General features: G+C 40.5%; 1 long non-coding RNA gene and 1 pseudogene across 1 annotated transcript; both read right to left on the reverse strand.

Annotated features, from left to right (window-relative positions):
- Window positions 1–26,331: 26,331 nt before the first annotated feature.
- On the reverse strand, window positions 26,332–55,638 carry LOC139827763 (uncharacterized). The gene is made up of 4 exons (XR_011738690.1): window positions 55,406–55,638; window positions 35,445–35,536; window positions 27,789–27,955; window positions 26,332–26,439 (listed from the first exon to the last, which is right to left on the reverse strand). It is a non-coding gene; the product is annotated as an uncharacterized lncRNA (long non-coding RNA).
- A 2,559-nt stretch (window positions 55,639–58,197) lies between these two features.
- Window positions 58,198–58,948, reverse strand: LOC136099623 (cytohesin-2-like; annotated as a pseudogene).
- Window positions 58,949–72,089: the final 13,141 nt, after the last annotated feature.

A 72,089-nucleotide genomic window follows, 5' to 3' on the forward strand; every position in this document is an offset into this window, starting at 1 on the left:
CTATTGTTTCATTTGCTAACAGACAAAAAACTGCAAGAGCTTTGTTAAGTGAACTGAGACATAACACAGTTTAGCCACAGATTTGTAAAAACAAAGAAGCCAAATACTACTTCATACAATTAATTTCCAACTAAAGTTTCCAAAAGTCTCTGCAGTGCCCTTTCAGAAATCGTGTGTTGAAGAAGCTATTTCCCCTCCTTGAGCAATCAGAGAATACCGCTGCCACAAAGTTTGCTCAGCGAGGGCAAGGCTGCTTTCTGCAGTGATGTCAACAAATAAGTGCTGTTCTTCAAATGCTGACCTTTAAAAAGAGCATTATTAAAACTAATACATTATCTTACAAAGGCTGTAGCGCAAGCAGAAATGAAGCTTCTGTTTAACAGAAGAGATACCATTCCGCTTCACCCAAAGCTTCCAAACTTTGTGAAAGTGCCAATTTTTCATATTTAAAAAGTGTTCTGCGCTGGCCTCGTTTGCCATGCCTGGGTAGGCGGATCTGCACTAAAGAGCAGGTTTTATCCCATTCCCAGATGAGCTGAGTAGCACAGCTGGTTGAAGACAGTTAATTGCTCTTCATGATGATTAGAATGTTGTTAAGGTTTTCTCAGAGGGAGAGAAAAGAACATGCATGTGGTTTGAAAGGTCATGGTGGAAACAAGATACAGCAGGCACAAGATAGCATTATATTGACAAGTGTTTATCATAAGAAAACACACTCAGTGTTAAAACCTGCTAGCTCTTCCAGTTGATTACAATGTAATAGAGTTTCATGAAATAACACTATGATTATGTGTCCTTTTGTAAAATCACAGGTTTTTCTCTTCTGCAGAAGTTCACTATTTTTGTGGTTTAAAAGCAATGCAAATGTGCTAGAGAGGTCTTAAAAAACCCAACCAGTCTGCTGCTCTTCTGAAAGTGAATGTATTGTATTTTCTAAACTATTTTGACTATATACACAGAAAACACATGCATATTATTTCCAGTTTATCATACACAGTCATTAGGAAGACTTACACTACTGATTTAGCCATGGATTACACTTCACAAAAAGGACATGTTCTACTTAAAGTAACCTTGAGACCGGAGCTGCATTCAGTGCCTTTTTCAACATCCAGGCACAGCGGTTCGTCAGATACAAGAACTGGAAAATAGCACTCATGTGACCTAATGGATACATGCAGATGAATGGAGTTCATCTCCAGAGCAGATGAAGTACAAGCGATTAATGCAATTAAGAAGGAAGATATTGATATGATTATCCCATATACAGTAAAGGGGTAACTTCTGAAAATAGGTGGGAGCTCTTTATGCTATATGACCATCCTACACATTAACAATGGCTGGTCGATCTATTGTTGCCAGATGTTTATGGTGGATCACATCTGCTTTTTCTCCAGGATACCATGGAATCCAGCAAAATAACACACACTAGCTTGTTCTTTTACTCTGGCTGGCCGATAATTTCCAGTGAACGTGAAAAGGAAATTCAAGGTCATCCTTTCAAAGATGCTTGCTCAGTCATGCCTGTTTCAATTGCTCTTGATTCTCTTTGTCTCTAGATACAAGCATTTACTGAACAGTTTTATCTGCTTTGTCCTGAAGCTTTCCCTGTTCTGGTCAGGTTTCCTTACTCAGCGCTAACATTTTGCAGTTCTGCTATTCCTGTATTCCTGGAAGATTGTTCAGAAATAAATATGAAGAATAGGTACATGATAGTATGAGCTTAAAAGAGACATCTTTCTATACTATTTCAGTCTTCTCAGACTTTACTCTCTCATGACTGGCACTTCAAGAAAATACACTTGTTTTCTGTGATTACTTGTGGTGTTAACACCTGAAAAAATCAGGCCATTTGTACTCAGCTATGTCCCTCAAAAGGTGAAAATTAGAAAGTGTTGGTGCATGACCTTTAGGCTACCTTGATGAGAGAGGTGAATATCTGAAAAATATAGAAATGTAATCTTACTGGGCCTTGTTTGAGATTTTCCTACTTTTTTTTTTTTTTTTTAAACAACTGGTATTTTTTCAAGGCAATGGTTGTATTTCAGGGGTAGCATTTTCAAACAACTGGCCTTCATTGCTACCAGATATTCCAACTGCACATTCCATTTGGATTTAGGTATTAGGACTGCAAATTCTGATGTTCTGCTGTGGCTGAAAACTTGCAGGAAAACTACTGTCGATATAGCAAATAAAAAGTCCTAATGATAATAGTTCAAAGTGGGATGGAGTTCAAAATACGGTCATATGCATTGAAAAAGAAATAACAATGCTGAATTTCTTATATAAATTATTAATTATGTTCGTTCAGCTTCCTAAACTGAAAAATTGAGGTTGAGAGAAGAATAACTGACTCCACTTAAACTTATTTAAAAACACAGAAACAGTTTTTTTGTCATCTAAACAAAAAAGAAATAATTTTTTGTAAGAAGAATGTTCCACAGGCTCAAAATAATTTGATTTTGGGACCATGTAACAAAAAAACTAAACCAACCAACCCACCAAGAAACCACAAAAAACACAAACAAAACAAAATAAACAAAAAAAAAAAAAAAAAAAAAAAAAAAGGAAAACCAACAACACACCAAAACAAAACAAAAATTGAAAATTCAGGCTAGGATTAATGGAAGTTTTTACAAATAACCTGCAGGTCCATGTACACACCAACCTCCTTGTCTTGTCTTCTGAATCCAGCTCAGATTAGGGAGGTACCACATTGAGTTTTTTAAGCTGATGTTTCAGAAAATCAAAACTGCATCTAGTTTGGGGCAGTTTTGTCTTACACACTGTTTCTCTGTATTGCTAAACTGAATTCATGTAACTCGGTCTTCAAGTCACTACTCCTTTTCTTTCTAGCTGTATGTTGAAGAAATTATGCTACTAGTTCTAAAACCACCAAGTTCAACAGGTCTAATTCATCCCTGGGGTGACTTTGACTCCAGTGAGAATGCCACAGGGAGAAATTTGGTTCCGTGTGTCTCCCACGTTTACTAACCAAGGGAGCAGGAGCAGTCCTTGCCATTTGAGAAGTGTTGTGCAGAACTTTCATTACAAAATAACAAAGCACAGCTAACTCAACTCTGAATTTAGTTACGGCTTCATTAAAATTTTGCAAAGTTTCTAACTAAGCATGAATTTTTATAGTTGATGCTTTATGGATTCAGCTGAGTTTCGGTGTGCATTTTAATCCTAGACTCACAGTGAAATACAAAGAAATGCAAATGGCAAACAAAATTCGATATAAATGCCAAGAAGACAAATGCTTGAGATTTTTTCCATTCTAATGTTGCGAACACTGACCTCATCCCACATAACAGTGATTTTTAACCAGATTCTGCTTTCCTTCCTCACTGGATGGAGAAGGGAAATTTGCTATCTAAATAAAAATGTCTACATTAGGAATGTAGGTTCTTGTATAATTAAAAAGTAAAACATTTTGGTGAATACTAAGTGCGCTTAAGCTAGGAATTGACTCCTGCCATGATGCCCTGAATCACCGTGCCTGCAGAGGCAGCTCCCTCTGCCCAGGAGCCGCGTGTGCAGCGCAGTGGAGCTGCAGTCTGCAGTGCACCGCACAGTCCTGGTCCCCACTGTCACATACAGACCTGGAAACAGCCCTGAACACACAGGCTGCTCCAGACACCCCTGCTCCCCTGGGGTGTGTGGGGAGCCACAAAGGAAGGAGCACTGTGCCCGTACCAGGACTCCTCGCCTCAAGATTAGGACCTGCGATCAGGGCTATAGTGTACACTGCAGAGTTGTGCTTTGCGGTCGAGAAAAAACTACTTCGGTTTCCAGGCAGTATAAGGCATCAAGTCACCTCACGCTGTGTTGTGTGGATGCTCCATACTGTGCATGGTACTGCTCAGGGAGTGTGGGGGTGACAGGAGACAGCACTTTGACACACCAGCAGCCCCTGGCACACTCGGTACATCACACCACAAGGACTCTGCCTTGCCTCTGAAAGATTTTTATATTCTCAGAGAGGCTATTTGACTCCACTAAAGTAATTTTGTCAGTTGACTGCCTTTTAGTAAACCAACACAGAGCTTTATTCACAAATACATACTACATATATGTATGTTTCTACACACCTATGTGCATGTGTGCATATATAGGAGTGGTGTTTCTAAAAACTCCTTTTAAAATAATATGTATTAATAGATACATTTTAAATCTGATCTCTTTGGTATTTCTGAGGTTCTGCCTGAACACATTTTAACTTTCCCTGAGATTCTCAGACAAAGGAAGTTCAATAATGTGAAAGAACAAATCTTGCTACTAACACAGGCCTACATGCACAAATTTTTCTAACCCATTATTCCTGGTTGAAACTGAAAAGTAACCTCAACACGATATCAAGGACATTGCACAGAAATAAAAGATACATATTGCTCAAAATCATTGTAATAGTCCAGAGCCGTCCCGTATCTTTAGGATGGTTCCTGATTTCAGTGCCAGCTGACTGCTCTCCAGGGATCCTGAGTCCGACCTTTCCGTTTGTGCTGGGTCTGTATATGTGCGTAGCTCCTCTGGGAAGGAATCGACAGGAGGCTGCAGACGATGTTTGCTACAGGGAAGAGCATCCTGTGGGACTTCTTCAGCACAGCGCTTACTCTTCTGTTCTAAAGGAATAGGCACGGCGCGGGTTTCTGTTGGTTTAGTGCACGTTCAGTTGTGTTTGTATCTGTCGTGGTCTTATTCTCCAGAGGCAAAAGCAAAGCTAAATTCGAGCCAACCATGGTGCCTTGTGCACTCTCGTTTCTCCACCCCAAAGCCAAAACAGGCCTCGGGAGATATGTATCAGTAAACCTTGCATGCTGTGCATGCCCTTGGCAGGGATATGCAACTGTGGAGGGGACTGATTCAATCAAAACAGAAATGGCCTAAATGCTTGCCTTAAAGAAAATGTGTTATAGAGTTAACTGCAGCAGCAGAGCACACGAGAATGCTTTAATTGTTGCCTAGCAAAAGGCTGTGCTATTTGAGAAAAGGTATGCAATCAACAGTGCAGCGTCTGCATCGTATTTCACTTTCAGGAAGCCAACTCTGACACACCAACAGTGTAAAAATCCAGCACATATTTGGCAAGGAACACTCATCCAAAATCGGAAATGATAGTAAACAGCCAGCAGTTTCATGTCTCGCTTTGTGTCACGAGGAGGACAGCAGGCATTAGGGGTTGCTGTGTAGTTCAAGAGCTGCAACATCACAACAGGCACCTGGAAATGCCAGAACCTCCGTGGGGTCCAGGGGTTGTCACTGGCCACTGATCATGTGTGGAAGGCACTCAGATGCTATCGCAATTGCACACAGCTTAAATTTTTCAGCTAGATCCCTCCTGTATTTGCTAGAGATTTCAAGCAATTTGTTGCTGCTGTTCATGTATCCAGGATGAGGGTATATTCAAAACAGGAATGCATTTCATTTCTACTGAAGGTATGAATCCAACAAAGCCGTCATGATGACAGCAAGGTGTCAGGATGTTCTTTTGTAGTTATGAAGAGTCATACCTAGCCCTCTTTGTATTGAAATCATGCAAGTTGCACTGACTGTGCTAACAAAATAGCGTCTCAGATGGTAGCATGGTTGCTACTAAAGGTACAGTCGTTTGAAATCTTTCATATATGTGTAATTCATTATAATTTAAGAAAACAAGCATAAACAATGTCCAGTTATAACATCGTCACTGAAGTTTTATGCAGGAATATGGTAAAAGCAGTACAATCATGTTCAGCAAAGCCACCTTCTCAAATCAGAGGCGATTCCCAAACTGGCTTTTCAGAGCAGCCTCCAGCAGTCGCAGCTTTGCCACCTCTCTGCTGGGACAGCGGCATGGGCACCATCCTCTGCCCTGTTGGCCTTGGCTCTTGTCTTGTGTCCCACTTCACAGCCCCCCTTGGGTGCTCTCCCAGTTCAGTCCCAAAATTAACAAAGTTAGGCCGTGCATCTGAGGTACCTGATAGCCATTTAGCATGCATCAATTACCACATGTGGTAGATCTGACTCTAGTACTGCTTATACCAGCAACTACAGCATTGTGGAGTTACTTTGGACCTGCAAATCTGTTTGTGTGCTCCAAATGAGTTGATGTAATTTTGAGTTTACTGTGTTTTCTTCACTGAAAAAATTCAACCATAGCATTACGCTAGTGATGAGGTTAGAAAGGATTGGTTGGTTTTCCCTTTCACACTGATGCGTGCTACGATATTATAATATCATAATGTAGACAGCCCATCCTGTGATTTCTGTAGACTGAGCCCACTGATCTCCTCACGTTCCTAATTTATCCAGAAAATCAAGGGGCTGTGGTGCCTCAGAGACAGTCCTGTACTCCTGCCTCAGAAAAATGTGATTTCTTAGGGAGTCAAGAATAATGCACAGGCCACAGTTCTTAAAACAAGTTTACTAGTATAAACATGCATTAGTGCAAATGAAACCTTGGATTTTCTCCCAGCCAGACTGTAAGAAAAACAATCTCATAAAAGTTTATTTGCATCCCAACAAAGCCACCACTCAAAGCTGATATTTTAAACCAGTTTCCAGAACCTCTAGTTGACAGCTAATTTTCAACTCTTTCAATAATTGTTCTCCTTATAAGTGGAACACTGATTAAAATATTCCTTGACTGAGTAAAAAACTGATGTATATGGTATCAATGGTATAATTGTCAGAGCATAACTCCAGAGTTCATGGCCAACAACAAACATGATATGAATCGGTGGCAAAGAACAGTAAATATAGCACACAGGGAACTCCAGAAACACAAAATCCTTCAAACACGCACTCAACAGCCAAAACCACAGCACATTACCAGCTATAGTAGTGAAAGTTCCCTGTACAAAATCAACTCAACTGTGAATTTGAAGTGCAATCTAAATGCAGATTTTTGGTTAAAATGCTTAACATTTATCAAGTCAGAGAAAAGACCTTAGGGAGGTAATTAAGAGTGTTTTTAACCAGATATTTCTTATTTGGTATGCTGTAGTTATAACCGGTAATTTCAGTGAAAATGAACGAGTTGAAGAATAAAAAACATTTGAATAGCTGTGCCATCCATGAAAAAGAAGGCACAGTTCTACTGCTGCCAAGATTTTGACCAGACAGCAATCTACAAAGCAGAACCAAAATAGTTCAAATGCACCTTTGCACGGGTTCAGAAAATGCAACTTACAACACAAATAGTGTAAAAGCCTTGAAACAGCATCTCTCAGGGAGATGACAGAGCAGTGGAGAGACATGTCCGCAAATACTGGAACAGGCAGGACACAATGCTAACCTTCCCCTGGATTCCGAAAGTCACAGGTCTTCCTAAAGCAGAACTTCAATCTGAATTATTTAAACCCACGTGCCAGTAAAGTTTTGCTAGATTTATATGGATTGGCAAAAATAGTCCCCATTTGCTTATGTCCAGTTCAAGTGAGAAATGCAGAAATGAACCATGTGCCTGAGCACAAAAAGAATTGCACAAAGATGCTCAGCAGCACAACTGTCACAGCATCCTGGAGAGCAGTTACGTTTTACTGCATCTTACCTTACACCTAAATAATGTAGGTCAGGTTCTCTAGTGTTGAGAGAAATTACCAGAAAATGACTGACTGCTGTTTTATCACATTTTATTTCCTCTTTATTTAGAGGGACTGTCATTACAGAAATGAAAATAACAATATAAACCTTCAATAAAAATAAACATAAAAATAAAAATGAAAAACATCAGTGGAAGGAAAAGTCTTGTTAACTGCAATGTGAACTTTCTCTAAATGAATCCCTCTCCTGCCTGAACTTTGCAAAAACAACGAGTATCCTTATGATAATACAAGAGTAATATATATTTATCATGTACTCGAAAATCAGGTGGTAAAATAGATCTATTTGTTTCAATCAAACACACTAAATTGTACCAGGCTGCAGCAGTACACATTTGTACGCATACATCCCACACACAGGCAGATCAGCATTACCTTTTGTTAAATAACTGTCCACCATCAGAGATTACAGAATTTCTCACAGCAAGATAATGCAATAGTCCTCTATGACTGTGTAATTACTTAATCACATTCAGGAACTGTGCAGAGGATAAAATAACAACAACCAAGGTCTAGATAATTTTCAGAATTTCTTTGTTTATAAAGTGCAAGAGCTTTTATACCATCTTTAAGCAAAAGCAAGCAGGGATTTTTTCATCTTTCATTTGTATAGGTGTCTTTTAAACAAGTATACAAAGAACAAGTCTAGTTTACAGCAGTTTACAGTTTCCCATGGCACACAGGAACAATCAGATAAAGCACTACATCCAAAAGAAGTATCTATTATTGTAAGGAATATGGTCAGTGGGGGTGGCTGTGCTATAAAGACCATCGGTCAGACAGGGTCAAGGCATCTACCTACCAGCGAGGGATGGAAGCAGCCATCCCCCACACTGTTTTCCACCCTGTGCTGCAAGGCGTGGTGACCTAATGGATATGAACTCAGCGACTCTTATCCTCTAGCGTGTACAGTAGCTTGTTACCAAGCTTTAAAGAGATTACTTCGTTTTCTGGAGTCCAGAGGACTGTTCCACATGCTTTGCCTATCGACTGTGAATCAAGCAGAATGGAAGAGCCAAATCTTCCTACTCCAGCTGATGGATCTGTTGCTGAGTCTCAAAGTCCCTTTCTCTTCTTTGCTCCAAGTTTCTGAGCTCCTGTGATTTCTTGCTTTTCTGTGGTGGCACAGCCACAGTGAGAGGCATGGACAAACCCCCTCATCTCCCCTGCCCATGCTGTGGACTGCTCTGGTTAGGGTAGGGAAATGGGTTTCAGCCATTTCAACTGGATGGCATTGGGCTCTGGAGGAGTTTTCCACCTCCTGGGCAGATGTTCCAGCCACTGAACTGCAATATGAGAAACAGAGATTGTGTTCTTCACTTATCTAGAAATAAAGCTTACTGGGGACACCCTGAATTGCTCCTCAAAGGCAAAGCTCCTGCAAAAATAGCATGGTGGAACTGATTTGATGTATATGACGAGGCCATGTGCCTAACTATAGGCAGCCTAATCTGAACGCTAGAGCGGTGTCCAGAAGGTGTTACAGAACCTATCTTGAAGCATTGTAAAACCTTTAGTGAATACAGGGGTCTGCCTATGGTCACATCTGACACTCTAGTCAGAGCGATGTGGCCTGGGCAGGAGCGTTAACTTTGCAATTGCAAATTACACAAACAATTAATCAAGGCATCACATTCCCCATTCCTGCCCCCCAGCCCCATGGCATTTTGTGTTTTACCTTCCGTGCATTAGACAATGAAGTAGAACAACAAAAATCACCTCCTGCTAGTTGTGTACGCCACCTTCTTAGACAAAGAAAAACCCATGATTGGGCTTGCAGGATTTCTGCTGGTGGCACAGTCTACAATATTTTGATAAAGATTTACTTGCTGCTTCTGCAACTGTACTACATATTCTGCTGATGCATGTTTCCACACTGAACCATTAAAAAATATACATGTCCCACACAGAGAGGGTCAGTAAACAAGTTCCAAAAGCTTGTTTCTTCTTCTTAAGGCCAGGTCAGTGAATGACCTTCTCACACTTCAGTTCCACAGACACCACATGCTCCAGCTCCTGCTTCAGATCAAACCTGAAGAGGGGAGTTAGGCTTACCTGCTCTGTGAATAGAAAATACTCCTATGCACTATAATTATTATTGGTCAGAAAACATCTCTTGCACTTTTCTAGTTTTGACTTGTCTTTCTTTACTGCATAAAGGGTTCGTTTTCCCTCTGCAGTAGCCTGTATTGCTCAAAAAAGTGTATTTGCTAGAGGGCATTAGGAAATATATTCCCAGATTGCTAAGAATTCATTTTTGTTTGCTTGGAATAAAAGCACAGGAACAAATACAGCTAGATTAAAATAAAAAGTATTGCTACAAAACAAAAAATACATATAGTGGTTTTTCTTAAGTAGAAGATATACCTTCAGCAGAAGGCCTGATGGGATTGCTTTAGGCAATAGCCTCAACCAGCTTCACTCCTTGAAACTTTAATCTTAATAGGGCTGCAGTCCTCATATGTAATACTTAAGTACTGAAGCTTGGCTTTCAGTGTTGCTAACTTCTGGTAGAAGGGAACAAGATTTAAAACCATATCTGGTAAAATCACAGTATGATGGCTTTCATTCAGAAATCATCTTTTTTTAGGAAAAATATGAAAACCTAGAAAATCTACTGTATGCTCATTGTCTCATGTAACATTAATTGGACTGTTCCAGTTCCATGATTTTCCACAAAATTTGGAGTCCTCTGATAGAATTCCATTCCAGAATAGAGAAGATAAGTAGATGTTGCTGCTTCTATGCTACTGTCTGGGGGGCTGCAGGAGCCTGGAGGGCTGTGTTAAATGTTCAATTTCATGAAATGACTGTTTCTAGGCGAGAGATTTCAGGGATTTGATTTTTTAAAAATGGATGGCATGGACTAAGAGAAAGTGTAACAAGTGTGCATCTTCGGCATAATGACATGTCGTGTGAACACTCCTCATCTTCTTCACTCTCCATGTCTTTGGTAGTGCCACATGAGCCTCCTCACTGCCTCCCTTGTGGTATAACCATGTCCATGTGCATGGAGGCTTTATGTCTGCCTGTAAGATGAAGAAGTTTTAAAATTTAACAGAAGAGCCACTACTCCAGAAAATAACTTCTGTTCTCAGTGGCTACATCACACCCTTTCTTTTCTTTACTACAGGCATACAACAACATAAGGTTTTGCAGGTATTCTCATATGGAAAGCATGACCATTTGTGATATGTTGGTACATCTGTAGAGACAAAACTTTCATCTTTGTTATTGTTTGGTTCCATTAAATTCAAACTTTATTAAAAATATAAACAAGAGTTTAAGAAAATACTAGAGGTAAAATCACAGAGCTGAAACCAGTGTAATGAAGTGGCAGTAACACGTGTCTTTTAGTCCTCCAAGGAAAACAGAAGAGTAAATTTTGACCCAATAATTTTCAACATTAAATGTGCACAAACAGTGTTGAGGTCGGTTGACCCCATCTGGATCCCAGGCACCTACTAAAGCCGCTCTACCACTCCTCCTCCTCAGCTGGACAGAAGACAGAAAATATAAGAAAAGGCTCATGAGTCAAGAACAAGGAGGGATCACTCACCAATTACCATCACAGGCAAAACAGACTCAACTTGGGGAAATTAGTTTAATTTATTATAAATCAAATCAGAGTGAGGTAATGAGAAATAAAACCAAATCTTCCCCCCACCTCTGCCTTCTTCCTGGGCTCAGGTTTGCTCCAAAATTCTCTATCTCCTCCCCACCAGCAGCACAGTGGGATGGGGAATGGGGGTTGTGGTCAGTTCATCACGTTGTTTCTGCTGCTCCTTCCTCTTCAGCGGGAGGACTCCCCACATCCTTCCCCTTCTCCATCATGGGGTCCTTCCCATGGGAGACAGTTGTCCACAAACTTATTCAGCATGGGTCCTTCCCATGGGCTGCAGTTCTTCATGAAACTGCTTCAGCATGGGTCCCTTTCACAGGGTACAGTCCTTCAGGAACATACTGCTCCAGCCTGGGTTCCCCACAGGGTCACAAGCCCTGCCAACAAACCTGCTCCAGCCTGGGCTCCTCTCTCCATGGGGCCACAGGTTCTGCCAGGAGCCTGCTACAGTGTAAGCTTCCAATGGGGTCACAGTCTCCTTCAGGCATCCAGATGCTCCTGTGTGGGCTCCTCCATGGGCAGCAGGTGGATCTCTGCTCCACCATGGATCTTCAGTGGGACAGATGGCCTCAACAGGGTCTGCGCCATGGGCTGAGGGGAATCTCTGCTCTGGCACCTGGAGCACCTCCTGTCCACCTACATTGATCTTGGTGTCTGCAGAACCGTTTCTCTCACACATTCTCACTCCTCTCTCCGGCTGCAGCTGCTGTTGTGCAGCAACTTTCTCCCCTTCTTAACCATGTTATCCCAGGGGCGCTACCACTGTGACTGATGGGCTCGGCCTTGGCCAGTGGATGGTCCATCTTGGAGCTGTCTGACATTGGCTCTACTGGACATGGGGGAAGCTTCTGCCAGCTTATTACAGAAATCACCTCTGTAACCCCCCAGCTACCACAACCTTGCCACACAAACCCAATACAAATTTAACTTAGTAAAATGTTTTATTTCCCAAAATACAGTCTTGAATGGTAACTGTAAAATTAATTGCAAACATCTCATCTATTTTAAGTGCTACAATTACCCCGTTCACTAAGATTTTTTTATACATCCTTGTCCCATTACTGTTCTATTGCACTTTTATAAACTTGATTTGGAAAATAAAAAAGAAAGTTTACTACAGAAAATATTCAGATAGCTAATTTAAGAAAAAACAGCTTTTCATTAGCACTCATATGACTGGTATTCATGACTTACTAGTAATTATATCAGAGATAATACATTGCAGTTAGGAAATTTTCTAATTGGCTTTAATAAAAAAGAATAGACAAAGCATGATGAAAAGAACTGAAAAGAATGCTATTGATATTCCTAGCTAAAATGAACAAGAGACATCTAACTGAGATATCTGTTCAGTTATCTTTAACATCTCAAATCTAAAGAACTCAGATCAATTAAAAGTGCGCCAAGTTTAAGACCCTACTGCTCACAGCTAACACTACTAATGCACCTTTTCTTAGAGGGCAAACTTGAAGACCAGAGAGGTTAAGTGCCTGTTCAAGCTTATACCAAGCTTACTGTGAGGAGCAATTTCCAGTTCTCTGCATCTTCAAGTTCATCTTCTCTCAACCAGAAACAGGTTTTGGGTAAAACAAAACAAACTAAAACAAACCAAAACAAAACTATTCCAAAACAAGCATTTACTTCCATGGATTCAATACTCTCCTTTTGTGCTTTAGAACAATTTACTGTGGGCAGATGAGAAAGAGAACACATTTTGAAGAGGTTATGGGTGGGCACTGCATATCGATTCCCTGCCTTCCTCTAGGGAACATTAAACCCATTAAATCCATCCATGTTTGACCTGAAAGCTCTCAAGAAGGCTACGGATCTGTTACACACAAATGCTGAACTCCTTCAGTTTGAGCAGATGGGCACTAGGCTCCTGCAAACGCCATGCCATCTGAGTTCCTGTCCTATAACCAGCAAGATCCCAAGAAACAGTTGCAATCACTTCAAATCTTGAGGTTGGTACCTTTTACTTGGAGCACTCGTTTAAGCATCAAGTGCATCAAGACCCTGAGCAGGCCGTAGGTTTCTGATGGGTCTGCTTAGGTTTCTTTTTATAGCAAGTTCCCCCAAACAATTTCAGGAAAGCTTTTTTTTTCTTAGAATAACAGCTAGAATCATTAGCTTTAATGATAGAAAGCTCCAGTTGGCAAGATGTAAACAGAACAAAGCAGAAAGGTTTCTGCACAGTTCTTCCCCTGGGTCCCAGTGTCCTTGCTTCTGGCTATTTCTGAAAAGTCAAGTGAGTGCCACTTACCCCTTCACAACCCGTCTCCTTCCCGCAGCTCTCGGGTCCCTGCTGTGGCTCTCTGCTCCTGCCCTGGCCGCCTCCACCATCTCCCTCATCAAGCAGGCTCATTTCCTTCCCGTTCCTCCCCAAACTCCAGGAAAACCAACCGTTTCTTCCGAGAGGACTACAACATGAACTTGAACAGATGAGACAGCTGTGGTCATACCTGACCTCACCACCACTTTCACTTAGTTTAAATACACCTTTCCAAACGTGCAGGAGGAAGGTGCTGGGCTGCAGAGATGGCTCAAGGGGAGAAAAATTACTGAAACCCTCCCACTGAAGCTGTGTGGATGTGTGAAAGAGAGAGCACAGGGAAAGGAGGCACAGAAGAAGAAGACTATAGTCGCGTTCAAGACTCTACAACTGAAGAGGTGGAAATCCCACATTCTGGTCCCTGCAACAGTATGGTTTTTGTCTTGATTCAGCATCGATGGGGCAGACGGTGCTTGCTGCACTGCATGCTCTTGGTTTTCAGTCTGTCTTCCTTACGAGCAGTGACCATGTCAGGTGAAACTTGCCCAGGAGGTCGCTCCTGAGTTACAGCCGCAGCAAGGAGCGGGCAGCCCGTGGCTCCAGTGGGGAGGATGCCGGCAGCAGCAGCAGACAGCCTGGTCACCAGAGTGAAGGAACGAAAGCAAAGAGGAGCAAAGAGGCTGTTGGGAAGGTTGCTGCACCTCTGAAAACCATTGTATTTCATTCAAGAAGTTCAGCTAGCATTGAGTTAAGAGCTACCAAAATGCCAAAAAGTGTTTTCCGGTCTTTAAAGCATTCTGAAGCACTTTATGTTTTTGCCTAAAGATTTCCTTATCTGTAAAAATGCCTTCTGCACCCACATGCAAGAAAAGTACCTGAAACCTTGTGGATAAGTTTCCTCCAGGCAGCTTTGACTGTCATGCTGGTAAGCCAGTTTAAGAGTTTTTGCATTAAACCTTAGGCTCAGAGCCTGTCTCTGCAGGCTCTTCTGTTTCTATTCCTCTATTAATTATATTTTTTCTCTATGTCTTGCAGATGCTTCAACCAGGTTGACTATTAAACACAGTTCAGAAGCAGCCCATAAAACTGACTGTATTTCACATTTGGAACTTGCAGTTATATAGCAAGCAAAGAGGCCGAGATGCAAGATGATCTTACAGGAAAGCCAGGAAGAGTGAGGAGATCCTGCTTTCAGGTACAACCTTGCACTTCATTAGCATTAGCTCTCCAAAACAACTCAACGTGAAGACCTTCCCTGCAAAATTCTTCTACCTCTAATCAATTCCTCTCCCAATAAATGTTACTAGAAAGTTACATCAGATGTTAATCTAGAGGAGAGTGATACTATTTGTTTTTTCACTTCCTCACACACTTCCATAACAATGCAGTCCTCCAAACTCCCCGAGCCTGACTTCAAAGTCCTTCTGCTGGTCATCTTGTCCTCCTTCCACTGTCACCGGAGAGATAGAATAAACAGTAACTGGTAGTGGAGCTGGATAGTGGGCTTTACTTATCAACCACCAAGATTAGAGCTTTTATCCTACCTGATCATTTAACACTCCATCACTCCCCTGCCCCAGCACTACACTCCTGGGTCCTCGCTTTCCACCTCAGCAACGAGGCTACTGCTGGCCTGGGAGTGCTGGGCAGAAAGTCCTGTTGGTTTCTGCTGCCCTGCTGCCCCAGGTTACCTTTCTGGACCATCACTGGTGAAAGTCCCTGGGCATTCCTTGGTGTCCAGTTCCATGCAACTCTGACCACCAGCACGCTTCTCCCAGTAAGGATGCTCACCACCTTCTTTCCCAGTCCTCTTCTCTCCAAGATCACTTTCTCTTTTTGGTATCCTTTTCTGTACACATCCCTCAAGCCCAGAGTTTTCCTAATCTAGTTTACATGTAGAAGCACGATCAGCATCCTAATTGTTGGCCCTGCCATATGTTTCTTTAGTAATGAGAGGACTCAATATCTCACAGCTATTTAGTCCAAGTGTTATGACAATTTACAACTATCCTGTATTGGTTGCAGCTAACAAGCAGCAGGATTCAGCTTGAAACTTCAAAAGCACAATTTTGGACATTGGTTGAAACACATACACACACATACACCCAATTATCTCCCATCTATTACCCTTTACAAAACATCATGCTTATTTACCTTTTATTTTTTTTCAGTCAAAGCGTTCTCCAGCACAAATCAAGTTTGTGCAGTTAGTCCTGCCATGTCACAAGCCAGTGAAAGGGCTCCCGCTCCCTAATCTGGACCTTCTCTCACACTTCTGCTGGGCTCCTATTTCTTTAAAAACATTTTAAAAGCATTATACTTGCTGCATTCCATTTCCTCTCTTCTTCCCATTTAATTTGCTAGTTTAAAATAGATTGCTGTAAAATTATACTACTTGTATGTTTTGTAATGATCTCTTCTCAGGTAATGAAAAGTAGGGGTAAGCTCTGTCAAGTGAGTCATAAGATAATGCCAGGCAATTCTCTGCCTGAACACAATTGCTCAATGCAAGTGCAGATACAGATCAAACTACTACACAGATTTCTTTCCCAAATAGCTGTGAAAAGAGACATTTAGATTTCGTTTCTGACCCTCCCAGGTTCTTACCTCTGCTGCCGCGTTAGAAAAAGGCTGTTAATCAGATATCTCTTCAGTAGAACTGGAGCGGTGCTTAAGCCATTTATTGTGTCCTTTAGGGGAAAGGATGTACGTTGGAGATTGACAATTTTTAAAAAGGGTCATTTACGACTTGCAATAAATGTAAGTATTATTTAGGGTGGTGATAATTCTTTTGAATTACATCTGAATGCAATCACCAATTTGTTGAGTGCTGAATGTCTGGGTTGTTACCTGATAAACAGGTAATTACATGCCTAACTGCATGGTCACAAAAAACTAAAAAAGGAGTAAAGGGATTTTTTTTGTTATATAAAGTACCTGTAAGAATGGATAGTTCTTCCATTTTCTTCTAAGTTCCTGGATAATATTACTTCACCTTTGTTTGCTCTCTTTAGTTTCAAATTTCAAGATCAGCTGTTGGAATCCTGTCGCAACAGAAGTCAGTGAGAGTTGCTAACTAGGGAAGCTTCATAGCCTGAAATATCCATTGTAGTATACCTAACCACGATGGAATGTAAATTTGCATACATTTTCATATATTTGAATAAATGCATGGAAAAACTATTATAAACATAGATTTTAGTTTAAATTGCATTGCAACAGAGCTTCTGGCTAGCATTATTACCTTCTTATTTAAAGTATTCTTTGTTACCTGTAGCCTAAAGTGGTTTTAAGATATTAAGAAATTGTTCTTAAAAGAAGAACAGAAGGAATGTTTCTCCGTATTTTTCACTCATATGTCACACTGGGTTCTTAACATCTCCTCAGCTAGGTATGAATTTTGCTTTTGGGAATAACCACATGGTTGTGAGTTCAATGCAAAATTCTTACCTGACAGCTGAACACAGATATGGAATTTCCTCCCAATATTCCCATTCCATAGTACAGTTACATTAAAGTGTAGATAGATCTGTGCCATAGTTTTATGACTGGTTTTAAGTATCTCTCCTTCAGCCTCATGGCTCTAGATTTTTGGTTCATTCAGCCCTAGAACATGCAGAATTACATTTTAGGTAGCAGTCCAGTATTTGGCATCTTTGAACATCTGGGCCTCAAAAAAAACCACTAAAGAAATGATCAAAATATGGGTCAAAGTACTTGTCTAAATTCAAGCAGTAATTATCCAGTGTAAATTTTCTAAGAAGATGAACCTGATTGGCTCAAATATTCCTGCAATGCACTTTTGTCATCCAAAAATATTAAATTACAAATTTTACAAAAAAAAATTTCAAGACAGTTTCACTTTTTTTAATTAACAACTTTGCACCTGGATCTCAGTGTTTGTTTTTCAGACATCAAAGATGTTGCAACTGGAGGGTTTCTGTTTGCTCCACAGCTGTAACATGGGATCTCCTTACTGTACATATCTTTTTGCTGTGCAGAACTCATGGATCTTTCTTTGAGCAAACTTCATGCCTTTTGAAAAATCTGAAAGTCTGTTGGGTAGCACAGAGTTGATTATTACATCATGACAAAATGACAGACTCTCTATTTTTTAATTTCTGCAGGAAAATAAAAGAAAAACCTCTATGTAGATGTATTAAATGATTCTCTTTACTAAGAGATGAGTTCAGTGGCTCTGAGATGCAGAAGAGTTGCACAACTGTCCTCATACTGGGCTTTGAAGACAAGACTCTGCAGAGCAATGATACCAGAGTAGTCATAGATCGGTTCAGCCAAGTAATGCGCAGACTGTTTCACTTCATAGCAATAGGCTTGAACACTTCTGCGTTTGCAATAAAACCTCAGGAGACTAAAACAATCTTCACTGAAGCCAATGGTACTTTTTCCATTGATTTGTTTTGTTTAACTGTTGCATTAGAACCATATTTGGGGCACAGCAGCACTTAATAAATGCTCAGATCCCGTAAAGCATATTGACTTTATCTATATTACAATGCAGGGAGTCCTGGAGTCCAAAGAAGTTTTCTATCTGTGTTAAATGCCATCAGGACTGTCCTTGGGGTTGGCCTAAGACCAAGACAAAGTTTGGTTTTGTGTAGAAGCTTAAGGTGACGCCTTAGGGCACCTTCTAAGAGGATACTTCTGCAGTGTGGATGAGCCCAGACTGCTATAGAGAAATCTTTAGGCACCAGTTTTTGCTGTGGCTGCCATAATGGAGAAAAATGTATGAAATGCAGCTCTGTCAATTCCAATTTATACATCTTTGTTTAATTTTGTTGAGAATGTGGTGTTCATAATGAATGAAGATTTTTTTTTAGAGATGATACTTCTGCATACTGAAAATGTTTACATAGGACCTACTATAAATATAATCATTAATATAGCTTTGCACATGCAGAGCAACTTCCTTAATGTTTTGATTTCAAAGGCCTTAACAAACTGATAACTATGAAAAGCTGTATCTACCAAAGGGAGATGTTTGAGGTCCAGCATCCCAATCATTGATTCCAGGAAGTATGACCCTATGGGCAACCCAAAGTATTTTCAAAAAACCATGGAACTGCTCCAAGTTTGTACACAGCACAATGGGGGTTGAGCCTGATGGGTACTTCGGCACTGGGAGAGTATCCATACTTTAACAAAGTTTGGAATTAAAACAAGTAGTAAGAAAACCTTTGTCTGTGATAGACCATTGAGCACCTGCCAGGTTTGGAATGTGAGTCAAAGGCAAATAACATGAACTCTGCTGCCTCTCAGTTATCAACAGATTTTTATACATCCTTTGTTGCTACCTTGAAGAAAATGTGCTTATTAAACCAATTCTGTGTCTCTTCTTCAACGACTCAAAAAGATACCAATATGTGAGCCATATTTTCATTTATTATGAGACTAAAACTTTCTTCATTGTGGAGGGACTGTAAAATGAGCAGGCATCAGGGTGCTCCAAAAGGGCACAGGTGTATGCAGGAGCAGGAGTTGTATCCTTAGTGTTGAAACTTCTTATGAGGGTGAAAGCTGCAGACAAAATCGTCAGTCACATGATATACATGGCATGTATACTAAAACATTTTCTGAAGGCAATTTCCATTCTGATGTATTTTTTCACAGATTGTGTTATTAAAAAGGGAAGTGGAAAATACATACTTAGAATTAGGTCTTTCACAGGTGAAGATACAAAGTTAATTGTGCAGCGTAATGCATGCAGAGGTAGAAAGACACCATGACTTTAACAGCAAGGAGCGTCCTCATGCCGGAGAGGTGCAAGGATTCCTGCTTAGTTCATGAAACCTGAGCAGGACAAAGAGACTGCAGCATCACCTGGACCCTAAGGATCAGTACTTGATACCTTCAAGCTAGGGGAAAAATCTGAATTCCATTCAATACATTAAACAATAAAACCTTAACAGCTTAATGTGCATCTCCATTGAAAAACAGGTGCAAAACCTTGCTCTAAGGTGGTGTGGAGACAAACTGTAGCACAAAAGCTTCTATCACAAAAATTTGTACCTAATCTTTTTGTGCATGACTGGCAGTCATAAAGATGTATCACCCAGCAAAGGATCTACAAAGATTATTCCATCTGCGGCTTAAAAGCATGAATGGTCCAAGAATGGATGTAACAAACTTCTCTGTACTTGTTTTGGTTCTGCTCTGTTTTGTTGCAAGAAACTAACTCTCTATATATGTATAAATGTAAATAGAATAAAATTGTAAAGGATTAATTTTTGTACTTGCAATCCACTGATTTGTTCTACTACGTTCAAATATTTGATCTTCCCTGATTGCTGTATCATACCAATAGAGAATTTCAGGATGTTTCAGCATGTTTCTTTCATTATGAATTTAAATGTTACCTTTTCTGGTCCTTCTAGAGCTGCTTGCACAACCACATGTGTATGAGCTAGTACACTTGCTCTCAGTCATGTCTATTACTTTAAACCATCCAAGACGGAACATTTGAAGCCGGTCTTCCTGGTTTTCTCTCTTATCCTTGCAGCTATCTTTGTTGTGTCTGGTTTATGACTCCCAGAGCTCTGCCCATATATCATATTCTGATGGTTACTTCTCTTGGTGCACTGGATCACAAATGTCAAGCCTGTGACATGTTCATCCAGAGAGCTCCCAAATAGCCAAAGTTCAGGTTCATCATCCTTTCTGCAGCCACAGTTAGGCATTTAAAGAGTGAATGCAGACAGAAGCAAGACAAGGTTCCCCTCTCTAACAACTCAATAAAAAAACCTGACATACCTGCAGAGAACAGAATGGAAAGGGTCTAAGGTGTCTGAATCAGTCTCCTGGTTTATCAAGACTTGTACTATGAATACTATTTATCACTTCCATCATTCCAGGAAAAACAAACGAACAAACAAACAAAACCAACAAAACCAAAAACCAACACTGCCACAACATGTTATAAACTACTCAGAAACTGCTTCATGAGCTTTTAAACCATCCCTGTCACAGGGTCAGCAACCTCCAAGAAAGAGGCCAGCAGACAGAAAGGAGCAGAAATCTTGTCAGCTGTCTGGCTTTAATCCACTGATCCTTTAGAGTCAAAACCTTAACACGGAATTTTCATTGCAAACAAACATTCAATATACAGTCAGCTCTCTATTATCCCCCTGGCAGATTATCCAGTTTGCTGATAAATGGTGCCACAATCGCAGAGACATCCATGCCGGCTCTGTGCGGGCCAGCCCAGGTCTGGCAAAGCTTATTAGCTTAAGCTCTGCATAAGTACTTCTGTACAGCTTCCAGAGCCAGCGCTTGGGTGCCTCCGCATCGTGTTGCTGGAACCAGGATGCCTGGGGGGGCAATGCGGATACACCCCAGCGGCTCCGCGGGAAGCCAGCTCATGTCCAGCAAGGCTTTGGAGTTTGCCAGCCCTACATTAACATCAGCTCACACAGGGGTTAAAAAGACAGATAGCTTTCTCTAACTCACCCTTTTCCTGCTTGTTCCCATTAATTCATTAGCATAGTTATTGTGAGTTCAGCCTTAGGCCACAAGAAAGCTCCCAGAAGACTTTAGCATTAGCCAGGGAATGCACCAAGCAACATCTAATTAACCCCAACCAAACGCAGGTCCTGGGGACCGTGGCAAGGAGGGAGAGCCAGGGCCATGTTGCCAAGTAACTGTGAGAAGAGAGTCCTGGTGCTGGTTCAGTGCCTCGCTCCCTGCGTACCTGTTTTTCAAGCAGAGCACCAGAATTCCCTCTTTAGGACATTTTAAATACAAAGAAAATCAGGTTTCATGGTGTCCTTGCCATGTAGAGTGGTTGGCTGCGTTTAAGCAGACCCTGGTTTCTGGCATTTGCAAGGAGATTTACACTGGAACATGATTTAAGTTAATAAATTTTAAAATGCTTTGGGATAATTCAGGATGGGAAATATTATGGAAACACGACCTACTGTTATTTTCAATCCCCATGCCCTTTAAGGTTTTGCTCTGTTTGCTGAGATACCCAAAAAGCATGCTAATTGTTGCACAGATGTGGGATTTTTTTCCCACTAAATTATATTGATATGATCAGCTCAGTTTATTTATGCATCCAAATGGCTGCCAGATGCAGAGAGATTTGTGATTTTATTACTCACCTATGCTGGATTCAGGCTGGTGTCTAAGGGGTGAAAGGTCTCACATTAGATTACTGATCCCTTGAGCCAGCCAGTCCTTCAGTCCAAGCACTTTCTAATGCATGTTTTGCACCGTATAACCAACTCACTTTTCAAGGTGACACAGTCACAGTTTTAAAAAAGAAAAAAAAAAAAAAGTCAGTGCTCATAACTACAATAACCCTTTTGTCTAATACAGCAAGTTTCATTTCTGAGGCCACATCTCTTCCTGTTTTCTAAAATGCAGCTAAGCATCCCAGGTAAATGAAAACAAGGAGGAACATATGTGAGCTTTCTTCAATTTATACATACATATATATACTTACATATGTATTTGTGTTTGCACACATGTGTACGCACACACACTTTTCCAATGCAAATATTAGAATTTTCAGGGAAATTTTTGTTAAATGATTTATGCCAGCTGTGTAGGAAAAAATTATTCTGCCAAAACAGAAAATAAAAATGAAGTTATTTGTTCTAGGGTGGTCCCACCAAATCAAAATGCTTTGGTTTATTGAGCAGAAATGTTTAATCTGAATCATACTGATGTCAACTTGCATCTGCTCAGCACCTCATGGGAGTCCCACTGGAACTGTGATGCAGATGCTACATAACTCCATGATTTTTCACAGACTTCCTGGGCTGGCAATATATTCAGCGATGTCTTGTATCCTCCTCTATGACCAAGTCACGTAGGATACTCCAAGTCCTATGGTTTGCAAGACTGATGGTAAACATACGACACCCAATTAGCCCTTACCATAAGCCAGGGTAAAATAAGACAAGCAAAGGACAATGCCCATAAAGATTTTATTTGGAAACTGAAGAGTCATTGCACATCAGATGAACATCAAACATTTCAACTTGATTCAGTGCAGTGAGATGAAATATTTCAACCCGGAACTGCAGAAATAATTGATTTCAATTAAAATACTACAGGGAGTATTGCATTATTTACAAACTGGCTAAGAAACTTTCTGATTCACAATAAATTTAGATATTTTGACTGCAGAGGGGAAAAACAGGCTAGAAACTCTGGGTGGGGAGGGAGGCGGTTGTGTTAAATAATGTAATTCCTACTCAGATATAACACAGAACACTCCTGATCAGATGATCATATTAAACAAAATATCACTCCACATACATGGATTTTGATTTTTAACCTACTATAGGACATTTCTTCCCCCTGTATCTCTGCCACACCACCCATGTAGCAAGTGACAGAAGTGGGGGTACCCACCCCCTCTCACACACAGCTTGACATCCAGAGGGAAACTCAGCACAATGTAAAGCTCACATTCTTGGAGCCAACAAATCTGCATCTCTTTATCCACAGTAACCAGAAGAACCTTACTGTAAACTCCAGCCCATAGGAATTCAGAGGATGTATCCTGTCCGCCAGAAGGATGGAGCAGCTAGTGTAAGTCTGAGACCAAACCTGCAAAGTCAAGCTGCCCAGCCAACACGAGTGTGTTGTCCTCATGTGCGTCTCAAGAGAGTTTCGTGCAGGAAAGGAGAAGCTGATTCTTCAGGGGACATTATGGTTTCCAATCAAAATGACTGCAAAGACTTCACAAATTTGTGATGAAGGATAATACAACAGTACAATAGAAGTATAATTTTGATTAGACATATGGAATTAAAGGAGGTCTAGTAGTTATTTGGGAGTGACACAAGACACAAAATAACACAGAGGAACTGGGGTAGAGAGCACTGACATACCCAATATTAACTATTCCAGGTATTTCCCTGCAGGTCAGCCAGGGTTTGATGCCACAGAGATCATATGGCCTTGGGCAACAAATACCTGTGTTTCCAGCCTTGCTTTTTCTTTTTTGCATTTGCCAAGTCCTCACTAAGTAGTGCAAACTCACATGCACTTCATGGTCTAAGAGGGATCAGGAAGGAAATGTAATTACTCTTATGAAGACTCCTCTTCATAAAATATTTTTCAGCTGTTGGGGTGGATAATATGGCCCTAATTATTTAAATAAGTCACTGGTGTATAATTTAAAATTGAGACCTATGTACAACTGACTGTTGTGACTGTTTACTGTGGAAGTAAATGTGGCTAAGAGTGGCACACACTTTCCAGTTTGCCTACGGCAGTGAAAACCCCTCAAGCCAGCCCTGTCAGGAGTGGCGCTGACATGCATTAATGGTGCACTTACCAGTAGATAATATCATGCAATTAACAGATTTCATCACTAGTCCTTAAGGGAGTGCACCACATGGCAAAATTTTGATACGCGTCTCATAATTGGCGCAACATCCATTCAGCCCACAATACATCAGCTATTCTGATTTATTCTCACATAGTCTGTGCTAGTTTATAATGCACCATAATTTTCTAAAGATTGCAAAGCGAGACCAAGCTGACCTCCTGCCCTGACAACTGCAAAGCCCACAGTGAATTTCCTGGTCTCACATAACTAAACCTTATGGCTGAAAGTTCTGGAGGGGAAAGATGATTTTACTCCCTCTGTTGGTGGAAAAGGAAACATTATACTGAAAACATCCTAATCCACATAGTCTACTTTACCTGTAATTATTTTTGCAACAAAACTTTATATAAAGTGAATTTGGGGAGATATAAAAGGAGCTATAAAAAGGAAAATATTTTTTATGATATGTTTAAGTAAAAAATTATTTCAAATACTGCCAAATTTTGCAAATTGTTTTTACCTTTCTGTGAGGGTTAAAAATTCTGAAGGGATCTGCTACGTCAGAAAGAAGGCAGGAGCAAAAAGGAAAATCCAACGTTATTAAAGCTGCATAATTATAATTTCACTAGATGGTGATGTGCCTAAGCAAGATCAAACAAACTGCTCATTTTGGGCAGGAGAGGCCTACAGTGTCATGGCTGGGACAAAGGGGTCTGGTTAAATAAGACAGCAAATTTCTTAGGGTGACCAAATAGTTATGACCCTCCCATACCTAGTGAGCTACACCGCAGCCATGAAGAACCAGGTTTCTTGCTGGTTTTTAGGGAAGCTTCAGTGTTTCTGGGGTGGCAGTTGTTGCTGTAGGAGAGTGGAATGGGATAAACTCCCTTGGAGAGCAGTTCAGCCCTTGTCCTGTCAAACTCACTGGTAGCAGTAGAAGCAGGATACTCTGATCTCCGATTTCATCTCTCACCATTCCTTCCCTGAGGCATATCTTTTCCTTCCATTTCTGTCTCCTGGTGTAAATTCTTCTGCTCGTACTCACATTGCTTTGCACACTTCTTCTGCACTGAGCGCAGTAGACTAAGGTGGGTGTTTGGATTGTAACTTGATGTGCATTCAGGTGATGGGTGGTAGAGAGGATGGCAAAGACATGAGTATCTAGGGAGCCAGATGGATCATCAACAGTTAAAACCATTGAGAATTGCCAGGTAGGTTATAGACATGACAGGCACTTGTGTGTGCATGACAAGTAAGTTATCCATTATGGCATCTCGCTTGCTAATGGCCCTTAACATCAGGTCCTGTCCTTTCCAGATCTTTTAATAACAAGGTTGTTTGAGACTTGAACTCTGCATGGACATATGCTTTATTGGTCAAAATTATGAGAAGCCAAGCCGAGCTGCCATGGTCTTGTTCACGTTGCCTCCTCCATGCACTGTGATGTGACAGAGTGTTCCTTTCTATTTTAGTTTATTTGCTTAATTAAAAGTGAAGAGAAATTAATCCTTGTTGTAACAGGGTGTGCTTCTCCTGGTAAAAGTATAATTTTAATATGTACAGCCTCTCCTAGTTACAACAGCTGCAGTTGTTGCCTGCATTCTTGTCCATTTCACAGCAGCTTTCTTTCTGTTCTTGCCTGGGATGACTACTTCATACCTCATCCTTATCCTGCTGCATTATCTGCCTTTTCAGGGTGAAGTTTTCCAAAACACATTTATTTACATCATTCTCATTTATGCCATCTACACACCATCCTCATTCCCATAGTATATAATTGGAAAATAGCAAACAAAAAAGAAAAATGTATTTTTCCTTTAACCAGTTGAATAACGACCATCTTTCCAAACAAGTAGCTCTCCTTCCCTTTCCTTTTGAGTGCTTAAAACATAATAATTAATAATCTAAAGGCACTTATGTATACTAGTTCAACAAATGTGCTAAAAATGAATATAAAGTCACTGCTTTGGATTAGGATGTACTGTACTTGAGGAATGGCCATCTGAAGAAATGTAAGGGTTGTTTCTGTCAACAACTGAATTTTACCAAATCATAAGTACATTTTCTATCTGAATGTCCTTAATAACAGTGAACAACACTGCCAACTGGACAGAGAAGGCCAGACTCAGGACCACAAATAGCCTTTGTACTTAATGATAAAACACAATAGATCCTTCTCTGACTGGTGTGTGACAAAATACCTGCAGGATGATAGGGGCCAGGAAGAAAAAACAGTAGAGTGCACTGTTGAAAAAGAATAGTCAGCTGCCTTCATGATTTATGAAAAAAAAAACCCTTTAATATAACAATTATCATTAAGAGTGATTTTTCCACCACATAACTGACAAGTAAATTATCACGTCTGTACCTGCATGTTGAGTTACTGCTTCACCTTCACCAGTAAACAAAGAGGGGGAAAAAATTGCTTTCAGCGACAGTTTTTTTTTTTTTCCCACAGATCCAAGCTTTTTGTGCTTTCTTCTCCTTTTCTTTCTCTATATGTTTTTTTTGGGTGAAAAAATCAGAAATAATTAGACAAAGTGGTAGCGTAAAGCCAGGAGAGCTTTTGCTAGAAATCTGGGAAATTGTGTCTCATTTACTATTATCCCTTCAGTTATCTTCCTCCAGCAGTACTTTATTCCTATAGCCTTTTCTAAAAAATATGAAAAGGTGAATTAATATTTAATAAAATAAAAGCCTTTATTCTGCTTTATTAAATGCTGGAGAGGTATAATGAGCAAATGGCTAGTGTGTCAGGTCACAAATATACAGAGCCTACGGATCAATCTAAATTCAGCTCTACTTCCCTTCCTTATTTCCTGGCATTTCGTAAGAGAGAAACTCTAAATCTTTTTTCTCCTTACGACTCTTTTATGAAACAGATATCTGGAGAAATTAATTTTTAAAAAGGTTGGGCAGTGTTCTTACAGCAGCTTTGTCAGAAGACAACAATAATTAGGTATCACCAACAAACATACCAACATAGAGAAGCCTCAGAGTAAAATTTTAAAGAGCTCATAAGATGCTGAAATCATCAATCTGATGAATCGCATCCCAGCTTTCATCAATGGGAGCCTGGTGTAACCAGCTTGTATGTAAACACTCAGGACAAATATCTAAAGGTAGGTGAGATGAATCCCAACCCAAGTGCTTGTTATTCTGTTTCCTTCTACACCCAGAGGTGTCTCAGCCTTGATGTAGGAAAACACCACCTGTGTGCTTGTGCCCAGGATCCAGAAACTACTAACCTGTCACTCTTGCCCAAGAGGCTCTGTCTAGCAGGTTTCCTCAGAGCTCTCCTAGCAGACGGGTTTCCCTGCAAAATCTGCATTCCCCTGCTGGACTATTACAGTGTGGGGGACCAAGGCACCAGGCGGCTCAGCTGTTCAGCAGCCTGGGCAGGTCCCCCTGTCACTCCCCACCCAACCTTCTCACTCACACCCTGGAGGGACCCAGCTGAGTGTTTGCTGCTCAGGTGCCGCAGGTCACAGCCCAGGGAGCAAGGTGGACCTGCCACCAGTCTAACATATCACATCATGAAGGAGACGAGGAAATTACATCCCATCTTCAGTCCCTGCTGGAAGGGCAGGGCAAATCTATTCTAGAGTGGAGACATTCTCACTCTATTCTATAAAAGCTATTCCCTTGTACAAAATCCAGAACTCAAGCGGTCAGGAAGAAGGGCTGTGCATTACTCTGTGGCCTTCTGCTTGGAAAGAGGGCAGTGCCTTCCCCTTGCTCCCATGGCTATTTAAGTCTCGTATGTGAGAAAGTCATCAGAACAGAGATTGAAATCCAAAAATTATGACAGGAATATGTCTCTCTTCCTAGCTGACTGTAAAAGCAGACAGTATATAGCAAAGGAGTCAACACAAAATGCAGATACTGGGTGTCATGTGCAAAAAAAAGGAAGAAGTTATTCGTGGTAAAAAAAAAAGCTTAGTATCAGTTTACACTGAACAAGAAATCCCTTTCTTATCAATACACCATAACCCCACCTACCTCAGGTTAGTTAGGCCTGATCCACTGACAATTAGACTGTTCTCCCAGTTCTCCTACTCTGCAGATTCCAGCGAGCCGTTCTTGTCACCGGATTCCCATGACCTTACACACACACACAGGAGGCTTTTCCGTCCTTGCATTTTGCAGCCTCTTTCTTCTGGGTAATCCTAAGAAGAACACAGAGTGTCATCTGAAGTCAGAACTGAGAAGCATCCTCTCCAAACACACTGAAGCACGCATGCTGCTGCAGCTGCAGGACACTGTATGTGCTGAATGTTGGATTTAGCTTCAGCTTCAAAGAGCATTACAGTCATGCAGTAAAACTTCTTCATGTTTTACACTTTCTCACACTATTTAGATTTCCAAATGAAAGTTTAAGCAACCCACAGCTTTGCTTAGCGAATACAGTGAGCTTTGGGGATCACTTTCAAAAACAACTTATTTGCATCAGTTCAGCTGATCTCTTCCTTGTTGGAGAAGATGAAAGTGTGCTTCTATCTTATGTTTCCCTCTGCTCAGACAATGAGGCACTCATTCCTTTCAAAAAAGAAAAAGAACTAGATCAGCAAACTTGTTCTCCTCTTTTCCAGTGCTTCTTTGACTGCATAATTGACATGCAGGAAGAAATGCACGAAAGCAAGAGGCACAGATGTTTACAACACAGGTACCTCAAATAGCTTAAAAGTATCTTAACTCTGTATGGACCGTGAATTTATTTCATGCATCACTCACTGAGAATTAGCATTGAAAGTCACCACAGTGAACACAGGGAACTAGATAAATTTAAATCTACTGCAGAGACCAATCACTTATGTTGTTTGATGTCATCTGCAGTCACATCACTGCAGACATCTTTTGCAAGACTAGTAAAAGAAACATCATTTTTGACATGGTTGCCTGTCCCTCTCCACTGTTTGAGTGACAGCATTCATAGCACTCTTCCCATCGCTCAGTGTATATAACAAACCCAGGTGCAGAGATGAGTCTCCTAGGCTTCCCTTTGAAGAACACCACATCAGCTCTGCTCCTTTTAAAACCACTCCCTTGGACCAGTTGACATTTATGCAAGCCACACAACACTGAGGAGGCAAGATTTCAGGAACTGATACCACTTTTGGGACACACAAACTCTAATCTAGATGCAAGCTACAAAGCAAAAATTAACAATACATGCAACCAGATGTCACTGAGGTAGAAAAACTGCACCATTAAGACAGTTAAGGAAAAAGCAGGTATCAAACAGGTGAAATAATTCACATTGAGCACTAGTTTTATTGGCCTTTTACCTTGTCACAAAACATCAATATTGCATTAATGTACAACCCTGTGCAAGCTGTACCAAAAGGCAAACCAGAAAATTTCTCATAGCATAAGGGAAAGGAATCAGCCTGTCTAATTTTAAGTACTTATCTCAGGCACCTTAACAGGAACCTTATCACCTTGGGCTCTTTCTACAGTGAATGAAGAGTGAGAGAAGAACCTTCAAGGGATGCTTCTAGACTCTTGAGGTCTGAATTGACTTCTAGTGGTGCATCTTGCTCTTCATCTCTCGAGAAGAAAACAGAAAGTCTTAATTTAGGATACTCTGACCTTCTTCTCCAAGCCCTCTCCATCTTCCCCTCAAAGGTCTAAAACTCCATTACGCTTCAAAAGCCTGAGAGCAACACTTAAATGCTGGGATGCAATTCCCTGCCCAGGGCCGAGGCTGAGATAACTGCTGTGGCGAGGGAGACACCTCTCATGGCTTAGGAAGTCACGGTTTCATTCAGAAAAGGGTCCAGAACTTGCCCCAATTTTCCAAATGCTGTATGCCTGCTAAATTGGCCTAGAAATGAGTTGGGAAATCTCAGTTCATGTGATCCATCTGTAGTAATACTTCTTACAGTGAAAAATAGCAATATTTAAAGTCTTTTCCCTGGAACTACAACGATGCTTGCACTAGCCTTGTAGAGAAGCAAGAGCTGCAGAAAACACATATGTGTCAGTGTATTTCAGATTTTCACGGGTATCTGGGTAGAAAAAACTTTTAGAGAGATTAGTTCTAAAAGCACTCTTAATCTGTGCTAACTTTGCCTGACTAACTTTCCAGAAACCAGTCTCTCAACAAAAACTAACATAATTTTTCATCCCCAGGTACATATTTGGGGCTTCTATTGGTTTACAACTTAGAGGTTCTGACTAACCTAATGAAATCACTATATCAAGAAATATCTTCATGTATATAGTCAGCCAAATGCATTCAAAACCAAGTTATCTATCTCCCACACCAATGCTGTACAGATTAAATGTTGCTTGTAAAAACAGGCAAAAATACATTTACATTAAAAAATTTACACATATTCAACAGATGAGAAAAGAAACGGAAGTAGAAAGAGGAAGAAATAAAAGTAATAAATGAAATTTAATTCAGCCTTTTATTTTTTTCTAAATGGAAATCTCTGTGTCAATGCTGCACAACAATCATTGGAATTTTTTTCAAAAAAAGATAAAGTGCACCTTGCAGTTAAAACCTGTAAAGGAAACGCTCTTCTTGACTGTAGATAATGGAGAGGGGCTAAGCATTGCTGGATTTAATTGAGGATGCCTTAACCTGTGCATAACCAGCTTTCCTAAGCCTCCAGACTGGGTAATTTAAAAGATTTAAAGGGTGAAGAAACTAATATGGCTTTAGTGCTGTGTTTTTTAATGCGGTGGATTTATGATTCACAGAATCACAGAATGTTAGGAATTGGAAGGGACCTCAAAAGATCATCCAGTCCAATCCCCCTGCTGGAGCAGGAACACCTAGATGAGGTTACACAGGAAGGCGTCCAGGTAGGTTTTCAATGTCTCCAAGAGTCGGAGACTCCACAACCCCCCTGGGCAGCCTTTTCCAGTGTTCTGTCACCCTCACTGAGAAGAAGTTTCTTCTCAAATTTAAGTGGAACCTCTTGTGTTCCAGTTTGAACCCATTACCCCTTGTCCTATCATTGGTTGTCACCGAGAAGAGCCTGGCTCCATCCTCGTGACACTCACTCTTTATATATTTGTAAACATTAATGAGGTCACCCCTCAGTCTCCTCCAAGCTAAAGAGCCCAAGCTCCCTCAGCCTTTCCTCATAAGGGAGATGCTCCACTCCCTTAATCATCTTTGTTGCCCTGCGCTGGACTCTCTCCAGCAGTTCCCTGTCCTTCTTGAACTGAGGGGCCCAGAACCTGACACAATATTCCAGATGTGACCTCACCAGGGCAGAGTAGAGGAGAAGGAGAACCTCTCTCAATTCAGAAAACCCAAGACAGGAGGAGGATCCACATCTCACTGGAAAGCTCATCCACATACCCTGTTGAGAACTTTTAAAAGCAGAGAAGAAACTGAAGAGAAAAAGTTGTATGGGGGTTTATTGTGTTGTTGTTATTCACAGCTACCTCTGGTGATAAAATATTAAAAAGTAACTGATTTTTTTAACCCCGTTAAAGTCTATATTTCCACCTGCTTTCAATAACTGGGGCTCCACAGCAAATCACTTTTAAATTCTGCGTGCCCACAATATGCATGCCCTGGATAAAGTTGAGTTTGGACTCCTGGAGAGTCTGCAAAGACAGGGCTCAGCAATCGTCCCACAAGTTTAATGTCATTTGGCTGCAAGCATCCATTTGCTGGCGGAGCACCCATGCTTGGGTAGGGTGCCAGGGATATGCAGGGATGCTTAAGTGTACCTGAGCCTGGTATGGCAGGACCCAGACACAGCCCAGTGAAAGGCCACCAGCAGAAGCTCTGCCAGGGTCTAGTGACACATACACTGAATATATATATACATTTTTTTATGCATATGTATGCAAACTTCAATGCTTGGGCTGAACTTCCCAGCTCCCATCTGCTGTGCACAGTGTGAAATGTCTCACTGTGCAGGAGCCAGAACAGTCACGCGTTCTGCAGAAATCCCACTCGCGCTCCATTTCAGTACATTTCCAGAGGCGCAGCTTGTGCTGACCCTGGGAGCAGAGGCGATTTGCATCCACACGCAAGAATCAGAGGTTTAGCCACTGCCTTCCTCTTCATTTTCTCCATTTGACCCTTTGTTTCTTTCCAGGTCAGCTGACATACATGCTGCATTGTGCTTCCAAGGGCAGAAAGCACATTAAGATTCAGGGGATTCTCTACATCCTACCCACATTTTTCATTATCGCTATTGATGTTATGTATTAAAAGACTAATGACTTGGAGCTTCTAATATCAGGAAATGATGTCTCTAATGATGCATCTTTGACCTCAAGCCTGAAGTCTGCAGCGTAGTTTCCTCATCTGTGTGGACGTTTCCTAAAAGCCTGGCTGAGTCGTTTGTTGGCTACTACATCAGACCTCGAGCCTTCACCTTTGCCACTTTGTGGTACTTGCTGTTCTTCGCAGAAGAGCACTGAATTATTAGAAAACAAGCCAGGGCAGCACAGGTATTCGAGTCAAAGCATGGGGCTGGTGATGGGAGCAGCCTCATTCAGTATGTAAGTTGCCCATAAACCAAAAATTTTATCTAAATTTCCTCTCCTCTGCTAGTTTCACTGAATTTTGTATCAAGCAAGAACAGCTTAAATCCACCTTGAAGTTAGACAAAGAGGTGAAGGTTGATACAACTTGATGATTGATCTAAATGTGCACCGTATTATTTCAGGTCCAGGTCCTGCTGCACGTTTCATGTAAGTAGAAGTCATTGTATGATTGGGACCTCAAGATTTTTAACATAGAAACTTAAAATTTCAGAGCTGTCAGTCTTTTAATGCATTAAGACACAATATGGATATTCAGCTCACTCTGACCTGTCTTCTTGTTTTGCTGGTGACTTGATTTCCCAAGTTTCTCCCCATGTCATGGAAAAGGTTTTTTAAGAATGCCAACATGCATCTTCAGCATGCGAATAATAGAGCTCTCTTTCAAGGGAGCCATAAGAACGCATATTTACGTAAATAAACATTTTGAAGGTCAATGAAATACTAGGCAGCCAGAAGAACCTTTATTTTCAGCAGTGTTTCAGCCACACATGTTTTGCGTTCACTGGCAAATGTATCTATGTGTAGAGTTTCATTACCAAACTCATTTCTATAATCCACTTGTTGGCCTGGATTTTTTTTTCTCTGTAGGCTAATTTACTGTATACAAACACGGTGATGTAAGGCTTGCCTTAGGGAACTGAACTAACATCATTACTCTGCAGTTTACAGTTGTTATTAAGGTTTTCTTATTAAAACTGCCACTTAAAAAAAAGACCAGTTCTGATTCCTTTCATTAATAAAGAGCTCCTCATGTGAATATGTGCTCCAAGATATGAATTAAGTCCTGATCCTGCAAAATCATAAACATGTCACAAACATGCTTAATTTTATACACTTTGAGTGACTCCATTCAATTCTCAGTATAATAGGACTCACAAGCTGCAGTTCAGCAGAGTACTCAGTCATATGCCTAAAGCCACCTTTATTCAGGAAAGCCCTTCAGCAGGTGGATTTTCAGTAATATACTCGAGCATACATTTAATTTTAAGCACATGCTTAAGTGCTTTATTGAGTTGGGGCCACCACGTCTTGAACAAAGCTTATAAGTAAGCCTGTGTGGTACAGGTCTGTCACTTCATATGAAAGGTAGTCAAATATGTATTTCCCAATACATACAATGCAAGAGGTAAATCGGAAGAGTGGAACGCTATTTTGTAAGATATTAAAAATCAGTAGTTGATTAAAAAGTGCGTGCTCCACGGCAGATGCCCCTTTCTCAGTTAATATCTCATGGGAATGCACTATATCCACAACTGGAAGACATAGTTGAGAAACAGATCTCTGATGATGTACTAATAATTTGATTATAATCTGTATTGGCGGTGTTTTTTCAAATAGTTATTTATGTGTCTCCCAAAGATCAGTGGTCCTAACTTTTCTCTTATTCTAAAAAATATGAGATTTGACAATAGAAATTGAAACAACCTTGTGTAGTCACTGAGAACATTTTGTTCTGTCTTTAAATCTTAATCTATGGTAAAATGCAATAGCAATTGCATCTTCCCAGGTGTTCCCATGCCACTGAGAAGGAAACAACATGAGACTATTGCACACACAACTGCATTTAATGGTTATAGTTTTGTCTTCAACAGTTCCCGTTTCTTCTGACTGTGGTCCAGAAGCTCCAGCAACTGTCTCAGGAAAGGCAGTCCCATTTGATGTGGAGTCACATGTATAAAAAAGAACATGGCAGAACAGAAGGGCTTCCATAAGCAGTATCAAAAGATACGAAAATCTCCTGGAAAAAGGTCTGCTGAATGAGTAAGAGAAATTAAAAATGAAAGGAAGAAAAACTCGAAGCAGAATCAGAAAAAACAGCTCTGCACTGGTCTTGAAATTATATATCTTGCAACCTTCACATGAAGGTTTAATAATAATTTCAGGTGAGCTGCCTAGCTTGCTTTATGACTTTACTAGAAAAGTTTTGCAGGTCATCCCAAACCTATGCCAAGAAACCTTTTTACTACAGCATCATGCATTCTTTATTAATGCTGCAGAGAGTTCTGAGAGTCTCAGCCAGAAGGATATGGACAGAGATGAGGGAATTATGAAGGAAAAAAAAGGCACAAAATTTATTAAATGGTCAAAAGATTAATATGTGGAGAAAGATGAAAATAGATAAGCCTGTGTCATACAGATGGCAAGAAGGTGAAGAATCTGAAAAAAAAGAGCAAAGAGAAAATCTTAATGCTTTTAAAAAACAGGAACATAATTATAATGAAATAAAATAAGAGAAAGGTTATCTGTAGTTTAGCTATCAAGAAACATCTCTTACTGCTAAGAGCTATTAATATATTTTCCTAGAGAAGTGGCAGAACGCCTAGCACCAATTTAAAACTAACTGGAGAAAAACAGAGAACCCTGCAGAAGAGCAGCGCTCCCTGCAGTGGTGTCCTGGATGATGAAAGACGCATTTGCCTGCCATCCAGTGCTACAGCTTTAATGAATCTTCATTTTCTGAGTCTTCCCCCTTAAAAATGACAATATGCAAGTTCTATAAAACATTATGGGCTCTCTTGACTGCTCTAAACCATACCCATGTGCGGGCAGATGTTTTTCACCTGGTCCAGATATTTTTTTGTGCATTTTTTCTCCTTCCGCAGCCCTGCTTTTCCTTGCAAGGGCGGTGAATGGGAGCCAGGAGTACACTTGTGAGAGAGCAGCTGTTTTGAACTGGAGCAGGCACACCTCTGCCAGGGTAATACAAAGAGCGGTTAGAGAGCCACTGACAGTTCAAAGTGTCTTGCTTTCATTATGCTGCACCTGCCATCACCCCCCTTACAGCTGTTAAATTCCCCTCAGAGAAATGTTGTTTTTATGAGGAAAAATGAATAGCTCCCTTTTACTAGATGAAAACCTGTAGATGTATGAAGTTAAGACAATTATTAATATTAAACTACCATCTACCATTTAATAGCAGCTTCTCTTGAGACTAAAGCAGTGACATAAGTTACAATTGTTGCAGAAAGGCAGACTTGCAGTATACTATAAAAGCAATGCTCTGCTTGCGTGTGCAGAGCCACATGTGACAAACTGTGGCAGCTTTCATAGGTTTAACGAGTCTCTTTGGAGTTCATCTCTCTCTGGTTAGTCACAGGCAAAGCAAGGAAAAAGCTGTGTGCAAATACATACCTTATGTGAGTAGCTGCGCACCGAACAGCAGGAAGTCTACTGAGCAAAGAGACAGGTTTTCTTGAGATGTCTTTTCATTGCTTCATACACAACTGAAAAAATAATGCCAGGAAACAAAAAACCAGCTGAGTTTTTGGTTCTATGCAGACTCCAGAGTGCAGGGTAGCAAGCAGTAGCAAGCTTCAAACTCAGCTTTTTATCCCTCGTCACTGTTACGTTAGGAACAATCGTTCCCAATTTGCTCTTACAGTATTAGAAAGTAGAATAAGAAGTTTATTGCATCCCCAAGCTTCCTGCTGCATGTTTTCATGTCTAAACCTTCCCCTGCCTACACGGCATCGACAGCAAGAGGACATGGTAGGATCTTCTCTCTCAGCAGGGCTGTAGAGCAACCGCCTCAGCCCTTCCCTGTGGCGTTCCTCTTTGTGGGACCGACTAGAAATGTTGTGTCTGAAGTTCACTGGGCTATAAGGTGGCTGTTTTGCTTCTGAAGATATTCCTCTAAGTGGTATGGCAGCCTGGCATTGCATTGGTGTGTAACGAAGCATGTCATTACTCATGAGAAATACCAGTCCTTGCAGTGCCCTAATATCACACTTCAGCTTGTGTGACTTCCTCATAACTGTCATGGTTTTCAGCTAAAACATGTCAGAGTGATAGTCACCAAAGGTTCCAAAGCTTTCTTCATGCACTGCTTTTTCTTTTTGTATTAGCAAGATAGAGATCTTTAGTTTGTTTTTGGAAAAGCTCATTATTCTCATATGCATTCTATATGCAGTTATGCACTGTGTGGGTAGTGGTGTGGATTGTACTGAAATTTAAGTTCCTGGGGTATTGTTCATCTTTACAGGTCACTTATCAACCTAGTCAATGAAAACCATGATACTATGACTAGTTTTTCCTATGATTAGCCCAAAGTGATGACGAAGAAAAACAAGTTAAAAATGTAAAAACTCTTGCATGATGGGATAATCTCTGGTGAGAAGTTCTTGCCCATCAATTATCACATTATCAGTCCTACCTAAACCAAATAACTATTATTATTACTCATCAGCCACTATCTTTGGTTCAAGAGTTATTTGGCAAAATGAAGTTGCCTCAAATTGCTTATTTACTGCTCTTCTTGTTTAGTCTCAGTTTCATCCACTCTTTGTCCTCTATCAGTGCTCTCCTCAGTCTTATAATCTCCTCCTTCCTTCCTTCCTTCCTTCCTTCCTTCCTTCCTTCCTTCCTTCCTTCCTTCCTTCCTTCCTTCCTTCCTTCCTTCCATAAACCCTTGAATAATTGCTTTCTCTAATGTTGTTCTGTTTTTCTGGACGCATGTAAACAATGTAACTCTGGTTCTCTGTCAGTAAGGTGTGCTGAACTGTATTTATTAAAATATGTCCAATAAAATTATTAGAAATAACACCAGAATCATAGAATAATTTTGGTTGGAAAAAACCTTTAAGATCATTGAGTCCAACCATTAACCTAGCACTGTCAAATCCACCTTGAAACCATGTCCCTAAGAACTTCATCTGTGTGACCTCCAGGGATGATGACTCCACCATTTCCCTGGGCAGACTGTTCTAATGCCTGACAACCCCTTCTGGGAAGAAATTTTTCCTAATATCCAATCTAAACCTCCCCTGGGGTAACTTGAGGCCATTTCCCCTTGTGCTATCGCATGTTACCTGGGAGAAGAGACAAACACCCTCCATGCTACAACCTCCTTTCAGGTAGTTGTAAAGACCAATAAGGTCTCCCCTCAGCCTCCTCTTCTCCAGGCTAAACAGCCCCAGTTCCCCCAGATGCTCCTTGTAAGACCTGTGCTCCAGACCCTTCATCAGCTTCACTGCCCCTCTTTGAGCTTTCCCACTGAAAGCTTTTCTCTTGTGTGTTAAAGTAAGTCCCAAGCAATCTAAGAGACCAATAATTACACAGCCACTGCAGCCTGCTCACAGGAAATCTATAAAGGATCCATGAGCTCTCATATTTTGAATTAAGAGAGACTTAGCACCATGGATTCCTGTATCCATAAAACTCTGAACAGTTTGGGACCTGCTTGGATGATCTTCATCTTCTCTGTGGAGATGGTTAAAATCCGCCTTTGTTAAAAGTGGAACACAACAACAGGAATCTCCCAGAAGGCAGGAGATAGAATCATTATCATAGAACCATTTCGATTGGAAGATACCCTCGGGATCATCAAGTCCAACTACAAGCACTAGCACTAAACCATGTAAACCATGTCCCTGAATGGTTTCAGGCTTCAAGCAGGCCAGTAAGCTTTTTATGCCTTTAACCTTGAGCACTTCCCTCAGAAGTGGGTCAGGTCTGCATATTGACCCTTTTGTTACCTTTAGAAAGGAGTCTGCTGTGGTCTTCTGCTTTACAGGAGCTGGGTTTTTTTGACAGAGGTACAATATAGGGCATCCTCTTCTCATGGTTTTAGATTGGTTCTGTTTGAAAGGCCTCACACATATTCGGTATTGGTTAAGACATCATTTTACACATAATTATATTCCTTAAAACATTTTAAATGAATGCCACTTGTAGAGTAACTTTTACATCTGGGTTTATAAGGGAATAAGCTTTCTGTAACAGTTCAAAAGGATAGAACTAAAGCATTCTCAATTATTATTAAGCTTCTATATGACTAAGAGAGTAAACTGGCCACCAGATAGAAGAGACTGACCAAATTATTTCTTCCTCATCACTCATACAGAAGGAAGCAGCAAAACAATCAACTCCTCTGAGAAACAGTGTGAGGAAGGGCTGCTTATTAAACCCCAGTCACAGGAGAACTTTGACCAGAGCTGAAAAAGAGACAAGAACTGGTATTACACCAAGTCACTAGAAACCAGGCTCTAGAGATGACAGAACTGTTTGTTAATTTTGTGGCTGATGGTTTAGGTTCTGCATTTGCAGGTTATCCATGAATCACCAGTTATTTTTCAATATTCACTGTGCATCATGGATAAGTTTTTGCCTGGGCTCTCTCAAGTTTTCTGATTGTTTTGAGGTATGTGCGGAATAACACCTTCACCAAATCTTGCTATAAGGTGCCTCTACTTATTCAGTACAAAGCGTTGTTTCCAGCTATAAGTATATGCAGCTTCAGGGGGTTCCAGAATCCACATGGCCTGAGTAACTATCCTGGCACTAATTGCGTAGAGATTCATAGCGGTATGGGGGCCAACAACTTAAAAAAAACCACAAAGAATTCACTTACACACAGTAGAACTACCAGTGGCTGGAAAACCCAGTCACTCTGACTGTAGCCTCAAAAATTAACATGCTCAAGAGACAACAAATTATCAGCATCTTTTGATAATAAGTTATTGATTATTGAACCAGAAATGCTACCACAATACCTCTCACTGACCTGCTCCCCTTGGTAGTTAAGGACAGTTATAACTGTGTTTTCACTCCAGGGTAAAAAATCACATTATTCTGAGATTCCAAAGAACTGTGGTGAAAAAAAGGGGATAACTATCTGATTAGGTATGTCACCATGTCATAGGAACTTGTAAATAAACATAACTTCTAGGATATGTAGTAGAATAAACCATCACTAGGATCTTTGAAAATAAAGCATTCATGGATTATTCACTGCTGCAATCAAATAAGCACCTACTCACTAAACTGAAGCAAATTCCTAAATGATAAATGTTTATGGGAGAAAACCGAAGAGGAAATAAAGATGGCTGTTTTGTTTCACATTTAGGTCTGAATTTCCAGCACTTTAATTAAGACTTATTCTAGTGTTGACTACTTAGCCTAAAAGCTACAACTTTTTAAAACAGAGATCAAAGCTTGATGGTAGAATTACTAAACAAACTATAGTTGTCACATTGAGAAAGGTGAGCCAAAGGACATGTATCTGAGGTGGTAAGCTTTCTCCTCTGAGTAGCACGGCTGCAGGGAAAAATGTAGAATGGGTTACAGTAGCAGACTTGCTTCATTTCAAAAGTGGGGGCAGCGAAATTTCGGGTTAGCGGCAGTTCACTCATATCTTCATGAGGCAATACTTTGGCTAGACTGTAGTGCACTTTGTGATCTAGCAATGAATACTTAAAAAGAAAATATGCTGCTGTAATAAGCCCCCACAGTAAAAAAATTAATATTAATGCTACAAAAAAATTGTTCTTCCTTTTGAACCCAGTGAGGACTGCAAAGACAGTGATTATTAAAGAATTCAGCTGGTTTCAAAATTGACCTTAACCTGGAAAAAGCTAGGCAGAAGCAGAGGGAAAACAGATTAAAAATTCAACGCAGCATTTCATGGCCTTGGTAACCTGGGACTGGGGTACTCAAGAGCTACTGGCAGCTTGCATTTCAAAGCTGATTTGTAAAGTTGCCAACAGGTCAGTAATCAGTAACTTTACAGAACATGCAGCTGACACAGAAAGCCAAAAAGGAACAACAAAAGACATAATTGGATCTTAGGACCCAAAAGATGCCATGAATGCATTCATTTTTGGCACTATGTATGCTGCATGTTGCGACAAGATATGGTTATAATGAAGGTGATTTGCATATTTTTCATGAAGTTTGGATGCAGTGAGCTATAAAAATAACCTCCTAACATGAAGCTATTTCACTCGCACTTGGAAATCTCATTTAAAACACTGACAGAATCACAGAACAAGCTAGTGATGAAAACAAAAAGAAAAAAAAAAAAGTCTGTTAGGTCATCATAGGCATTTGCCTTCAAACACCCAGTTATTTCCTTCAGATTATTTCAAAGTCTTTAGTCAAGATTTAAACAGCTCCAGTAAATAAAACTAGCATCAGATCCAGAGGGAAACTACAGACAACTTAAAACTTCACTGCACTCGAATCTTCATTCACAAATGGGAAAGTTCTTGCCCAGCTGTTGTTGATTTCAGAGAGTTATGAGATTTGAAAAGGATTAAGTACATTGTGTCAGGGCCTACTGGATAAAACTTCTTCCCTTTAATGTCCCCTTGTCCTTCCTCTCTCTAATTGTCATCAATCCTGAGGACTGGATATCATAGTTCATATGCAGAGGTCTCTGGGTTGATAACCATGCACAAAGCTGAATCACATGACATATGACACTGAGAACTGCCATTTCATAAACCTGTTTATCTGGTATTTTTGTTTAACGTGGTAACTGCCGGCTCTGCTATCTTCTTGCTTTGGGTGGTGTCATCTCGTATTTCCAGACACTGAGCTCCTAGAAACACTGTGCAGACAGACGCGTCTTGCAGAGACCAGAATCGGGCACCCATTGGCATCAGACACGAGCTGTTGCATGGGGCAGGGGCAACACTGGCAAATGCTTTCCTGTCCCAGTCACCTGTCACAGCAGCTGAGGTTCATAAGAAGTCTGCAGCTTATCACCTCCTCCTTCACAGAATAGGCAACAGGAGGTTTCTGATTCCTGCTAAAGTGGGTCTGCAGAGACTGAACTCATGTGCAAGCAACCATGCAACTCTTCCAGGTGGTCTGTCTGTCACTCTGCTTGGCTCTGACAACCCTTAGCCTCAGCACACAGCTAGGGCCTACAAAATCTGAGGGGAATTAGACTGTGTTGAGGTGTACCTTGGATTGCCATTGCCACGGTCAGCCTTCCAGTTCCACCAGCAGCAAGTCGGTCCCACCACCATGAAAAAGACCCTCACTCATGTTCCCTATGGATGCCTCTAACCAGCCCGGGGACAAAAGTCATCCCTTGAGAAGGCAAAACATGGAAACATATTTGCAGCACACCAGAAACCCTTGTATGGATCAGACTAAGAACAAATGATATTTCTGTTATGATTAAAACAGGTTCTGATCTTAAAGGTTTCTTCTCGTGGCTGCAGCACTCTTAGCAAATTGTTTGGTTCTTCTCCTTACGAATTCTTGTTACACCTGTGCGTGATTCTTACAATGTCCACTTTGTGGATATCTACTTATCTATCTGTAGCTATCATATATTTTCACTAGGATGTTATAGCTGTATATTTGCTGCATTCACTTCCAAGAAAATAAATGTATAAATATTAACATAGAAATGCATATTCCTCTGGTAATTTATCATTATTTCTCTCCTTTCAATTCACTAGTGATAAATACGTGCCAGTTTGAGGATTAAATAATGTATTTTTAGGGATTTTTTTTAAGTTATTTCCTACAGGTTCCCTGTAGGAATTAAACTGCGAGTATACAAAATATGAATATGCAATCAATCCAAGGATTTGTGGATCCTCATTTATTAGAACAGCAGGTTTCCTTACTGGGGCTTCAGAGCAAGTAATGGTCGGCTTTAGGTTTTTGCTTTTGAAGGAGTTTTCTCTCACATTTACAGGAAAAAACATCTTAAATCAGTATTTTCTTATTATATTAAATGACTGCTTCTGCCTTTTGAACGGAAAGGATTTAAATGGCAAAAGGCAGCACCATAAATGCAGAAAAAGACCTGTTGGTGATTTATTGCTATGGTGTCTCACTTGTGGGAAACTATGGCACTACACCATATTATTAGCCATGAGGTCTTCTAGATGTGCTCTTTGGAAGCAGCTTCTGCTTGTTTGCTCTGTCAGGTACTCTGCACCAGAAAAGTGTGACTCGTGTAAACAGAGCCAAGTGTCAGAGATCATCCATGGTGACGTGAACACAGGTTTTCTCCAATTTTTTCCCAAAAAGTGCTGGTTCAGCAGAGGGCACAGGAGGGGAAAGGTAAGGCAAGGCATGAGGGGGAATTTGCATAATCTTCCATGGCTGTTGTAAACTGAGTGGTATTAAGGCCTGATGTGGTTATAACAACATGAAGTGTCATGAAATGAATATAAGTAATACAGTTTTGTCATTACAATGCCAGACTCACTTTTCTGTCCCCACCAGCTCATTCTGAATGCAAATTTATTCATACCAAGCTCTTGTGAAGGAAGAATGTGATTTATTTTTGAATACGCAAGTGCCAAACTTAAGAGACGGGAGAGATATTACACAAAGTACGGTCAGAGGATATAGCTGTAATTAGCGAGGGAAAACAAAAGAAATCAAAATTATTTTTTTATTTGTGAAATCTTCCTATCAGTCAGTAGGAACCTTGTACTTCCATAAGTAACATGTACAGGCTTGGCATTGAAAATATTACAACTTGTGGAAGAGTTGATTAATTAAACCAGTGCAAACATTGAGTTGAAGGTACTTAAAACCATTCAAACTTGGTTTTAATTGAACAGGTCATAGAACCAGTTTGGATCTAGGGCAAATAATTTCTCACTCCAGACCTATTCTTCCAGGTCAGAGGGCAGTTTGTTGACACGAAAGGAGTAGGTGTGGTAGCAACTTGCTGCCTACCCTACTGCCAGGTCTGACTAGTAATCTATAGTGACTTTTTAGCCATTTCTACCAGCATTTGGAAGGAAAGCATGCTGTGATATGCACGCATGCATGGCTAACTTAGCCACCCAGGGGATGTGTGTATCTTGTCAGGTGCTCGGTGAAAGAGGCAGGACTCCAGAAGAGGCATTCCTCACTTGCCCTGCACTATGCATTCCTGCAATTTAATAAGTTGATGACTTGTCTCTCCCATTTGAAAAACAGTTAATAACTGATTCATTCACTAACATGTCCACAGACACACACACATGAACAAGATTATGTAAAAACATGGGAAAAAGCCCAAACTTGCAAACCGTCCTTTGTTTCAAATACTAATTGATGTTGCTAAGAGACAATAGTGTTGGTATCTATTGCATCATTTCCAAAGCCAGACACTTAAAGAAATTAATGGTTGAGAGCATTAAAAATCTCACACTCCCACATAATAAAATCTGAACATACAACTCCTATCAAATAGAAACAAACATACTACAACTCCTCCTCTATTCTGACCCTAAATCAATATTATCAGCCTGATTTTTCAGAAGTACTTAGTCTTAGTTCTTGCAGCTCTCTAATATTTCAAAAGGAATTCTTCATGATTGGCACTTCAGAAAAAAACAAGCTTTGTTTTCCACCAGCAGTCTAAATGAATGCATACCTTTGAAAGAGAACATGAAAATTATTTATGTGCACATTAATATTCTGTATTGATCAACCATATGTAATTTTACTATTATTTGATATTATGGTTATTCATTAAATGCCAGGTATATGATTCCAAAGGAATATCACTTATCAAATTTTAGCAAAATAACACATGACAAATTGACTACCAGATCTTTCTCAGTTAAACGCATCCCTTAAAAGAAAATGTTTGGGAGACGTTAATCTCATCTAATTTCCAGCCATCTGAAAGTTGAGCGCTTAACCTAAGCTAGTTACTTAAGTCCCTCTACAAACAATGGAGAAAGACTGTGATGGAGAGCAATTCATCCAGTCTATCCAAGACACCTATCTTAAAAATGGATGAATTGCCTTTTAGAGGAACCTATCTTTCTCCATTTACTATAAGAAGAACATGGACAAATAGCTTAGATGAAACTCCTAACTTTAGATGGCTAAATGTCATGAAGATGAATTCTACTCTAAATCAATATAATACAAATAATACATAAAAGCCACAATGCACAGGTCAGAGTTAAGGCAGTTGTGATGAAATATATATTTTCTTGTTCTTGGTAAGAAGAACACAGGGGGGTTGCATACCAGGAAACATCAAGATTTGCAAGGACCCTGAACTATCCATTTCCTTGGTTTCTATTCTGCTGGTTCTAAGAGAGTGGATAAGTAACTACACTGTTTATCACCGAAGTCTTTTCAAAGTCTTTTCATGTAGTTTTTCAAAAAAATGATCAAATGCTTGTTAAGTGTATGTGAGCAGCTACGAGTCCTGCAGCAAGAATAGCAGCACCTCTTGGATTACTTGCCAGTTATGCTAAATTCAGTCGCATCTTTCAAGGCATGGTAGTGATTGTGCTATCTGCTTTTCCTTTCAAAACAGTAATTTAAAATTTTAAAAAGTCACTTTTCTTCCACTGTAAGAAGACTAGAAGGCCTCTCTTCCCTCAGCTTCAATTTTTTTTGTATGAAAGAGGACTTGTCCACCAACAGTAGCTTGGTGCTTCACAGCTCTCTGCCTCACATGTTGAGATATTTTCCCCGCTCTGTCTGTCTCCTCCCTGAGACTCTCTTCCCACAGGGTTATCTCTCAGTCCCAACAGCCCGGCTGGTTGCCTCCTCCTCCCCAGTTTTGCAGCAAACAATGGACTAATGATGTAGCTTTTCAGAAACCAAGGAAGAAATGAAGCGATAACTTCAGGACAGTAAGTTAATAATCGCTGCTTGCAAAGGAAATCAGAATCGAGCTGGTCAGAGGAGCAGATCATGCAAAAGATGCTTTCAAAAGTGCCAGTTGTTTTACTGGATCCCAAAAGCTTATATTACAGCCTCTGTAAACCTAGTCAACTTCCTTCTAATCCTTAAAAATTTAAAAGTGTTTATTTCTGTTGTTGTATTAACTGTTCAGAGGTTAAAAACCCCAAAACTTGAATTCTAATATTTCTAACCAAAACCGAGATTGTAAACAAAATTTATTTAAAAAAGAAAGTGTGGATTGGGCAGAGAGATGTAAAATATTATAATTATAATTGGTTTTAGTGTCCCCTGTGTAGCAGTTTACTCCACGCAGGTACTACCATTCTTAAAAGTTTTACTCTGCCCACTCCAAATGTAACTTTGGCATAGCGGTTACTGTTTGTTCAGCAAATACATCTCTGTGTGTTTTTCAAATATACTAAATACACATAGACTGTGGGTAAATATTAAGAAACAGTATAAATAATAGACCAGAATGGCCTTGACTACATCCTTTTCTGAAGGAGATTTGTTGCAAATTGAAATTTTGACCATCAAGAAACTTCCCAACAGCTGCTTAAAGAGGAACTTCTTCAAAAATCAGGAGTATCCAGAGAAAACTCAGTAGTCAGGGCAATACTGCTCAGCATAGCACATTGAAAGACAATGCTACTAAAAGGGCAAGACAAATATAAACCAGTGAAATCAAGTATATTTTCTAAAACTTTGCTACCCCTGTAAGTATCCTGAAAGCAATTGATAGAAAGCCTGGTTAAATCATACTGAAATCACGTTCACTGAAGATGGAAAACACGTCTTTGATTATCTACTCCTGTTCTCTCATTAGGGATGATCTGAGAGGGTTCCCATCCTCTGTGTGGAAGTTATTTTTGCCTGATGCCAAGGCAAAGGTGACAGAGCAGACACGCAGCCAGCAAGCACTTGGCAGCCTGGGCAGGCTGGGCAATAGCTCCTGCTCAGCTGAACCCCTTCCAAGGGAGGCTCTTTGGCAGGCCCGTGGAGCAGGACAAGCATCACCACGTTGTCCCAGTGATGTTTAGTAAAAGGAATTTAGTGTTACATTCACACCACTAATATAACCAAATAATTAATAACACATACATGGACTAATGAAGACCAAAAAAAACGAGAAGCTCTGCAAATTTCTAATCTGAAACCTAAGAAAATCTCATTAATTAGATTTAATGACATTAAATATTTAAAGTTTCTTTCTGTTTAACTTTTTTTTTTTAAAAACATGTCACTTTGTACTGTATATCTTTTCTTCTTCAAATTATCATCAACTATTATAACAAAAAATCTTGGATTGAATTGGCAAAACCCCTTCCTGCTAGAGACACCACTGATTAATTTGTCCCAATATCTGATCCAATTCATCACATTGATTAAAAAATTCTGTTTAGGTCATCATTGGAAATATTTCTACTGTTCACTTTTATAGCACATTAAAACACAGTATCTCAGAGTATTCGGAAACATTAATGAACTTTCACAGCTCAGGTACTAAATAGGAAGCTATATCCCCAATTTAAAAAAAAAATAGGTAAACTGTGTGACATAATGACAAGCTTTGGTCAGGTACCAGTTGCTCTACTCAATATGGGAGTAACTAGATGAAATTCTCTGACCTGTTTTATGCAGAAAGATCAGACAAGATGATCTAATGGTCCTTGATGGCTTAAAAATCTATAGAACTGCCAAATGACTTCTGCAAGGCCACAGGGTGAGTAACTGAGAGCTACTCAACTGTACCTATCAATAGGAAACAATTACATGGCTACTATGTTCTCCTCTATCGGTATAAATACCAAAAATAGAGCAGGAAATAATTTACTAAGGGAGAGTTCTTGGGTTATTTTAATTATCATAAACTATTTCCGGGCTCATTTTTCTTAACGAGCAAGTCTAGTGGTTAATTGTTAATATTAAAGTTTTGTTAAATCCACTCTATGATGGAATAAAACCATTTCAACTTTACTCAAAGAAGAGATGTCCAACATAAGAAATAATGAAGTACATATCTGGAAGTATAATCCCACCATTTTAGAAAGCTCTGCAGTACAGTATAAGAGTAAAATATCTTAAAAAAAAATATGGGAAAGCATGGTCCCTAATGCTTTGGACTGTCTGATGTTCCGACAAAGTCAGACCTCTAACAAGGTCACCATGAAAAATAAAAGCACTGAAGAGTAAGAGAATGAAATAGTTAAGAAAATGTAAATTAGCATTTTTACTTTTGATCTTTATGAGAACTTGGTATTGACTATCATACTCTATCTTTTACAATGAAGTCCTAACAACACAACTCACCTACTTTGAAGGACTATATTGGATCAAAGTGTTGAACTGGATAACCAACTTGCAGTTATTCTCACTGTAATGTCTCCCAGCCTCTCAAGAACTCACTTGCAAATTCACTTTATAATACATATATTTAATGCAGTTTGTCCTAGACAGATTGTTTCAAATCTTTGCCCCTATTTTCAAACCTTTCATCAAAGAGAGCAACATCAGAAGATGCCATTATGTAATCCTCTGTTGTATGCACTTCTGCTTTCAAATGGAGTCTTGCATATGCCATTATAACTTATTTTGCCTATGACATATAGCTATATGGTTGTGATTCTCCTTTTGCTATTATCAACTATCTAGGAATCCTATTTTGGTGTGCGCTTGCACAAAAGTTGGGGTGATAAAAATACTATATTGCCATTGGAGAACCAGTTGTTGAAGAAGAAATAATGCTCAATGCACCTTGCAAACAGCCTGCTTGAGCCCAGTTGTGTTTGAAACCCATCCCTCTCCAAAGCTGACTCCGTGCAAGTCTTTGCAGAGGGCACAGTTGTCATCCCAGCATTGAAAAAGAGCAGCTGCAAAGAGACCGCAGCCTCTATTTGTCTGTTAAGTGACGGATTGCTATTCAGAGCTGTCAAAAGGACACTGTGCCTGAGATTCCCCGCCTCTGCTGAGAGGACATGGTCTGTTGTCCTCCCTCCCCACACATTGAGGGTAGATTAACTTTAGAAATAAAATATAGCTTCTGAAGTCATTGAAGGCAAGATGTTTTATTAGGTCCAGTGATTAGTTTTAGGTCATCATTAGTTTTTTACAGTGTGCAGCAAGAAATATTGTAATGAAGTTGCCATCATTTCTAGATTTTTACAGACAGCTGTCACAGAAAGGTCAGGAATTGTTCCAAAGCACAGGACAACTTTCCATGGAGAGGTGAAAGCCAGTGAGGCAAGCAAGGTTCATTTATTTAGGGTTTGAGCTCAGTAAGTGATATTAACATTTTGCAAGGGTTTTACTGAAGCAGTCCTACCAATACCAGAGGAAAAGTCCCATTCTCAGTCCTCCCTCATCTCAGCGGCTGTGTTGGACCCCCTATCAGCAGCCTCACCAGCCTTCATGTTTTCACTCAAATCATGGAACAGATCAGATGATACAGGAGTTTTATTATTATATTATTTTAGGATATGACAACTATTAATATTTTTTTGTATTTACAAGCTTGTGAAATTTCATCTGTCAGTAAAATGTCTTCCAACTCCTGCTATCGACACCAGGATCAGGCCGAGCCTGTTCTCAGAAGCTTGGCTGCCAGATCCATTTAAAGTTTCAGGGTGAAAGTGAGGGTAAACCAGTGAAGATGGATGCCAGTCTTTGTTATTTGCAATCAGACAGAAGACAGGATGCCATCAGGGAAGCTAATGGTCCGTTAGCTACTCTGTGAGGGCCAGGCAGGGGACAGGAGAATATGGACATGCCAGAGATGGTGGGAGCAGCGGGGAGGGAAAATGCATTCAGTAACAGGACAGCAAATTGAGTGAGACTAATGTATGGACCAGGAGGGATGCAGCGGAGGGGCAGACAAGCGTGAAGAGGAGGACATGGAGCCAGAGTGCAGGCGAATGTGCTGTAACAGAGGGGAGGAAAATGCCAAGTAGGAAACTGTGAGAAGAGCAGGAAGTATGGAGGTCAAGCAGTGCCGTGGCATGGGAGCTACGTGAAAACGTGCAAAGAAAATTCAAGCAGGTAGCTGCTCCCACTGCAGGGATAGAGAAATCTGAGTCTCAGGGGTTCCTAGTAGATGGAGTCTCTTGGATCAGTGAGCTGAGAGGCTTCTTTTCTGCATGGGTTTTTAAGGATAAACTTAAAACCTGCCAAACTACCACAGACAGGGAAGAGAAGATGGGATAAAGAAGGAAATGGGAGCTTCTCACTAATGCTAAAAAAGAGAGAAAAAAGGGAAAAAAAGGAAATTTTATTTAGAAATAAAATGGGAAGCCCCTTTTGATTTTAAGTAGACACAAATGAGGGGGCTCAAGCTCATTGTGTTCAAAAGCTTGGATATGGTAAAGCTACACTGACCTTAAAGTTATTGACCCTTTTGGAAACTTATTTTTTACAGATAAGTCATCACTCTGAGAACTGCAATTGGCAGGCTTTGTTTCAGAGCTATCATTATGGTATATAAACCAATACAAACCAATTAAGTAATTGCCATTGTTGTCTTTTTAGGAGCTCACCTACATGCACTTACACAGGATAGTTGTACATTAAATTAAGCCAGATGGATTTCTAAGGTTAGACAGTCTTCTTCATTCTGTTACATGAAAAAAATCACTTCCAGGACCCTTCTCTGGAGTTTCAGAGATTGAATGGTGTCAGAGTGTGTTTAATATTGTACAGTCCAGCGGCTGCCAAGATTTATCTTCTAAAGGTTTGCCATAGTGTACTGCTGTTTTACAGTCCAGCAACTTCCAAGGTTTATCTTTTTGCAGAAACCTGTATAAAACTTACAGCATCTTGGACAACTTTGATAGGAAGCATCCATAATCACTAATAATCTTCATTGCTTTCACAGCACTTGTCACCTTTTACTTTGTAAACGCATTGTGTCAGAGTCCCCCAAGAAGGGTGACAAAACTTCTAGACTGATGGAAAGCATTGAATAGGTTTGTGGGCAGATGGTTTGGAAAAAGCTGTATTTTTTTAATAACTTTTCAAGTTGTGATCCATGGATTAAAAAGAATAGTTTCTGTGGAGGTCCTGCCGAACTAGCGAATTGGTTTGTGCCCGGGAGAAAAGCCTTAAACACCATGTACTCTTGTTCTATGGCACCGTGATTCAAGTAGAAACCTGATGGAAGGCCACTGCATCTTCCTCTGTCAAGGGGAGATAATGAGCATGAAGAGTTGGGAAAGCTTTTGTTCTAGATTTTTCTCCCTTTAGGCAGACCTGTGCCTCCACAAAAGGGGAAATAATCTGCACTAAAAGCAGGTCTGGTGTAGGATGTCCTTCAAACACAGGAAAATGGAAAAGAAATGCTGAGCCACAATCAGATATCTGTTCTGTTGTTACAGTCCAGATATACTTTCCAGTCCTTGGGACAGAATTTTTACTTTGTAGTAAAGCCAAAAATTAACTACTTTATTAATATCCATTTTTAAAAATTCAGGCAAATGGATTTTCAGGACTTTGCATTTATAGTATGTACAGCACATAATCATTCTAAGATAGTTATCATGACAGTTTTGAGTTTTCTAGAACGGCTATTTTCTAAACATCTACAGAAAATTAAAATTACACACAAGATATACTTCTTACTGTGTTTATTTAGTAATTCATAAACCACTGGTTTCATTCCAGTTAAAGAACAATCGGAATGTTATGGACTTCTCACAGTCTATTAGTCAGGACGTTACCAAATAACTTCCAAGACAGTAAAACTTGAACTTGTCAGCTCTGTTAAGTGGTTTAGTAGAATCATTTCAAATACTATAACTTGTCCATGGAAATATTTTTTCAATATTTTTATCAAAGCAAATATAGGATGCCACAATATGTGTTTTTATTCATGCACCTGCTACTGCTGCTCTGATTTGATTCTTGTAAGCTTTGTTCTGCAATGCCTTAATGGAAGGTTCAAAACATAAGCTTCACGAATATTAGCTGAGCAGTGAAGAAAGAAGAGCTCATGAACACTGTTCATTCTGAGACCATACACAGAATTTAAAAAGCCCAGACATCAAAGTAGCCCTGCTTAGTGTACAAATTAGTGAAATGTTTCTCTGAGATCAGCCCACAGACAATAAATGCAAGGACATTTCTCTTCTGAAAGTTGGCAAAAGGCAAAATGAGGATAAAAAAGGCAATATCATTGGAAATTACCAAAAGTCTTAATACTTCATAGATCACCTAATTATATCAACCTATGAGCCTTTTGTTATATTTTCTCTCCCCTGTCCAGTTGAGGAGGGGAATGACAGAGCAGCTTTGGTGGGCACCTGGTGTCCAGCCGAGGTCAACCCACCACAATAATCTCAAACTTGCAGTTGCCTGTAGCTGCAATCTGTCCGTCATTGGTGAAAGGAGTCACGTGAAAGAAGGATCAGCGTTAACAACGCGCGTGAAGGGTTTGCTGAATCTTCCTGCTCATTAGTGCCACGTGAGAGGGTGGCCAGTTGTAGAACTGATGCAAAGTTGGATGTTCACTGAGGGGTATCAGTACAAGGTACTGAGACTTGCAACAAGGATCTCAATCATTATAGGCATTTCTAAAACACAGATGCAAGATGCAAGCCTGCAAAAGACAGATTTTTCTATGTGACTGTCTGCATGAACAAGTCAGGCCTCCTCGGAGAGCAGAGAAACAAAACCAGCTTACAGCAATAAGGTATATGGTGTCATTGTCCTTTATGTGACTCCCTCTGTTCCAAGCAACTAAAGACACCTCTGAGGAAAATGAACAGTCCAAGATCCTTTTGCAATAAGGCAAGGTATGTATTATTGTTTGAAGTTCATGCCTCAAACTACATGTAGAAGTCTTCATCATCGTAGAAGACAGATATCCTTGACCATGAAGGAAAGATTTAATATCCAAAATATATGGGTTGGTTTGTCCTAACAACACTTCAGCTGCAGTCCTTCGTATTTAACCATTGTCCATTAGTTTCTACTAACTCAGCCTATATGAAATCCTTTTCTTTGAAGTCTGCTGCCAACTCATTAAATGTTCCAAACTTTCCAGTACATGGATTTATGAGCAATTAAGAGTTTCTCAGACTATGTATTCAGGAAATATAGCTCATTATCTGCTGCAAAGGCATTTGGCCAATTTAAGGAGATTCTTCAACAGAAAATTTGTTGTTTCCTAACAATGTTGCCCAGTCTCTTTAGATATTTCGTCCTGAACACTTTTTTTCATACCCTACAATGCCTCTAATCTGAACAGCTATTCCACTGAAAAAAAATTGTTATATTTTACCTTAGTATCTTCAAACGGTAAATTTACTGAGCTCATCTAATCGCTCTGATATAATGGATGGAAAAAATCCATTGTCTGAGTGCAGGTCTTGAGACATATATTCAGACAAATGTTTTACCTTATTGCCCTTTTCCCCTTACTCCTGGCAATATGTACACAGTATGTTCGTGTTAACGTATTTTCTCCAAAATCCAAGGTCCTGCAGTTCTTTCTGCCAACTCTGCCATTTGTTCGAAATCTCTATTCTTAAATAGCAATTTTCATTTTATACCTACAGGAAATGGATTTGAGTGCGCCACTATATAAAAAGTTAGATTTTCTGAACCTTTCATCTTCTACTCCTTGGATAATTTTCCTACTTGTGCTCAAGTAGTGTCATTTCTATTGAAAGACTGGTCTTTTGAAATTTGTCACTGGGTGGTTCTCTAAATTTTATTAGCAGTTTCTAACAGTACCTTTTATTTACTGGACAATTCTTCAGTGCTTTAAGTAGCTAGTGCTGTACCAAGGCAATCTGACAAGCAGTTTTGAAAGATTTATTTTGTGGGTGCAATTTTTTGTGAATGGACTTGCTGTTCAGACTATGTTCAACGCTGTTCGCAAAAGCATCACAGATAAGGTTATCTGAGTTAAGGTCTGCAGGAAACCATTTGAAATAATGCTGGACACCAGCCAGGACCAGCTCTCAGCTCTCTGATATGAGCAAAAGATCAAATCATCATGCAAGGCAAATAGCATGTACCTACTTGGTCAAGCACAAATCTCAGTAAAGTTATTCATGTACGTAAATGTTTGCCGTTTCAAATCCCATTCTTGGTGAATGCATTTACCACGCTTATCCACAGTTCTTGGTAAAATTCTCTGAGATCTTAACAAAAAAGCAAAAGATACACAAACCTATTTTTGGCTTAAATTACCATTAAACTATTTATTAAATTATTTTCTTACTTGCTTCATGAAAAAAAAATCAATCAGATTTTTAAGGCTTACTCTTTGTAACCCTTGAACTATTGCCTGATTCTTCCTTAGAAAGCTGGTGAAAAATGTCATTGTATATATGTATATATGTTGACCAGTACCTATATTTTAACTTCTTCTAACACTATGCAAGACCACCTTTGGTTTCCCCAGAGCTACTGGTATCTATAGGCAAGATGATTATCTATAATCTTCAAAAAAATATGTCAAATTTTTCATTTCATCAGGGTTCCATTGTGCACAGGCAACTCACCACAGTTGCTTTAAAAGAAAAAACAAAAGAGAGAGAGAGGAAAATAGAGTATAAGTTAATCTATTCATAGGCATCAATTCTGAACTGCATTTTCAAAAATAATAAGTGTTTCACAGTTTATTGTCCTTCTATAGATGAAACAATGAGCATGCTCACCATCAGAAGCAACTCCTAACTTCCTAACTCTAAAGACTATTGATAAGCAGTCCTAACAGCATTTCAGAAATCTCAGTGATTGTGCTGTCATATATATACCTTATATATCTTATATACATATTGACATATCATCTAGATGTATATGAGTATAGGTGAATATCTGTATATGAAATATGTCCATATACATGTGTATATATGTGCATATATATGCAGAAAATCAGAAACATCAAATGGTCATAAATGGACTCCCAGCCCTCTGCAGCATGCATAATATAGGGCCACCACCTTTCAAACATTTCCGTTCTAGAGAAAAATAACATTCTGTATATAAAATATTCCCCTTCAAGGTAGATTTTCTTAACAACCCTATTCACTCAAAGCTCCTTGCCTCACAGTAAGATCTTTCAATTTCACTTCAGATTAAAGAAATGAACCAGTGAAAGAAAAAACAAAATGCACCTTTACACAGCCCTTCTATTCATGTAACAGGGATACCACCCACAAACACTGTCAACAGTCTGGCATCCTGTCCCACACATTTCTATCGTGGAATATGCATTAATAAAAAGCCCTGGTACCAAATGACAGCACGTAGCTAAAGCTCCCACACCAATCATGTTTTTAAAGGAATTTTGTTTTGTGTTCCCAAATTGAATCCTTTGAAAACATGCCAGAAAGGTGAGATACATTTTTTTTCACTTTTTTTCTCTTCTGGCTCTTAATTACCCCTCCCTGAAAGGAATAGACATCAAATGGCAGAACACAGGGAACTTTCAATACAAAACTGAAACCTCTCATGACCGAGATTTTTAAGGGACAACATTTTAGCTTAAATTATCTGGGATAGACACAACTTTTGAGCGTGCAAAGGTAAAACCACTGGCAGAGCAGCTGCCTGATGACAGACACACGCTCAAGAGCCACCCACATACCACTACCTTCAGAGGAAAACTCGCTCTAACAAGTGAAGGTCAGCTAAAACGTTTCCTCTTCTCGACCCGCTGTCATACCGTGACAAACAGTCTTAATTGTGACATTTTTGATGCATATGAAGCAACAATGGCCTAGATTAACTCTAACTGCTGCACTCCAAAGGGGTTAGTATCCTGGAACTTCATTTCTGCAGAGAAAACTTCAGCCTTTGCTGTACAAAGCAAAATGTAGTTAAGAAATTTAGGGGTTTCATTCCAGTTAAGCAGAAGTGCAGCACTCTGAAAAACATGTTCACTGCAATCTGAGCGCTTAAGTAATATAATTACGTCAATGCTTACCAAAGAATAATACAGCATGCATCTATTTTCCGCATCTCTCTGTCACTGTACCCTGTACCTTTGGTGATCTGCATAACTATTGGCTTTATCCCATTTGCCTGCTAAGCCCTCTCAAACAATTACACACTTCAGTTATTTTAAGTAAAATAGATTTGTCACAATTCCTCTCACTCTCTTTGCTGTTGCTGAACAATGGCAGGTGCGCAAAGGCAAGAAACTGCTTCAAGCCCCATCTTGGCTCCACACAGAACACATGGAATGAAAATCAAGAGACGGAGCCAGATGCCGCAGAGGTAACATCCTCTTTCCTTTATCGTCTCATCTCATTCCTCAAGGCAGCCAATCTCCTATATCCCCTCCATGCCAGTGACAGTAATCCTGTACGAAGCAGTGTCACCATAGAACCATTAAAGGGAAGCAGCCGTAGCAATAATGCTCAAGGTGCCTTGCCTATCTTTCCTTTTAAAAGGATCAAACTTTGGGACATTCTGGGAAATAAAAATGGTTAGATGTGTTCTGTGAAATTGCATCTTTTTCAGAATAGGAAACAGACAGAGACTGTGCTACTGGCAACCTTTCTGATTAAAAAAAATCATGCTGGTAATATTACAGCAAAAGATTACAGACAGTTATGTACATGTATACAAGCACACAAACAGATAATTGAGAAATCAGAACTACATAGTTGTTTTTTTTTCTTTTAGAAAGTAACACATGAAAAGGTAGCATGTAAAAACCCCAGACAAGTAGTCCCTAGAAACCCCCACACCTGATAAGCCGCAGCTCCCATCTGCCATCCTCCTTGCTTTTCGCAGTGCAGTTTTCTTTGTACAGAAATAGGGTATATTAGTGTCATCATCAGATCCAAGCACACTGTTGGGATTTAGATAATAATGCAACTGATGCCTCTTTGGGCTGTCAGCGTGAATGTGTGGCACACTGATGTGCAGACACGTACAGAGACAGCGCAATGTCAGAGGCATGGGCAAAATGTGTGCCTGAGCACTGGCCTCTCCCAGTTTGAACCCTCCATGGGTTCCTATAAATAACCATATTCTGACAAATAACACACATGATGCTTTGCATGCTCAGACAGTTAAACTGACAGTAGCACAATTGCTGAAAGTGCCGTGTGAGGAGTGTACCACCAGCTCCTACCCCAAGCCATTAGACATTGGTTCACAGATTTTGCAGGTCCCACTTGCATCGGCAGTGCAGATTTTAAACTCGTCACCTCACTTCCAGTGACACCTCAAGGCTGGGTGCCCCAACGCTCTCTCACAGCTGGGAGCAGGGCACCATGTCCCTGTCCCAGCTCCGGCTGTTCCAGGCTGCTCCCTGCGGCTCCTACAGCCACCCTCAGGACCTCCAGTGGCTTTTCCTCCAGATTCTTCGTCTTTTCGCTCCTTCTTCTAAGAATATTCCAGCTGCTGTTACTGTTCCACATGAGCCCTTGTAGCCTGCTAAGCCAAGGCCAAACGGCCCCTTCCCATATCTCCCTTCTCCTGGAGATGTCTATGGGCCTTATATAGAGTACCACAAAGAAACTTCAGTTTCTGAGGCCACCAGTCACCAAGATCAGCCTCTGGGTAGACGACCTTCTTTTAATATCCATTTGTATCTGTTCCAGTGGCAAATTTTGTCCTTTGAGACAACTTACCAGAAGCACCTTTGTCTAGATAAAATACTAGAACTCAACACTGGTCTCTATAAATATAGACCTCAACTGCTCATGTATCTTCTTTAACAAGCATGACCATTAAGGTGATAAGATCTTAAAGCTTAAACAACCAGAGGACAGCTTATCAGAACACGCTGAATGACATATTTCCTGTCAGCTAAAACCTATTTCCCACCCCTGTGGAACACAGCCGAAAAGATCCTAATTCCTATGAAAATATAGGTATATACTTTTGTGAATCACTTCAGAAATGCACCAGAGAAAAATGTTTCCACTAAATATTTTCTCAGAAAGGTTCAGCCAGATCATTCGCCTATGAAAAAAGATGTTTAACTGTAGTCAGTGAAGAGGCAAATTCAGCCACAATACATTTAGTGCTTCTGTTAGATTCAGGGAGGAACATTCTCAACAACTCAACAACTCTAAATAGTTTAATTCTTTCTAACCTTCCCACTTAAAATACAAGTTGTGTTTAATTATTTTCACTTTGGGGAAAAGTAATAAATTCTCAGCTCCCCAAGGAATTATTTGGTTGGACCATCAATTTAAGAGGCAGGTGACCTCAACACTTACAACTAGACTAGCAAGACAATCAAAACAGCTACTTCACTTAGGTACTGCCAAAGCTCAATTCACCCAAAAAAATCATTGCAAACACTAAATACGGAGGTAAGGGGGCCATGATGGTTTCTTCTGCCTGGGCTTACCTTCTCCCAGTGGGAAGTATCCCCAGCAGCACTGCCACTGGCCAAGTGACAACATGCACTAACAGGGAGGAGATCTACACCCTTCTCAAGGGTCCTGAGGAGAACCAAGTGTACCACTTCTCACCTCGTTACAGACTGTGATTTCCAACAGGGACTCTACATACACACCATCCTGACAATGCTTTAAAAGAAGCCTTAAGGGACAATTTATGGCATTTTATATTACCCAACTCCTGTATTTAAAAATAAAGAGTGTGAAAGAATCCACATGGAAGAAAGTGGGTCTCTGTCCCTTCCATCTGAATGTGCTCAGCTCTTCGCTTCTGAGCCCAGCTCCACATCTGACCACTGTCTGGATCTCTGACTTCTGCAGATTTGCTTCCACTGTGTCACAACTGCTGGGAAGCAGCAAGGTAGTTCCTTCTCCTCTAAACATAATAAACTGCTGGTGAATACAAGTTTGTACAAATTTGATCCCATGACAGGGGAAAACTGAACAAAAGGCAAGTGGCTGTCAGCATGACCTGTGTCCCAAGCGGACAGGGATGCGGAGTTTGGACTCCACAGAAGTGCTGGTTCTACAAGCTTGCTCTGTGCAACTCCCTGCACAGCATGTGATCCAGAAAACTTGTTAGTTAATGCTGAGTCCTTTCTTTGGGAAAGTGGGAAATTCATGACACCTAATTTAGGTGGAGTTTGTTTACTACTGTGGGCAAAAATACATGAAAACAAAGTAAACCTATGTTAGGGACCCAAAAGCAGACAGCTTTGATCTTAACCTCATAACTCGCTAGCATTCCAAGTCTCTTTTTTCTGTTCCTCCAGCTGATAAGCAGAACTTGATACTTGGTGTTGTTTTCTATTTTTATTTTTCCTATCTTCACAGTTGTCCAATTCCTTCTGAACCTTACTCCAGTCACTCCTTTCACTAACAGTGATATTCAGCTTTGTTTATTCAGCAAAACTAAAGTGTACCCAAGCTTTACATTTTGAGGTATTTCAGAGTACCAGGAAAATCAGATGTGACCTAGAAGCTACCTTTGAGGAGTTCTACCACCTGCCTCCATTTTTTGCAGTCAGAGAATGGCAGAATGGCTGAGGTTGGAAAGGACCTCTGGAGGTCATCTGGTCCAATCCCTCTGCTCTTCTCTGTACTAAACAGTCCCAGCCCTCTCAGACTTTCCTCATTTGTGAGGTGCTCCAATGCTTTAAACATTTTTGTGGTCCTACACTGGACTCTCTGCAAGAGTTCCATATCTCTTTTGTACTGAGGAGCCCAGAACAGAATCGTAGGATCATAGAATACTTTGGGAATATGTTGGGGTTGTGTAGACAAGTGTTGATCATGATAACAGTGAAGGAGAGGACATAGCAGGTGTCTGTGCACTGGAAGATGCTGGGTTTGCAGAGACAGTTGCGCTGGGTGAAGGTCTCCATCATCCAGTCAATCTTCTGTACCTCCCTCGGCAGCTGGAAACTCCATAGGAATTGTCCCAGTGATTGTACCAGGTTGAAGTTTGTGAACTCATGGAGATCCATGGAGGTGTGTAGCACCCCAATATTGAACTCTTCTCTCTCACTCAGGTAGTTGCTGATTACCATTTTGTCGAGAACCTCACCCTCATAGAGAAAGCAGGCAATGATCTCGTCCATGTGTCACAACAGCTCATTCTCCACTAGCAACTGGATCCCTTTTCGGGGTCCATGTTGAATTTATTGTGGCCCATACCCATTTTTTGGTTATCTGGAGGATTTTGCTGCCATCATTGGCCTCCAGCCCCTCAGCCTTGCTCATGGCCTCACTCAGCTCCTCCCGCAGCTGCTGGATCTCCACCAGCATCTCCTGCTTGCTCTACTGGATGCTCTCTACCTCCAGCCAGACCTCCACCATCGGATCGGGGTGTACATAGACTCTGTCCGCCATGGCAGCGGGGGCAGCTGCTTGCAATGGGCTGAAGCAGCCCTGTTTACTCTTCTCGTTTCCTCTGCTCTCCGCTTTGAGTGAGCTCCCCCCACATCACCACCACAGCCAAACAGGGCACTGTACTCCAGGTATAGCCTTACCAGTGCTGAGTAGAGGGGAAGGATCGCCGCTGCGATTGCTTATACAGACCTTACTTTATCCATCTTAAAATTCTGGATTTCCACATCTTTTTCAGTTTAATTAATAACTTTCTGTCACATAATTTAATGCAGTTCAGAAGAGAACACAGGAGGATGAGGATGGTCATACTGATTAGACTGAAGGTGTATCTGTCAACAGTAAGTATCTATGAAAGAGAATGAAAATGGGGTGAGTATACAGTGTTACTTCCCCCAAAGTGTCTCAATACCTCCATAAACGTACAGCTCAGAGACTTCCTAATCAGAATAGGTGTCTATATATTTAATAGCCTTGAAGAGGCTTTTCTTCAATGAATTTTTCTGATTGCTTTATGAATTTACATACGCTTCAAGCATCAACAACATCCTCTATCAAAGAGTCCTTCAGATGAAGTGTGGTAGATTAGATCAACTGTGTTTTCCGTGTCTAAAAATAAGCTGGTTTGCCAGGGATGGACAGCAGACTGATCTGGCCAAATTTATCTTCAGTAAACCTTTTTGCCTCTTTACCTTCCACTCACCTCCATGTCTTCAATTTTTCCTTCCTTTAACACAGCCAAAAGTGCCTGTTCACGTTAGATCACTTTTGCTGCCTGCATAAATGTAAGAGCTTTCTTTGCTCTTTTTAAAACTCCTCATACAACTGTACCCCGATCAAAAATTTTTTACAGGCTGGATCACAACCAATCCCACTTCTGACTGTGCATCAGGTCTTTCAGAACATGAAGCACATTCAGCTCTTTGAATTTTGCTCTCACCACACATATAGTAACTTCATTTTCATCCTTGCTGATAACTAGTTCGAAGAGCAGCGGAACTGCTGAATTCTGGTCTCCTATTGCTTTGTGGAGCCCATTGTTAAGATCCCATGATTGTTTTCTGATGTCTAATAGGTGCTGACCATGTTGCAGGTTGGGAACATTCATATGAGTTTTTGATTTTATCCAGTCATCTATTATCTTTGACAGTTCTGTTCTCCCCCCAAATGTGGCTGAAATCCACTGGTGGATTTGAAAGCTGTCTCACAGACAGCTGGGGTGAGGCGCAGGATATAGAGATTTCAGCATTTAGGGTTTTTTTGTAAATGTAGCATACTTTTGACTACTATAACCAGTAATACCTTCCATCATTACAATATTGTTTCTTTCTTGAATTACAGACAAACTATTTGTGTTTCATTAATGCTAGCACTTAGATGGTGGACTTTCTGCAAAGGCTGAAGTTTATACACCCTAGAATTATAACCTGGAACATTTGGAAGGGTTAGTCTTAAAAACTTTAAAATCAAAATTAAAAAATAAAGATTTATATCTTGTACACATATCTGATCAAATATGAGGGTCATTTTCTCATGGAACTAATATAGGAAATGCTAAATAAATTTTGTAAAACATTCTAGCTGCTAAGAACAATTCTCTTATTTATGTCAAAGCTATATCAAACTCTAACTATTACTTAACTGTAAGACTTAATCTGGCTTTAAAGTATATGTTGCCAAGAACTGCTAGAAAATTGGTCTAATTGAGTATAATTATTAAAAATGTTTACTTTATTCCCTCTGTAGTCTTGTGACCAACTCTAGCTAATTTATGTGTCCATCCTTGGGTAAAGGATAGGTTGAAATGAAAGTACTTCAGCACACCATCTGCAAATACAAAGTACTAGTATGCCATAATGCTAGTTCTGCTAAGCAGAGCAAAATAAGCCCAATTTTATTCCTATTCACAGAGGATAGTGAGCAGATGATAGTCCCAAGGATTCATTCTGCATTTGGTTGTTAAAATGATGTTTTATTCCTTGATAACCGACAAAGCCATTATTTGTGAGTTTTGAGTCATTATTTGTGTGTTACTGAAAGTTAATCTTTCACCCACTGCTATATTAGCCTAAAATGATAAAAGCTTTTGATTATTTCTTCATTCACTCCTTGATATTTCTTAAAAGCCAAATTATTTTATATCTTTATGGAAAATTCCTGCATAGCTGTGGGTGGGAGGAAGGAAGCTTATTAAGTAATTCTGAATTCATTTTAGCAAATCTCCCTTTGCTACATAGAAGCATATTTATGTTTTTAATTAAAAAATAAAGAGGCTGTAAATTGTTGGTCAACTTTGCAATGTTGTGCCGCCTCCCATTAATGCAAATACAGAAGATATATTTCATAAAGTAAATATACGGAGCAAGGATTCATGCGGCAGGCTGATAGTCTCTCTTTTACAGTACCTAGCGCAACACAGCTATAACCTAGCTGATGTCTCTCAGCTCTACAGTAATATAAATATTAATAAATTCCACCAGTTAAAATGTGACGTTCAGAGAAGGATTACTAAACAGGTACTTACATAAGCATTATCAAAGAGTTGTACCTATTTTATATAACTGATCAGTCATTAAGCACAATAGGAGGAAGAACAATACACAGGAGACTTGCATGGCATTTTGCTTTTTTATATGTAGACTAGCAACTTGGATAGTATTCAGAAGAGACACAAAAATTATAATAATCAGATTTGCTTTCTCAGTGCTGTCGCCGTTACTAGGTTAGCTGCACATCAGATGTCTCCGCAGTCCCTCCCTGTCACACATGTCCCTTGCTGAGTGGAGGGTGAGCTGCTCCGTCCCCTTGGAGGTTTGGTCCTGCAGGTCCCCGACTCACATCCCCATCCACAGCTGCACTGGGCTGCCTGGCCAACTGTGTCTCCACAGCAAACCCAGCAGAATTTAGTGCCTGAATGGGACCTTTTTCAGTCGGCTTCCAGTAGGGGATGCAATGACTCAGAACAGATTTTCAACACAAAAGTGAAGCACTAAGACCAGATGGCAATAAAAATGTTCCCAAACCAGAAACAAATGAGTGAAGGTAATTTGGTCTAAAAATTAAGTAGGTCTAACCCATGTCAGACACAATCCCTAGAGGATGGAAAGTCACTAGGCTGTAATAGCAATCTCTCTGTTCCTCTTCTCTCTCTTCCCTGTCAGAGCTCGAGGTTTTTCAGATGTGCAAAACCCCTCTAAGCAACTGTGCACCCAGTTATTTCTCAGTGAGATACTCCAGCAAGGGACACATGAAAGCCATTGAAAATTACTATTTCTTGTACATTCTTCCCATCTTAAACTTGTTTAAATCTGAAAAATTTATCACATGATCTCTTTACCATTCCCACAAAATCAAAAATCTAAAAATATAGAATTTTAAAAACCCTGCAAAATAAAACCAGATATACTTTCTTATTTAGTAGGTAAAAGAATGCCCTAATCTCACCACAATCAGAAATCAAGCATGACAGAAGGCTTTGTTAGGTTCAGACAAACAGCTGTTGTCCCAAATAGAAATTATCAAGAAGTATCAACTCACACTCCTGCAATGACAAGATTTCTGTTTTATCATGTACAGTGCAGGGACAAAATCACACAAAATATGGAACTCAGGGTCTGGAAGAAGCATCTCGCCCTGCAAAATTTGTCAAAGCAAGGAGTCCAGCCTTCCGCAAAGGCCACAAAAATGAACAGAGGCTGGCAAAGATGAGAGCGCAACACACATCTCTGAGTTGCTCTTCAGGGTCCCAAATAGTATAATGCCAGAATGATTGTTTCAGGCTCTCTCTAGTTAAAGGAAGGGAACTCTCATTTACTCCGTAGCCATGAAGCCCCCTTCACCTTACCACCCCTGAAAAGTACAAGAAAAACCTAACTGATCATAGTTTATTTAATCAGGGACCACCTCAGCTTTCAAGCCATTGACTGCTCAAAGAACATTCATAAGGGAAAGCAGTAATCCCATTATTCATATCTGCACGTAGTGCTATGGTACAAGCAGTATCATTTTTGCTAAAAGTGACTAGCATATAAAAATTGTGAATTGCTGCCCAAAAGGCAGATTCTTCTGTAATTGATCATTAATGTGTTTCTTGCACCTACTTCAGAAACAGCCAGTATTGGCTGCTGTCAGGGACATAATAATCTATTAGACAAACCTACACCGATTTAGTGTATCATGGTGATTCCTAAATGTCGGTTTTGCATAACTGAAGACAGAATATTAAGTATTTATTTAAAGACATAGAAAAGCTGTGTTTAATGACATCCTATGGAGTTTACAGACTAATGTGTTTGCTGTTACTGCTGTTGTTCCTTTGTGGAGGTTTCTGGTGCTGATTGTAAGATATCCAGTCATTTTTCATTGCCTGCCCTTAGCTGTAACTCCTGTGCTATTTCAAACAAAACTCACAAATCACTGACCCCCCAGAAACAGAATGTCGTTTGGGATGACAAATTCTGTCATCGCATTTTTGTAAAGACACGGTTTTAAAGGGGTAAAAATAGTTATGCAAATCACGATGTCTGATACTCAGAGATGTGCCTGCAGGAACATCGGGTAGGTGCGATCAAGGAAGAAAAATGTTGCTGTTCTAGGGATAGCACCTTGAATTTAAAGACAGGGCTCCAGCTGTGGGCTGCAGAACACAAATTCCCTTGTTAAACTGCTCATTTATATATTTAAAAGGAGAGACCATAATTCAGAAACGCACAGTACATATTCTTAAGTCCATTTATCCCGGGAAAGTAAGAAGAACATTTGCCATGTGCCTTACGTGACTAACGTTCATCAGTGCGAAGTGCCAGCTGCAGATACCTATTGACAAACCTTTGGAAGCAGAGCTGGGGTATTTGGCTGAAACAGCAATGCTGGCAGTTTTTCCCAGTGTTGATGTAATTATCGCTCCTTTCCACTGGTATAGTTAACTTCTTTTCAAGGATGTGACTTTGTTAAATGTACAAGGTACATGTATCCAAATCTCACTGCAAGCATACAAATAAACCAGCACCTTTGTCCCAATAAAGGGCTGTAAGAGGCCTCTTCTCAAGTAGTTTGCTATGTAAGGACACTTTCCAGAACTGCAAGCAGGGAAAGATAAATATATTGTTATTTAATGCCGGTTGAATTCCAAGGATAAAATAAAAGAAAATATACAGCAGGCTGCTTTTCTTTAGTGAAAATCTTTCAGTTGCCTGACAGAGTTTTCCTACAGAACAGTAAAATACATATCTGCTAGAAGATGAGTGGCCAGATTTGGATGATTTACCAATGCCAAGGTTCACAAGCTCCTTTTCTAACTGCCTGTTTGTCACACCAGCCCTGCCCCACGAGGAGGCACAGACGCCAGCCCAGCCGCGTGTCCCCGTGCACGGGCACAGCCTGGTCACACACCAGCCCCCACCCGCCACACCAGGCCTGCCCGTGGGGCAGACACCTGTCTCCCCACAGCATGGGAGAGCAAGCAACGCACTCTTGGGAGACAACTGGAATCATCAAGCTTACAAATTTAGCAGTGTGGCCTGGCCTTATTCCCAGTGTTCACCTAAAGTCCCTTTAGTGAAAGGGAGTCATGTGGCAGATGAGTGGTCCTGGTGTGTCACACAACTGCAGAAGTCAATTTATGACATTGTAGGGCTTGTATCATGCAGATCTTATTGGTTCCTTCTGGCTCTGAACATCCAGAAGGACTTATGATACACAGATAATATAGACTTTATTTAGAAAATAGCTCCCACTTCAGTAATAACAATGACTTGGGTGAAACCAGCCATAAACACGTCTGCAGTCACTATATTCTGCAAGTGGCTTCAAAGGAAGCATTAAAGAAATTATCACATTAAAGTTCTTTCCTTAGTGTCAACAATTTCAATAAATTCCATTTACTTGAGTGTTTTTGTCAAAAGCAATTAGTGTAATCTATTTCATTTTTCTGTTAACTGTATGTTTACAAGACTTTTTTTTGTATAATAAAATACTGTTTTTTGGAATAAAATGTTATGATTTCTGTATAGTCACTCAGTCTTGCAAGTTGTGATGGAAGTCTTACCAGGTTTAGTGTATGTTAGTACTTCAGAAAGGTTTGGTTTGCAACATTTTGTGACAAATATTAGTATCACACATTTAAGATCTTGAAGACACTTAAAAAACAAAGGACAAAAAGAGCTTGTGTATAAGAAAGACATAATTTCTAAGGCAGATATGTTGTCATGGAGGTAAAGAAACTTGTAAAAAAAACCAGATTTTATAAATTGAATTAGAATAAACATTCCAGGAGTAGAGTTAATGACAGACATAATGTCTTAGTGTGCATAACTGTATATGTATACACACATACGTGCATATACACATACTTGCTATTATTTTTCCCTTATTCTCACAAAAGAATAGGAACTTGTACAGAAACTGGATGGTTGGACAGTGTCACCAAAAAAGCTCATTGAAACTGAACTACCTAGGCTTGGAGAAAACCTGGATATTCTGAGTTTAGAAAACAAGGAGAAAAAGACAATATTTTGTAAAAAAAAATTCAAAAAAGTTTTGTCATAAAACATAAGAATATTTGCTTCTGCTTTACTATTTCAATTTCTGTATTATAAATTATAAAATATATCCAACACAGAATGCACTGACCTTTTAAAACCAAACATTTTAATATCTTCCTGTGAGAGTGGATTATATATATATATATATAAATATCCCTCATGAGATCTTCCAACTTTGTTGAATCAGCACTGTCTGTCAGAAAAGCTGTTCTGCAAGAATTTATTAATTAGCTGTAGCCACACACATCACCCACACCCACACAGGGGGAAAAGTGGAACGGCAGCAATCTCCCCTCCTTTGACAGGTGCGTGCTGTGCAGGTGGACAAGCTAGCGGACGATCGTACATAGCTTCATGCTTTTCCTTTGCTTTACTTGTAACTTATAGTGAGGAGTCCAAATTACTTCCTGAATATAATGCCCCAATACCTGCCTAGTCCCTAATATAGCCAATCCAAGCACTAAAATCCCTTTGATTTGCAGTTCTCTTTGTCAAAGTCATAAGGACAGGTGAGCAACAGGACACCACTTATTTGTCCTTTTCTAGAGTTGCAGGTGTAATTCCTAGGAATATTGGACATCCTAAGGCCTATGCAATGATAGAAGTAAATATTGGGACAGAGAAGATGGTCTTCCAAAAAGATTTAATGTACAAGAAAAACTTATAATATCATTAGAACCTTGAGGGAGCAGTCAGTGGAAGAAAATTGACTGTGAGGAAGAACATTAGGAAGGAGGGTAATGTGTAGTCTGTTTTCTCCCTCATGTTTGGAGTTACCTCAACAAATGCAGCAGTGATGCAATGTAAGAGTTACAAAGAGTGGGGATGGGTGGGATATCACAAGTCTTCACTACAGCGAGATGACTCCACCACAGAGCACTGAGAATAACTCTTCCTCTATTAAAAAGCAAACAAAAACTGCTAGTAAATTCCTTCCTTCAGAGCTGAAGGAATCATGGTGGATTTTACCCTAACTTCTGTGGGCAGTGTACGTCATTGGGAGACTCAAAAGTGATGCAGAAGATGTGTAAAGCAGCATAACAGTGTGGGGTATAAAGGGCATAAATTATCTGGCTTCTCCACAGCCCATCATCAAATAACAGCTGCTCAGTGGTGGGGTCACCCTTCGACATGCTCAGGATCTTCAACATGCTTCCTCCTCCCTGTTAACCACCTTGGAATTTATAAACTATCATAGATCTTGTCGTATTTGTTTACACATCCTATGAAAAAATAGGGCAGTGGATTTACTGGAATATGGTACCTCTGGGAAAGTCATTCACAGAAGGTTTAAATTCAAGTTCCTTCAGTTTCACAACCGCAAAGGCCATTGCAAAGTGGATTCTTGTCTCCTGCTTTTTGCTTCTCCTTTGCAAAGTACAGAAAGCTCACAGTTGCTGTAGCACTGCATCTTTATGGAAGAGGATGGTATAAATGGCCTCGCCATGGCACCGTGCCTGAAAATATCATAGAGAATGCGGAAACACCCCTAACAAATTCAAAGTGTGTCACTACTGTTTCCATCAGTGAATTTTGAATGAAACACATGGTCTCAGCCCAGACATGCAACATCTAAAATTTCCGTCTCTTCTGGAGAAACAAGATTTAATTTAGCACAGGCAAACACATAACAGAGTCTTTCATTTTTGTGCTCTCACGCTGTATGCACTCAGTTGTAAGGATTTGACAATAGCAATGTGGTAAAGCCATAAAGCATCTGGCTTCTCTGCAGTCTATCAGCAACTACAAATGTCATAAGAATTGCTTAATCCTAGGAAAAGGACAGATGTGCAAATTCCCATTTCAGTAGCCTTTACCAGCTTGAGGAAGTAATACTGGTAGGAGCCAAAAGTGGATATCAGCCTTCACCCAAACATGAAGGCAAGCTTGTGTCGGCAGAATGCTCCCTTTAAAATATTTAGAGACTTTAGTCTCAAAAGTTGCTTTTACCTTATTAGATTATCTTAAATTCTAGTTAACAATATAAGCCTAGACACATACTTGTCTTGAATATTTTAATTTTTTGGTAGCATAAAATTTAGGATTTGTCCTTACAGGAATGTTTTTCAGTGCTGGTATAATTAATTATACTGATAGAGCTAACTGGTAGTTCTTCTGGTCTAGTTCTCCTGTGTGGGCACAGTTACCTGGAATATGAGGATTTTAAACCTTTTCAGACAGCTTGAAAATCACTTCCCAAGCAGCAAATTGAAGCAATTGGAGGCAGGTCTGTGCCCATAGAATAAACTAATTTTAAAGTCTTGTCCTACCAATATGCATTTCTCATATAGAAAAGCCCCTGGGACACAAGTGCATTAAAGTCTATTCCATAATACTTACTTCAGTATAATTATTCTAAAATGCTAAGAGTGTCCACATGAGGATTTAGCCTAAAATAGCAATTCTAGTCAGTATGCAAGTGAAGATGTATATGGACACTTGTAGATACTTTACTGTTTCACACCTAATGAAGGCATCAAGGTGTTGTGGACTGCAGTTCCAAGGAGGAGAAGCGGAGTAAATGAGAGCGTAGGTTGATGAATGATGTATGATGAAATTAATTACACTAAAATAAGATAAGCCATGTCTCCACAGATGCAGTTCTTGTGCATGTCAACAGGAGACTGAATGAAATAATGTAGTCTCTTCCCTTGTACTGGGAATTTCAAGCCTTAGACAAATCCATCATAGAGACTAATAAGAAAATTGGGTAGTTATTGGGCCAGTGGCAAAAAACTGCTAGGATTAGACACTGGCAAAGCAACAAAACAAATAGTCAATCTTCACCTTGGCAAAGCCTCTATGCTAAGTCAGTGTTGAAAATATTCATAAATAAACCAGGAATTAAAGAACAGCAAGATGTAATCACTCTTGTAATGCAAATAGCGATTAACAACAATATTTGCATTTGACACAAAGCTCTGAGGATAATAGAGGCTGGAAGTGCCTGTAAAGGATCCCACCAGTAGAAAAATAAGAAGCACAGTGGCAGATAAAATCTAGTGACGACAAAAGTGTGTCACTACAAACAGGGAAGTATACTGGCCATTGGCAATTGATCGAGAGCCCAGTAGCATTCAGCATTATCTCAATCTCCTGATGCAAAAGGTCCACCAATGGCTCAGTGAAAACAGGACTGCAGAGGTTAAGACAAGGCACAGAGGTTTCCTTGTGATTAGGAAAGTAGCGTTGGAAAATGCTAAAAACAACCTGGATAAAAAGGTAAGTACAGCTCTACTCTTTGTGTAGCAAGGAAAACAGTAACAAAAAATATCCCAAGATAGTAGCAAATCAAGAGGTGTAGGTGATCCTGATGGTGGTGATGAACATGGGGACAGACTGTGTAGAGCTGAAAAGTAAGTTAGAACTGGTAATAACATTTACTCTTCCTGCTCCCATGCATTGCAGATGAACTTGAGGAACTCACTGTCCCAAATCATCATCAGGTCTAAAAGGATTAACTCTGTCCAGTGTTATTTACACCTGTCTGAGGAGGGGAATCACAGCACTTCTTGCTGCTACCCTGTCATGGAGGTACCCAAAAAGTCAATTTTAGGCAGACAACAAATTCCAAAACAGACTTTACTCTAGCCTGGAAAATGTAGCAAATAAACCAACTAGAAACAGGGTTTATACAACTATTTAACACTCTGACAATATAAAATACAGGTTTGGATATCAGTTGAGGAGATTAGTGGGGTACGACAATGCACATATACATTCACAAGAAACAAAACCAGAGGCCTTTCACTCAAGGGTACCCAGAAGAAATAATCGCTTGCCTGGATTAGGAAAGGACTCACTCAAGGATATATCCAGTAGAGAAAAATAACCACTCACCAGACAAGGAGGTGAGGCAGACTTCCGGGAAGTCTCCTTAGATGGTGTCCCAGTCGAAGGGGAGGGCTCCAGTTCACAGACCCGCTGCTCCGAGAAGACCACTCCAAGGGGGTCTTCGACAGGGACCCTGTTTTATAGCCTGGTCAGATCTGGCTGTGGCCATTGTGACATGGTCCAGAAACTTCTCTGCTTCTCTGGGCACCTCCTTTGTTGAGGACCCTGTCAATGGACTGAGGGTCCCACCCTCCTACCCCCCCAGAATGGGGTAGGTGAAGTCACCCTGCCCCCAGGTTGGAAGGATGTGACTATCAGCTCCATCCCAGGTGTATACCTGGGGACAGGCACAGTAGGGCACAAAAGGTGCTAAGAAGCCACCAACTGCCCTGTTGAAGGCTCCTGATCTCAGAGGGATGTGCAACTGTCACACATCCAGCCTGGGTCTCAGCTGTGAGATCCCATGGGGGCCCAGAGGCCACCCTGTCCCTGGTACAGGGATTTCCCACAGAAGACAGGGAGCATAAGTCCCAGAAAGGGGGGCTTCCCACACTGTGGAGTGGGCACACAGGCCACCCCTCCATGTCCCTCCGTTGTAGAGGGTTGTGGGTGACACTGCTTAAGGCTTACTGATGGGAGCTAAGAAGAAATCTTCTTTTTGAATAAATTATTCCATCAGGTGACTTTGATACCTTCTCTTGCATTAACTAGCGCCAGACACTGCGCTGACTCAGAGGGAAGATCTATGCCATTAACGCCACACTCCTCTGATGAGGAGGATGACATGGAAATGTCGCATGTCCTCAGGGACCAGCAAATTGCTGCCAGAAGTTGTTCTCATTCCAGTTCGTAGCAGTGACACCAGACACTTGCCATTTAGTCTGAGAGACATGTGAAGGAAACAGTCAAAAGTCTCACAGGCTGGAAAAGGCTAAAGTGCAATTTCACCTAATTAAAAACTGAGACAAATTAATAGTCTATAGTTCCTTCAGTGACCCTATGATTTTGACATCTGAAGAAGGTTATAATTTTTAGAAGAGGAGTGCTAAGCGCCTTTGAAAAATCCAGCCCCACAGAAGGCAGCCTGCACCCCCTGAGGTGGGAAACCTCCTCCATTACCTGCCACATCCCTACTTATACATTAAAATGTGAATCAACACCCTGGAAAGAGAAAAATGTCAAAGTGCTGACACTATTAATGAATAACTTGAGCTTACAATAAATGAAATGGTCAAACTACAAGTACTCCAGTTTTTGTGATTTTATCAGCATTCAACCTCTCTGCTGTATGTACATCTGCATATGAATTGATAGACTAAAAATATACAGATGTTCGGTTATTATCAAAATAACAAAAGAAAGCCCCAAACAAGGCTTATAAATATTCTGAAAGCATAGCACATCTATTGGAGAGCAAACTACCCTCCTCCCTCACCACTGCATGTCCTAATGTCTCCATCTTGTCCCTTTGCCTGCAGAAAGCAGGCACTGAGCAGCACTGCCACGTCTCACACTGCCCCCGAGGACATTGCTCGTCATGTCCCATGGTGTCCCTGAGGACAATGCTCACTGTGTTGCTCTCGTGTCCCATGTTGTCCCTGAGGATGCTGCTCATGTCTCCCACCACTGCCCTGGGCAGAGCCTGCCCATCGCTGCAGGCAGCTCCGGCTGGTGGGCAGCAGGGCTGGGGGGCGTTTGGCACGGAAACGACCCAGACCAGTGCCACTGGGCTGAGATGGGCAAGGTGACACGGGCCAGGACAGCTGAGGGGTAGAAAGTAAAAACTTTGCCGTGTTAGATGGTGCTCATCTCGTCCCTGGGCCCTATCTGTGGGAGAGGAGCAGAGTTCAGTCTAAGGTGGGAGACATGGAACATGGGATGAGTTGGAGCAGGGTAGGGGAAAGGGACCGGGGGGTCCTGGTAGACAGCAGGATGACCATGAGCCAGCACTGTGCCCTTGTGGCCAGGAAGGCCAATGGCATCCTCGGGTGTATTAGAAAGGGGGTGGTTAGTAGGTCAAGAGAGGTTCTCCTTCCCCTCCACTCTGCCCTGGTGAGACCACATCTGGAATATTGTGTCCAGTTCTGGGCCCCTCATTTCAAGAAGGACAGGGAACTGCTGGAGAGAGTCCAGTGCAGGGCAACCAAGATGATTAAGGGAGTGGAACATCTCCCTTATGAGGAAAGGCTGAGGGAGCTGGGTCTCTTTAGTTTGGAGCAGAGGAGACTGACGGGTGACCTTCTTAATGTCTACAAATACATAAAGGGTGAGTGTCACAAGGATGGAGCCAGGCTCTTCTCGGTGGCAAACAATGATAGGACAAGGGGTAATGGGTTCAAACTGGAACACAAGAGGTTCCACTTAAATTTGAGAAGAAACTTCTTCTGAGTGAGGGTGACAGAGCACTGGAACAGGCTGCCCAGGGGGGTTGTGGAGTCTCCTATCTTGGAGACATTCAAATCCCACCTGGATGCCTTCCTGTGTAACCTCACCTAGGTGTTCCTGCTCCAGCAGGGGGATTGGACTGGATGATCTTTTGAGGTCCCTTCCAATCCCTAACATTCTGTGATTCTGTGATTTTAAGGACCACACATTGAAAGAATTCAGAAGTGTGAGAGAAATATTAGTAGCAAGACTAGAAAAGCTCGAGGATCTGGTATGGGGCAGAGGAGAGGGCTAAGGGGGAGGGAGGGAGGAAGAGAGATCAGAGGGAATAAGGGAGGATAAAATGAGTTTCTGTCATAGTCCAAATATCATGGTCAGAATAA

The sequence above is a fragment of the Patagioenas fasciata genome, chromosome 3, assembly GCF_037038585.1.
Source record: "Patagioenas fasciata isolate bPatFas1 chromosome 3, bPatFas1.hap1, whole genome shotgun sequence".
NCBI classification, from domain to species: Eukaryota; Metazoa; Chordata; class Aves; order Columbiformes; family Columbidae; genus Patagioenas; species Patagioenas fasciata.